The 72089-nt window shown below is 40.6% G+C and overlaps 1 protein-coding gene across 1 annotated transcript; it reads right to left on the bottom strand.

Annotated features, from left to right (window-relative positions):
- Positions 1-12879: 12879 nt before the first annotated feature.
- On the bottom strand, positions 12880-42153 carry LOC132383383 (peptidase inhibitor 15-like). The gene is made up of 5 exons (XM_059954307.1): positions 41834-42153; positions 24266-24384; positions 20681-20813; positions 20470-20585; positions 12880-15559 (listed from the first exon to the last, which is right to left on the bottom strand). Exons 1-5 carry the CDS (start codon positions 42101-42103, stop codon positions 15424-15426), a joined length of 774 nt encoding a protein of 257 aa, XP_059810290.1. The 5' UTR covers positions 42104-42153; the 3' UTR covers positions 12880-15423.
- Positions 42154-72089: the final 29936 nt, after the last annotated feature.

Here is a 72089-nt window from a genome sequence, read left to right as displayed (position 1 = left end):
GTTAATACTACAGTGTATAAGATAGAGCAAGGCAAAGAGGGGAGGAAATTAGAAGGCAAATTGCTGAGAGATGTAAAAACTTTAGAATGGTGAGTCATTCAATCATTCACAGAGAGCTTATCATTTTCTTCTTACCCCATCTTAGCCCTGGGTGTTGGGACTGGAGGCAAAGCTTGGGACCGGTTCTGCTCTGTGGTGTTTACTCTGCTCTCCTCGGTACTGAGGTACTGCTCTGGGCTTAGTGTCTGGGAGCTTCGTCATGATTTTCCCCATTGTGTAATGAATTGAGACTGAGGCTATGGGCCTATTCCAGCTGCTCTGGCCTTCAGGTCTATGGACTCAATTTTGTTCAGAATGCTGTTGCTTACTTTTATTGTTTGCATGTTTTGTATTTTCTCTCTCTCTCTCTCTCTCTCTCTCTGCATTGGTTGCTAGTCTCTCTTTTAAATTGGGTTCTTTTGGGTTTCTTGTTTTGTGGCTACCTACAAGCAGACAACTCTCAAGGTTGTAAATTTATACCTACTTTGATAGAAAATGTACTTTGAATCATTGAACTTTGAACCTTAGTGGAGCATGGGTCGCCAACAGCAGCTCTCCAGGGCCAGTCCTTAATATTGTCCCCATGTCTAGCCTACCTTCGAAGACTTCTCCCAGCGATGAGGTCTTTGGATCTTCTGTTGCTGTTTCTGTAGTGCTGGGATTTCAGGAGATGGGGATGCTAGCCACATGCCCAAATTTCCTCCTTCCAGCTCCAGGCATGGGACAGTCCATGGTGGTGCTGAAAACTTTGCTATGTCAAGTAAAATTATTATGGTGTTTGTTTTAGTATTTAGATTGAAATCATCACTAATAAGCTGCCCGAAAGCAGATTAGATTGTAATGTGCAGGCCATTGGAATTTTGCAGAATTCTGCTATGTATACTTTGGAACAAACAACAATAATGTTCATTATTTGACTTTTGTGTAACATAGCTTTCCATGAAAAGACCAGCTTGGAAACTCACCCAAACTTGTGTTGATACATAGTATGGCGATTTAAAATTCTAGACATGTGAATGGAATCGATAGATGAGAAATTACAAATCCATTTCTGCTTGTAAGTTAACTCTGACATTAATTTATTTCAAAAGTTATGCTAACAAAATTCTAGGCTTTCATCATATCACAATATAGAGTAGTTTCTTGAAACAGGATTTAAACTGATTATCCTCCTGTGATATCATTTAATTCCTCTCTTGCTTTTGAATGGATTACTGTCTAATCTCTTTCTCTAAGTATATATTTTACAATTCAGAGTCAAATAATAAGGTTAACAAATGTTCTGCTATCAAAGAGCTATTGCTTTCTTGAGGTGGCATTTTTGGAAGAGTTCAGAATGTCCACCAGATGGCCACAGAGGCAAAAGAATCCAGACTTGAACCTCAGTCTTGAATCTCAGCAATCCTCCCAGGAACCTGTATCAATTGCAAATTAGCATTAAGATGGTAACAGTCTGCATTCCACAAACAGAATTAGTTGTAAGAGCGGAGAACATACACTCAGTGGCTACTTTATTGGGTAGCCTGTACATCTGCTCGTTAACGCAAATATTTAATCAGCCAATCATGTGGCAGCAGCTCAATGCATAATAGTATGCAGACACGGTCAAGAGGTACAGTTGTTGTTCAGAGCAAATATCAGAATTTGGAAGAAATGTGATCTAAGTGACTTTGACTATGGAATGATTGTTGGTGCCAGATGGGGTGGTTTGAGAATCTGAGAAACTGCTGATCTCCTGGGTCATTCACACTTAACAAGCTCTATCGTTTACAGAGAATGGTGCAAAAAACAAAAAAAAATCCAGTGAGTGACAGTTCTGTGTGCAGAAACACCTTGTTAGTGAGAGAGGTCAGAAGAGAATGGTTCTGAATGGTTAAAAATGACAGGAAGGCAACAATAACTCTGAATGCACAACATATTGAACTTTGAAGTGGCTGGGATCTAGCGGCAGAAGGCCACAAACATACATTGAGTGTAGAAATAGCAGGAGCTCTGACGGAGATCTTTAATATGTCATTAGAAACGGGGATTGTGCCGGAGGATTGGCGTATTGCTCATGTGGTTCCATTGTTTAAAAAGGGTTCTAGAAGTAAGCCTAGCGATTATAGACCTGTCAGTTTGACATCAGTGGTGGGTAAATTAATGGAAAGTATTCTTAGAGATAGTATTTATAATTATCTGGACAGACGGGATCTGATTAGAAGTAGCCAGCATGGATTTGTGCGTGGAAGGTCATGTTTGACAAACCTTATTGAATTTTTTGAAGAAGTTACGAGGAATGTTGATGAGGGTAAGGCAGTGGATGTAGTCTATATGGACTTCAGCAAAGCCTTTGACAAAGTTCCACATGGAAGGTTAGTTAAGAAGGTTCAGTCGTTAGGTATTAATGCTGGAGCAATAAAATGGATTCAACAGTGGCTAGATGGGAAATGCCAGAGAGTAGTGGTGGATAATTGTTTATCGGGATGGAGGCCGGTGACTAGCGGGGTGCCTCAGGGATCTGTTTTGGGCCCAATGTTGTTTGTAATATACATAAATGATCTGGATGATGGGGTGGTAAATTGGATTAGTAAGTATGCCGATGATACTAAGGTAGGAGGTGTTGTGGATAATGAGGTGGATTTTCAAAGCTTGCAGGGAAATTTATGCCGGTTAGAAGAATGGGCTGAATGTTGGCAGATGGAGTTTAATGCTGAGAAGTGTGAGGTTCTACATTTTGGCAGGAATAATCCAAATAGAACATACAGAGTAAATGGTAGGGCATTGAGGAATGCAGAGGAACAGAGAGATCTAGGAATAACTGTGCATAGTTCCCTGAAAGTGGAGTCTCATGTAGATAGGGTGGTGAAGAGGGCTTTTGGAACGCTGGCCTTTATAAATCAAAGCATTGAGTACAGAAGTTGGGATGTAATGCTAAAGTTGTACAAGGCATTGGTAAGGCCAAATTTGGAATATTGTGTGCAGTTCTGGTCACCGAATTATAGGAAAGATATCAATAAATTAGAGAGAGTGCAGAGACGATTTACTAGGATGTTACCTGGGTTTCAGCAATTAAGTTACAGAGAAAGGTTGAACAAGTTAGGTCTCTATTCATTGGAGCGTAGAAGGTTGAGGGGGATTTGATCGAGGTATTTAAAATTTTGAGAGGGATAGATAGAGTTGACGTGAACAGGCTGTTTCCATTGAGGGTAGGGGAGATTCAAACTAGAGGACATGATTTGAGAGTTAGGGGGCAGAAGTTTAAGGGAAACATGAGGGGGTATTTCTTTACTCAAAGAGTGATAGCTGTGTGGAATGAGCTTCCTGTAGAAGTAGTAGAGGCCAGTTCAGTTGTGTCATTTAAGGTAAAATTGGATAGGTATATGGACAGGAAAGGAGTGGAGGGTTATGGGCTGAGTGCGGGTAGGTGGGACTAGGTGAGATTAAGGGTTCGGCACGGACTAGGAGGGCCAAGATGGCCTGTTTCCGTGCTGTGATTGTTATATGGTTATATGGTTGCTGTGTTTATATATGCATATTACTTTCCATGTGATAATATTTTCATTCTACTGTTTAAGGTATAATGCTTGTTTTGTTTTTTAATTTACACATGATTTTGCCATATATGTATGTTAGATTTGCCATTTTCTATAATCTAAATAGACATTTTCCAAACCACTTTACAGTGAGTTATTTGTTTGTTATTAATGCAGAATCAATCATACCCTCATTATCAATGCTCTGTATGTCTAGAATCCAATCTGATTCTGGACTCAAAAGTTTACCATGGAATTACAGATGTTGGAGGAGTATATCATTGCCAGTTTCACTGCTAGATCTGGTCCTAGGTTACACCAGCACAATTACTTAAGTCTGATTTATATAATTGGACCCTGTTATTTAAATATTAAGGACTCCCCACCAGTAGCAGTATAAGAACATAAAATATAGGAGCAGATTTAGACCATTTGGCTCATCGAGTCCGCTCTGCCATTTCACCATGGCTGATCCGTTTTCCTCTCAGCCACATTCTCAGCCCAATCTCCAGCCTTCTCTCTGTAACCCTTCAAGCCCTGACTAATCAGAAATCTATTAATGCCTTAAATATACATACAAACTTGGCCTCCACAGCTGCATGTGCAATGAATTCTACAGATTCACAAATCTCTAGCTAAAGAAATTCCTCCTCATCTCTATTTCTAAATTGGTGTCCCTCTATTCTGAGACTGTGCTCTCTGGTCTTGGACCCCCCACCATAGGAAACATCTTCTCCACATCATCTCTGTCAAGGCCTTTCTCCAATCCATAGGTCTCAATGAGATCCCCCTTATTTTTCTGAAATCCAGTGAGTACAGATCCAGAGCCATCAAACACTCTTCATTTGATAAGCCTTTCAATCCTGGAATCACTTTTGTGAACCTTTTTTGAACCCTTTTCAACGTTAGCATATCCTTTCTTAGATAAGTGATGAAAAACTGGTCATAATACTCCAAGTGAGGCCTCACCAAAGCCTTATAAAGTAACATTGCATTTGTCTTCATCACCACCAACTCAACCTGTAAATTCACCTTTAGGGAATCCTGCATGAGGCTCCTTTGCACCTCAGTTTTTTTTGACTTCTTTTCTCAATTTAAAAAACAGTCTATGCTTTTATTTCATTTAACAAAGTGCATGACCATACACTGAACAACACTGTATTCTATTTTCACATTTTTGTTCTTTCTCATAATTTGTCAAAGTCCTTCTGCAGCCCGTCTTGCTTCCTCAACACTACCTGCCCCTCCATCTATCTTCATATCATCCGTAAACTTGACCAATCAACAGGATTGAAAGGCTTATCATATGAAGAGTGTTTGAAGCACTTCCAATTATCAGCTAGAGTTCCAGTAAACTGCACAGATGCGGGTGGGCTTCGGTTATCCGTAACAGAATTTTTCGGTCTTCTCACACCTCAGTATCTCGCTGAGCTTGGAGACTGCATGCTGTCTTGTTGGCAGCTTCTCTCCATCAGAACCTACCGTCTCTTTATCTTAGTGACTTGCAGTATTCGTTTACTCTCCGTATTCAGACCTCACGCCGACTTCTGACACCATGTGATGTTTAAAAACGCAAACACGAGGAAATCAGATACTGGAAATTCAAGCAACACACACAAAATGCTGGTGGAACGCAGCAGGCCAGGCAGCATCTATAGGGAGAAGCACTGTCGATGTTTCAGGCCGAGACCCTTCGTCAGGACTCACTGAAAGAAAAGATCCAGTGAGTCCTGACGAAGGGTCTCGGTCCGAAACATCAACTGTACTTCTTCCTATAGATGCTGTCTGGCCTGCTGCATTCCATTTTGTGTGTGTTACCATGTTATGTTTGTTCTTTAATAAAGACAAGTGTGTGGGTAAAATGCCCGATATTTTATTAACAGGAGACAGCCACGGCTTCAGCCCGACCACATCTTACTCAGGACCTTCAGCCCATGTCTGTGTCTATCTGCTCTGTTCACCAACTATCCAGTTCTGCGTGAATCACCCGCATTGCATACTGGGAACTGAAGTTCTTTATTATATACAGACATAATAACTCAGTACCTTCCCCAGAAAAGACCCCAGTTATCCAGAAACCTGAACCCCTGCCCCCTGCACCAGTTTCTCAGCCACACATTTATCTGCCAAATGCTCCTATTGCTACCCTCACTAGCATGTGGAACAGGGAGAAATCCAGAGATTACTACCTGGATAGCTATGACACAATTCTGGACACACCAGTTAAAATGGTGCCAGGCACCAAGTGTGCAGCAGTAAATGTGTAAGCATTTGCCGAAGAGCTAATACAGGACATGTACATAGCTTTTTGAACTATTTTCCCTATTTCCATTCACTGTTCTCACTCTTATACTGTTTTTTCCATCTAAACATCTTTGCCTCTCACTTTGCTCTTCTGCAAGTTGAATTCAGTTCTTTCTTTCCATTTTATGCTGATTATGTGGTTTGTTGCATGGTGGTGTCTGAAAAGAAGATGCTGTCCAAGTTGCATGCCATCTTGGACAATTTCTCCTATCCACTCCATAATGTACTGGTTAGGCACAGGAGTACATTCAGCCAGAGACTCATTCCACCGAGATGCAACATTGAGCGTCATAGGAAATCATTCCTGCCTGTGACCATCAAACTTTACAACTCCTCCCTCGGAGTGTCAAACACCCTGAGCCAATAGGCTGGTCCTGGACTAATTTCCACTTGGCATAATTTACTTATTATTATTTAATTATTTATGGTTTTATATTTCTATATTTCTACACTATTCTTGGTTGGTGTGACTGTAATGAAACCCAATTTCCCTCGGGATCAATAAAGTCTGTCTGTCTGTCTGTATGTCTGTCTGTCAAAATAAGTGCCTTCTGCTTTGATGCTGTGTATTCCTGAGGGAGTGGTGTATTGTTGGAAACGGTACTTTTTATGCAGCACATTAAACTTCCAATTTATTATAAAAGAGTGGGAGTATACCTTGGATTCCTAACAAGCACAGTTGTTCCTCATCACCAGTATCACCAAAATAGGTTGTCATTAGGTGGACATTATATCACCAAAATAGGTTGTCATTAGGTGGACATTATATCACAACCATTGCTGTGCATACGTACTTATATATTGGTTTTCAGTGTTTCTGACAATACAAACTAAATATCAAAAACTATTCTTTTAACTTAAAGCAATTTGAGACCTTTCATAGGTTAAGGGTGAAAGGTGAAAAGATTTTGGGGAACGAGGGGAATTCTCTTCACAGAGTGTGGAATGAGCTGCCAGCACAAGTGGTACATGTTATCTTTATGTGGATGTTTCAGAGGAATTTGCATAGGTACATGGCTGATAGAGGTATGGAGGGCTATGGTTCTGGTGCTGGTCGATGGGATTAGGCACAGACTAGATGGGCCAAAGGGACTGTTTTTGTCCTTTACTTTTCTAAGACAATGACTTAAGATTATGAGAAGTAGTTATAAAAATACTTTCTTTTTTTCTTTCTGAATCATGAGTGTAGAAAGAAGCCATTTGTAACCGCTGGAGTGATTGTCTCATGGCGATATAGTGAACTGCTAATGTCAGCTAGGGGGATTATTCTGATTGGAGCACCTAATGAAATAAGGCCACGTTGCTCATTTATTCATGTAACTCAGCAAAATAGTAAATTTGGTTGAAATCTTCATAGCAAAGTGTTTATGCCATTGCTGCTGGCAATGTAATATCAGTTGTAGAAATATCAGTATCAGTCTCTGAGCATTATAGCTTATCTGAATGGGTTGGGTTTGGAGTGTAGCTGGAAGTTCTACAGGTGTTCATGGATACCCACTGGTAAGTATAGGCCTTCTTTATTATTTTCTTTTATATCATCAATGTCAATTTTTGATCCAATGGCAGTTGCATGTGTTCCTGCTTTTAAAAAGTAATGTTTTGGAGACCAGAGATTTCTAAGATCAAAGTTGTGCAGGTTTGCAAAGGCCCTGAGTTTATGCTGTGCTCAGTCTATGGTATTTGCTACAGATCTTGTTGCAGGAGTGATCATGGCAGCCATCCCAGAGAAGCCTGGCTTCTTGCATTGTTGTAATCCATTGCTCCTCAGGATACTGAGAAGTATTGTCCTGGGCACAGGAATTCCGACAGAAAGATTCCCACGACCTAGACCCTTGAGGTTGATTTCTTCTCCAGCTTCTCTTCATCTTTCTCTTACCAGAGTGGAATTTCCAGAAAGAATTGCACCCACCGCTACCAACCAATCCGTAAGGAGAATGCTTCCCCTAATTTGTTCAGAGTTACTTGTAAATTAACTCAGCCAACAATAAAAGAAGCCAATCAAAGCAAAATAGCATGTAAATGAAAACCACAGCTCAGAACTTATACCTATTGCAATTTGTGGACAAGTTGAAAGGCTGATGGTTACAATATAAGTAGAGATGGAAGTGATCTCTTGGTTGTGATTGGACAGTTGGTCCCCATTGGTTACACTAATGAGAAAGTTACTTATTCCTGAAACTTTGAGCATCCATTTCCCTCTATAGATGCTACCTGACCCGATGAGTTCCTCCTGCATTTTCTGTGTTGCTCCACATTTCCAGCATCCGCAGCCTTTGCCATGATCCCTGCAAAAGGCTGTCCATGTAAGTTGAGCACCACTGGAATTGGGAAGTGGGCAGAATTGCAGTCGTAAATCAGCCTCCCCTTGTTTCAATTCCTAGCCAATTGTCATATCACTTTCCGGAATAAAGTGTAGATTGCAGATTAAGTAAAGGGAAAGAGAAAAATGTAACAGGGAAACAGCAAAACAGAAGTGAAAAGAAGAACAAAGAGGATAAGGGAATGATGATTAAAAACAAGCTACCAAGCACAATAGCTATCTGAGGGAATGGTTGCCAAAAACTTTACGCCCAGATCAATTTTCCTTTCTCTTCAAAACAATAGAGAAGAAAATATTTTGCAATGTGTAACAAGTGATTGATATAATACCACCAACTGATTATCTGCTAAAGATGTTTAAAATTTGCCCAAGATGTTCAACTTTCCTTACAAATACCTGAGGTGATCTATTACAATTTACTCACAGCTATGAATGACATTTCGAACAATGAAATCTAGAAAAAGTTTTTCATCAATTTTTATTTACCACTCATGGAACACAGTTGAAAAATTATTATTGTACTATTTAAACAGTCAACTTTCAATTGATAGTAGCTTGTGGATTTCAAAGTGGATGGCAAATCGATGGCGGCACATTTTACGTATCAATCTTACAAAGTTGTTTTAAGCACAGATTCAATACTGTTGGTAGGTTTGGTACAATACAATGCAATGTAAAATTAAACAGTTAACCAATTATGCTTTATACTGCATAGAAAGCTGTTCAGTTTTCCAAACAATTTATTTTTCAACAAGCTTAATTTTGTTAACTAACCCAACAGATAATAAGCCTCGTTTTCTTGCTTATTAAATAGCTTTCTAACTATGCTGTGGAATTACTGATAAAAGGCTAATTTTAACATTGCCAGTGATGTAAATAGGGAGATATCAGATTGGCTGCATGTTCAACTTCTACCACTATATTTTCTATTGCCTGAAGCAATGTTGACCTCAGTGGACCTTTAAAACCCTAACATTTAAAAAAATAGAATAGTTGCAGAAGAGTTTTTGGTTTCTCTGCCACAGGGTTTTGTAGATTTTGATTTTGTCAAGGCCAAACGTGTACATTTAAGGCAGTTTTAAGCTTGACCAGAAGGTGAAATACATGTTATCTTAAAATACCAATGCTGGTAATTTTATATTTTAAAACAACATTTTAAATACTAAATGCACAGCACTAATACTTTATTTTATTGATTTAATAAGAAAGTTGTGCTGCAATTCTTTGAATATATGGGACATCAAAAATTGTTGAAATTCCATTCATAAGAGCAGGGACAACTGAAAATCCTCTTTGTCATAAAGACACTAAAGAAAGTATTAAGTCTCTTATTGCTCTTCCAGTTCTAGGCCAGTTCTTTATTCTAAAGCATTGGCCTTCCCAATGCACACTTAGAGTGAACGTTACATTAGAGGGAACCATTTAGATGGACACGTAACGTAAAAATTTTTACTCTTCATGTATATGAAGGATGTATATGAAAGTCAATTCAGTTCAGGATGTATATTTCTGTAAGCACCTGCTAGCTTCAATCAGATATCCTGAGTGCTCTCAATTTAAAATTGCAGTTAGCACAGTAAGGAAGGATGGACGGTGTTCCATTCTGAGTGTTGCGACCATTAAGTTTTTCTTCGACTGATACCTACATCTAATTTTTCATCTGACAGTAAACTTGACTTTGATTATTAGGTAGGCAGCATAGGTTGTTTAAACCCACCTCATCATAGTTGTGTGATACAACCAATGACACCAGAAGCTGCAACAGTAAGCCCATAGGTGTAATGGATAAAATTGGCAAAATGACTTTAACAATCCAAACCAAAGTTTCAAAGCATTTTCATACTGGGTTTCATCATTTTGATGTCATATGGCCATAGAGAGGTACAGTAGTTTGATCCATCAAGTCCATGCTGAACATCATTCACTTAAACAAATCCTAAATTAATATCATTTTAAAAAATCTTGCCCCACATTGCCATCACCTCCTCCCGCCAGATTCCACACCTTACCTACAGACTCGGTGTAGTTTACAGTGGCCAAAAAACCTACCAACCCACATGTTGTTGGGATTTGGAGGTAAAGCAGAGCACCTGAATGAAGCCCACACACTCATAGGGAGAACATGCAATCTCCACAGAGACAGAACCAGAGGCTAGGATTGAACCCACATCGCTGTGAGAAAACAGCTCTACTAGTTGCTCCACTTTGCTGCTCCTTTTTGCGGCTCAAGCAAATATTATAAACAATTATAATCTAATTTCAGCGGATTGACGTCATCTGTAGACCTGTACATCAAAACTTTAAGCAGACAATTTCTCTTGCTTGAAACTACAGAGGAGATTGCTGTGACTTTGTTCATTCTTGCTCTGGACAGCTGAATTTCTTACAACTAAGGAGCAGCGAATGGATTTTCCACTGAGGGTTTCTGTTATGGTTTGCCAGTGCTTGACAGAACAGTACAGATTTTACAGAAAAATTTTCATCCTGTAAACTTCAAGGCTTCTAAGAGACTTTTCACTGAACAAATGAGTATTTGTTCCTTATGCCATTCTGTACTGTGACAATTAAACACTCCAGAAAAGGATGAAGTGTTTGAAGATTTATATGATGAAATAAACCTTAGAACGATGTTTTTTTTTCTGTAAAAAGGACTTCTTAATTTTCTGTTATTTCTTTTTCTTAGGTAACTTTCTTGCCTACCTATAATTTCAGTCACAGGAAACTTATATTTCAGTCACTGTGCAGTTAAAATATATTGAAGGATCAATCATGAACAGTGAACAGCATTTCAGGTGCAGTACATGATCCAGCTTGAAATAGCTTCCATGTCTGAGACCCATACTTCTCTGAGCACATAGCAGTTATGTCAACTGGTGTGCACCACACTTTTCATATCTCAGCTTCAACAGTGGAATGTGAGTGCACAGATCCATCATTGGAGATAGGAGAGTCCACAACAACCGCCCAGATGTAATAGGACAGGATAAATTACACAGGGAAGAAGGCCCCAACAAACTATGGATTCACTTTCAAGGACTCATCATCTCATGTTCGTGACATGTATTGCTTCTGTAATTATTATGTTGTATTTTTATTTTTCTCAGCTGGTAAATCCTGAGGTATTGCTCATTTCTCAATCACTAGGAACTTGCAGACTATTCTAGAGTTGTTTAGTATTGTGGCTTTCTGGAGATTTACATAAATATTGCTGTGTAGCCCTAATTATTTACTGTTATTGTGTAGTGACTTCGGAATGATACCAGTTGTAAATATTGGGACAAGGGGTATACCCTGTTCATGTTCCATAGTCTTCCAATTTCCTCTTTTAATTCAGCATATTTCTGGTGTTTTTTAACTTATTGATTTCTGTATGCTGTGTGTGTGTTTGGAATGGCTATATCACGGCATGGTAACGTAGTGATTTACAGTACGGCTGACCTGGATTCATTTCTCACTGCTGCCTGTAAAGAGTTTATATATTCTCCCTGTAACCACATGGGTTTCCTCCCACAGTCCAAAGACGTACTGGTTGGTTGGTCATTGTGAATTGCTCTATGATTAGGCTAGGGTTAAATCGGGGTATTGCTTGGCGGTGTAGCTCGATAAACTGGAAGGACCTATTCTTTGCTGTATCTCATAAATATATAAAATAAATCTATTAAGTAAATTGGTCTTGCATGTTTATTCTGTAATATTATATCCAGACAGTTATTACATTACCTATTGTCCCATCCATAATAATGGATCAGACATAATATAATTTGTTGGACTCTGACTCTGAAACTGGATCAGGCTTGTATTTGTAGTAAGGTATGTTGTCTTTTATGAGTTAGTATTTTAGAGCAAGATTTTGGTGAATGATGGATCTCACTTGATTGTGCCTGTGTAAGCAATCAGATTGAATTAAACCGCTACAGGATCCTGTAATGTATTGGATTGTTTCTGGTTTCTCTCGGCATTTTCTGCATTTATCAGCTTGAATTTGTTTCTCTTTTGTTATGTATTTTTGATATTTTTTGTGTTAGCCACCTGAATTGTCATGAAGAACTCCTATTTCTGGAAAGAGGCCCCCAACTCTGAGCCAGGCATTCCATGCTTCCTTGTTTACTGGTTATGGACCCTGTTGGCCCAATCTTTCATTGATTCTATTATGGTTTTAGGATTCAATGAGTATGCCCAGAAGAAAATGAATCTCAGGGTCCTATACAGTGACCCTACACGTACTTCGATAACAAATTTACTTTAAACAGTCAGACCTTTCTGGGTAGCGGGAAAGGTTACTGAGTGCATGTGTGATTTGAGAAGGAGGTGAGGGCAAGCAACCTTCCCCTCGGATGTCCTTAGTTACAGCCACAAACTTCAAATCTGTGGACTGCTATTTCCATAACCACCTTGACTTCCTTTACAACAGATCACTCAAAGATCTTTCAAGCGTTAATATTCCAGAAAATTGATAATATATTACCTCTAAAATGTTTTTCAGTGACATGAAAATTACAAATGCAAATTACTCATTAAGATTATTCATCCCATCTTGCATCACCTACTTCAGGAAGGTTACTTTAAGTAGAATTAACCAAAATAACAACAAGGAACATGGAGAAAAGCTCTCAAACCCAATTGCGTAATTTTGAGAATTTTTTTCCATTTGAACATCCATTAAAATTAATTTGCATATCACTAAGTAGGAACCTCTGCCATGAAACGATAAAATTGAGCAGCTGTTTAGAATTATGGATAACAATTTGCAGTGATAACATAAGCTACTTAACTTACTGTGCTAGTTTCTTGAAAGCCAGTTTATCAAATACACCAAATGGAAAATCCAAGTCATAGATGTTATTAAAGATGATTTTAAAAGAGTTTTCCTTGTTGTCATATTTGAGAAGGTATGGTTTGACTAACATAACCAAAAAGGTGCTGGTCACAAAAATTACCATTTTAATCAGTGTCCAGTCCACCACCCCTGTTTAACACAATTTTAGACCATAAGACATAGGAGCAGAATTATACTGCCTATCAAGACTGCTCTGCCATTTGATCATAGCAGATTTATTATTGCTCTCAACCTCCTTCATTTGCCTTCTCCGTTATCTTTGAAGCCCTTGCTAATTAAGAACCTATCAACTTCTGCTTTAAATATACCCATTGACTTGGCCCCCACAGCTGTCTATGACAATGAATTCCACTGATTCACCATCTTCTGGCTAAAGAAATTCCTCCTCATGTTTGTTCTAAAGGGAAATAAATTCATTTTAAATAAATGGCAATGACTTAGAAAGGCTTTTCAGGACCATTTGCTAGTTGAATTAGAATATAGTAGTCGGTTTCTTAATAAATAAAAAGATAGATGTTTTTTTTTAAAGTTTTACGATGACCTTGATAAAGGCTGGACATTGATCACCTTGGAATACAGCAAATAATGGATTGGCAAAATATCACAATGAAAATATTTTGATTAGTAAGGGAACTGAGTATTTAATTTATAACTTTCAGCAGTCTGAGTCTCCAGTTCTGAATCTGCATAAAAAATTACTAAAGCTTGTATTGCACTGAATGTAGTTTAAACTAAAAATTCCACAATTTCAGAGCTACTATTACCGATATTGAAAAAGATACAGAACAACTAAGGATGAAATTCAGGCCTCTTTGTTTAAGGCACAAATTGGAACCATGTTTAACTTATAAAAATACCTAAATGATTGACTAATCAGAGTTTACCTAGTAAAAAGGTCACAATTTGTGATTTATTGTGCATAATTACTAATGCCCTAATAACTGAACAATTTAAGACTGTTACACTTTCTGAAAACTTCTTCATTTCTCCTCTAGTTTATATTAATTATAAATGTGGATTCTTAAAAGTAAATCCAAGCAGCAAAGAGCAATAAGCAGAAAAATAGAATATTGATCTGTTATTGTAATATTACAAACTCAAAATATGGTAGAAGCTGGAGATTTGAAATAAAAAGAGGAAGTACTACAAATGAATTTCAAATATTGACTATGCATATTTCTCCATAGATGCTTCATGACTTCTGAGTGTTCCCTGCACTTTAGTTTTTGTATATTTCCAGTATGTCTGGAAAATGTCCCATGACCTTTGATGTAACCATACACCCTATTCCACCAAATTTGATATTGAAGTACTGATGACCATCTCCTCTTGGAGCCAAGCAGTTATCTGTGGCATCGGCATAAGTGCTGTAATTATGTGACACTGACTTCTGTTGTGCCTGTGGATGTATTGCCATGTTAAAGACATGAGGAAAATAATATATTGTTTAGTTTAGAGGGAAAATGCCATCAAAGCAAAGGGCCAAAAATTATTTAAGAAACAAAATGTTGAGGACCTCATGAAGATATAGATTGGGGTCCTCAGAGGAAGAAGAATAAACATGTAGTCATTGACTGTGTGGGATGAATTGAGTGCAATGTCCTGTAAATATTGCAGATATGTTACTTATTTTTGGCACAAGAGCCTGCTCATGTGCTACCTGATGCAACAGATGTGTTTGTGTCTGAGCTGCCTGGGGCTACGGTTTATAAATTCCAACTGTTATGGAAAAATATGTGCGATCAAAATGTGATCATTATGATCAATAGCACCCTTATGACTGTCCTATTTGTTTCTCTATATTTTAATATCTTAACTAAGTATCTTGAAGTTATGCCTGACATGATTGGCAGGGATTTTAAATAAATGATTAGCACCACATAAGCTTTAAGAACTAAACTGCCCTCGTTATCCAGAGCAGAGCTTATTAAATTATTTGCAATTGCTTTAATTAATGCTTTCTACAAGCAAATCCCTTAGCTTATCTGACTGTCCCTCCAGTTTTAACAGTATTCTAGGCATAAACCTAAATACACCCATTATGGATAAATAACAAACTACTTTTCCAAGTCGGTAATGTTTCATCATATCTATGCACAAAACCAGCTGGATACTGCTTTCTATTCTCACCTGCAAATAAAAACATAGCAATATTCTGAAGTTTTATGCTGCTTCTCCTCATAAATACAGTGCCCTGTGTTGATATACTAAAGTTTTGCATTTCCATGAGCTAACTCGGTGAAAGTTAAAAGCAGTAAAATGATAATATTAAATATGTCTGTAAAATGGTAAATTTTTCAGTGATAATAATGGGTATATAATATGTTTTGCAAAGTCTTTTCAGCTGACTAGTAGTTTGAGGAACTAATGTTCCTATTGTGGCATTGGCAATGTATTCTGTAAACAAATCACTTGAACCAGTATAAGTAGTTTGAAGTTACTCGTGGAAAGCACTGATTGTTGTTGCAGGTTCCTCCATAACTGGGTGGGCAGGCTGAGCATGGTATTCCAACTTTATACGGTGCTTCTCCAATCCAGTTTCCCCTAAACAAATAGTAAAACAAGCTATGAAGTTCCAATGCTTTTTTGATAGAGGTTTAACAGAAAACTTTATACACGAAATGTAATTAATACATGCTACTGTAAGACTAAAGAGCTGATTGGGGACTTCAGGAAGGGTAAGAGGAAGGAACACCTATCAATCCTCATAGAAGTAGAGAGAGAGGGAGTAATTTTCAAGTCCCTGGGTGTCAATATCTCGGAGGATCTAACCTGGTCCAATATATGCAGCTATAATGAAGACAAGGCTGTGGTTATATTTCATCAGGAGTTTGAGGAAATTTGGCTTGTCACCTAAAATAGTCAAAAACTACAGATATACCATGCAGAGCACTCTGACTGGCTGGTATGGGCTACTGCACAGGACTGTAGTAATCTGCAGTGGGTTGTAAAATTAGTCAGCTCCATCATGGGCATTGGCCTCTGTAATATCCAAGACATCTTCAAGGAGCGGTGCCTCAGAAAAGCATCAAGGAACCTCACCACCAGGACATGCACTCTTCTCATTGATACTTTTTTTTAGTTTCTGTTTTTGACTACTTATCTCAAATTAACTGTTTAATATACCAATATACAGTACCTATATATTTTCATGTTTTATTGTTTTACAACATTGAATCAAAATAGATTTAATTTGGCTCTTTTGACACTGATCAACAGAAAATGATTCTTTCGTGTCAAAGTGAAAACTAATCTCTATAAACTGATCTAAATTAATTACAAATATAAAACATAAAATAATTGAATACATAAGTATTCATCCTCTTTAATATGACACACCAAATCATCTCTGGTGCAGCCAATTGGCTTTAGTATTCACATAATTAGTTAAATGGAGATCACCTGTGTACAGTCAAGGTGTTTCGATTGTAGTAAAAATACTCCTGTATTTGGAAGGTTCAACTGCTGGTGGCTCAGTATCCTGGCAACAAACTACACCATGAAGACAAAAGAATACTCCAAGCGATTCCACGAAAAGGTTATTAAAAAGCACAAGTCAGAAGATGGATACAAGAAGATTTCCAAGTCACTGAATATCCCTCAGAGTACAGTTAAGTCAATCATCAATATGGCACAGCACTAAATCTGCCTAGAGCAGGCTGTCCTCAAAAACTGAGTGACTGTGCAAAAAGGGAACTAGTGACAGAGACCAGCAAGAGATCTATGACAACACTGGAGGAGTTACAAGCCTCAATGGCTGAAATGGGAGAAACTGTTGCTCGGGTGCTTCACGGGTTGCAGCTTTATGGGAGAGTGACAAAGAGAAAGCCGTTGTTGAAAAACTCTCACATGAAATCTCAGCTAGTGTTTGCCAGAAGGCATGTGGAAGGCTCTGAAGTAGGCTGGATGAAGGTTCTATGGCTTGATGAAACCAAAATTGAGCTATTTGGCCACTAGACCAAACACCACACATTATCAAAAACACACCATCCCTATGGAGAAGCATGGTGGTGGTTGCATCGTGCTGTGGTGATACTTAATTGCAACAGGTCCTGGAAGGCTTGTAAGGCAGAGGATAAAGTGAATGCAGCGAAGTACAGGGAAATCCTGGAGGAAAACTTGATGCGGTCTGCATGAGAACTGTGATTTGGGAGAAGATTTGTTTTCCAGCAAGACAATGAGCCCAACCATTAAACCAAAGCTGCACAGGAATGGCTTTAAAACAACAAAGTTAATGTCCTGCAGTGGACAACTCAGAGTCCAGAACTCAATCCAATTGAGAATTTGTGGCTGGACTTGAAAAGGGCTGTTCACTTATGATCCCCAAGCAATCTGACAGAGCTTGAGCAGTTTTGTAAAGAAGAATGGGGAAAAATTGCAGTGTCCAGTTGTGCAAAGCTGATAGAGACCTATCTACACAGACTCAAGACTGTAATTGCTGCCAAAGATGCATCTACTAAATACAGACTTGAAGGGGATGAACACTTATGCTTCAATTATTTTGTGTTTTATATTTGCAATTAATTGATCTCACTTTGTAGAGATTTGTTTTCACCTTGACACAAAAGAGTCTTTTTCTGTTGATCAGTGTCAAAAAAAGCCAGATTAAATCCACTGTGATTCAATGTTGTAAAACAATAAAACATGAAAACTTCCGGGGGGGGGGGGGTGGAGGTGAATACTTTTTATAGACACTGTATACTTTAATCCAGTTCTTTTTCTATGTTTATCTTGTATTTCATTGTACTGTTGCTGCAAAGTTAACAAATTTCATGACATGTGGCAGTAATATTAAACCTTTCAAGATGGGACCTTAGAAGTGTGCCTCAGAAAGCTTTGAGTTGATGGACCTTATGGAAATCTGGTACTTTATTGCCTGAATACACTTTAGTCTAGAGAATTCAAAGGAAGATAATAGAGCAGGTCTGAAAGCATACCTTGTAACACTTGCTCTTAGGTGTTTAAAATGTGTTTAGCAGTGTGATTAATTACACTAGCTATCAAATCATTGACAATTGTTGGACATATTTTGATATAATTTATATTAAATTGAGCAAAAGTGTTTCATTTATAAATTGCTCAGGAATCTCTGCTCTTTAAGACATTTTCTTTCCAAATGAGAGGAGAAATAGTTCCATTGCTAAAAATTTCACAGCTATTGTACCAGAGCTAATTCATGATGGCTCAATGTGTGAGTAAGGAAAAAACATCTAACATTTAATTTGAGAGTAGGTTTTTAATTAAAGTATTTGCTAACTTGCTCTAAATCATTCTTGTTCAATAGGGACCTTGGGTGCTGACTTGGACACCACTGTCAGTGGGATAGCAACTTGCAATTAACACAAGCCCTTTGATCCAGTGTGGACCACACATGGAATTTACACAGACCGCTTATTAACGTGGTTTCAACAGCTGGCTGCTGCTTACTGCTGTCTTTATTCTCCTACTGCATCACCACCATTTCATGAGTAGCTATGCAACTCTTCAAGCCCACACAAACTAAAGCCAGCCTGAACCTCTTAAAGGAGAGATGGTGAGAAGTCATCCCAGGGCTCATATCAGTGTGTTTGATAGCCAATGCTGAACAACAGTGAGAAGAGGCACACAGATTTTCAGAACCCCAGAGGGCTTGGTAAAGGACACGGAAAGAGCAGTGGAAGGAAACAGCTATTAAAGTCAACACCAAGTGACAAGGTTCAGTGAAATTGCTGCAAGGCATTCAGTGACCTCACACATGGTCAGATCAATGCAAATTCTCAAAGCTGCCTTCTGCCAACTATGTCCCTAAGCTCACTCATTGTTCACTGTACAGCATTCCTGTCACTTAGGCACTATCAACACCGAGCACTCTTGCCCTCCATTCCTATTCCCAATATACAGTCACATTTTTACCATTATTCCACATTACTTGCACACACGCTCCTTGACTGCAGTCTTGCACAATGTAACATTATCGTTGGGAGGCCCAGAACAAGGTGAACAAAGTTTGTTGGCCCTCTAAGTCGCATTCCTTGCTATGACATCTGTCAAAGCTATCATCTTTTTGAGAGCTTCTGAAAGTTCCTCATGTTAGCTGGTAGTCATAGTCGTAGCACACTTCAGTACAGAAACAGTTCCTTCAGCCCATCTAGTCCGTACCAATCTGCTGAACCCCATCAGACTGCACCCAGATCCCTCTCATCCATGTTCCTTTTCAAATTTCTCTTAACTGTTGAAATTGAACATGTGTCCACCACTTCCACTGGCAGTTAATTGCACACTCGTACTCTAACCCTCTGAGTGAAGTTCCCTCTTTAACACCTCACCTTTAATCCATGACCTCTAGTTCCAGTCTCATCACCTCAGTGCAAAAACCCTGCTTGCATTTACCCTGTCTACGCCCCTCATAATTTTATATACCTCTATCAAATCTTCTACATTCTGAGGAATAAAGTCCTCACCCATTCAATTTTTCCCTATAACTTGGTTCCTCAAAACCCGGCAACATTCTTGTAAATTTTCTCTGGACCTTTTTAATTTTACTGATATCGTCCCCATAAGTAGGTGACCAGAACCGCACACAGTACTCCAAATTAGGCCTCACCAATGTCTTATACAACTTAAATTGACATCCCAATGCCTGTACCCAGTACTTTGACTTATGAAGGCCAATGTGCTAAGAGCTTTCTTTACAACCTCAGTTCAAGAAATTAAGGATGTGTATCCCTCCATCCATTTGTTCTACTGCACTCCTCTGTGCTCTGCCACTCACTATGTAAGTTCTACCCCACCCCTGGAGTGTAACACCTCATGCTTTTCTGCATTGAGTTCCATCTGCTGCACTTAGTCCATTTTCCCAGTAGTGAACTAGATGTGTTTTATTGTTAAAAAGTCTTATAGTTAACATTACAAATAATAGATTTCTATTCCAGACATTATTTTATTTAAACTTTCCCAGCTCTTGCAGTGAAATTTAAGTTCATGTCTCCGGATGAATAGGATGAAAAGCCCAAACTATTCTCCATTTTGCAATTTGATGACTTCACCATTGTGATCTGGCAGAAGATAGTTTTCACTCAATATAGAACCTAGCCATTCTATTAATTTCTCCAGCAGGTTACTTTCAATATTGAAAAGCTGGAAAGGTTAGCCCAGAATGAATTTGGCGGCTAATATCAAAGGAGGTCAGCCTGCCGGTGGCATGGTGTCACCCATGCCAGGCTTCGAACCCAGCCGGCTCCTTGCATGCTTTCCACCTGTGCTGGGTTGAGCATCGAGCCAGCAGCTCAACCTCGTAAAAAAAAACCCGACATGTGCAAAAGAAAGGGCAAGGTCACCACCCGATGCACCACGAGGCACGGAGAGGAGCAACGAAAACAAAAGAATCAAATGAAGTATGTCAGTGTACAGAACATACAACTAATTAGATAGGTAAAAATGAAATGCAATTAGTTGGGGTAAATCTGAGCACTTACTTTGGAGCATAGTTGCATACAAGGTAAAAAGCCCGTCTCCAAGTGGACCCCCAGACATACATGTTGTTGCAGGTATTGATTGCACACCCTATTCGGTTGGAAGTTGCCCAAACCATCTGAAACACAGCAAGCATTGTTTTCAGTTATTATGCGATATAGACTCTTGAGACATTTTAATAAAAAGTCTGATGAAATATCAAAAAGGTTTTACCTGGGTGTAGTGAGTGCATACTGGTCCATAACATTTCAGGGGACACCTGGGGTTACAGTCTTGAGGATATGAAAATCTGTAATCCTTCACTTCATCGTACCAAGGTTTTACCAGCTGTAGAATATTTCGATAGCTACTCAGAATAATAAATATTTTAAGCTATTAGATGGTTGCTCTAAGGCCAAAGCACTAAACACTTGCATTTATTTAGCATTTAACTCATCCGCCTATCTATTTCATAGACAATCACATAAAATGAAGAGAAACACACACAGAATGCTGCAGGAACTCAGCAGGTCAAGCAGCATCTATGGAGCAGAATAAATATTCAATATTTCAGGCCAAGACCATTCATCAGGACTCAAGTCAAGTCAAGTCACTTTTATTGCCATTTTGACCATAACTGCTATGTACGGTACATAGTAAAAATGAGACAATGTTTTGCAGGACCATGGTGTTACATGACACCATCCGTATCAAGTGTAAAGGATCCGATGCAGCACAAGAAACAAAATAACCTGAAGAACACAATACGAAGAAAACAATAAATATAAATGCATAAAAAAGCTTATCTACATAGATTGATTGTAAGTACATGAAGGAACTAGGTACAGGAGTAGCTGTTCATAAGGTGATTCTGACAGGAAATGATAAAGAAGTGGTGGTGGGGTTGTGGAGGGGTGGGTTAGCAGGTCAGTCGGTGGAGGTGTTGATCAACCTGACTGCTTTGGGGAAGTAACTGTTTTTGAGTCTGGTGGTCCTGGCGTGGATGCTGCGTAACCTCTTCACTTGGGACAAGCAGTCCATGAGCAGGGTAGGTGGGGGTCTTTCATGATGTTGCTGGCCTTTTCCTGGCATCTTTCTGTCCCACAGCCTCGCCTCTTACCCATTTCACTGTGCACCGGTGCTCCCCAGGGCTGTGTGCTCTCCCACTGCTGTTCACACTGCTGAGACGTGGCTGTGTCGCAGGATTCAGCTCAAATGGTGTCATCAAGTTTGCGGATGACACAACAGTCATCGACCACTATTATAAGACGGAGTATAGAGAGGAAGTGGAGCGGCTGATGGATTGGTTTGAGGAGAACAATCTAAGTCTGAACATGGAAAAGATCAAGGAAATCGTTGTGGACTTCAGGACGGTGCAGGTGAACCATCCCCCTCTGCGAATACATGGCTCCTCCATAGAGAGAGTTAAGTGCACCAAGTTCCAGGGAGTTCACATCACAGATAACTTCACATGATCCCTTACTATCACCTCCCTGGACAAGAAAGCACAAGAGCGCCCCCACTTCTTAAGCAGATTGAGGCAAGAGAGGCTATTCCCCCCCCCCACCCCAGGAGCACCATTGAGAGCGTCCTGACAAGATGCATCTCCATCTGGTATGGGAGCAGCCAAACATCGGACCGGAAGTCCTCACAAAGAACTGTGAGAACAGCTGAGAGGATCACAGAGGTCTCCTTATCATCCATCGGGGACGTTTATCAGGAGCGCTGCATACTCAGGGCCCTTAGTGTTATTAAGGGTCCCACCCATCCATCCAGCCTCCTCTTTGGCTTCCTACCATCAGGCAGGAGACTTTGATGCATAAAAACAAGAACGGTCAGGATGGAAAACTGTGTCTTCTCTCAGGCCATTAAGCTTCTGAACTCCCTGCCACATTGCATTCAAAGTGTCACTGGTTAATCTGTTCTGTATCTTACAATATCTAATTGATGCACTTTAGTTTGTTACTTATGTGTGAATCATCTGTAGATCTTATCCTTGTCTACATAAGCTATTGTTGTTAATTTATGTGTGCTACTCTACACTCTAGTTCGGAGAAACATTGTTTCATTTGACAGTATACATGTATATAGTTAAATGACAATGAACTTGACTTGAGATGAAAGATGCTTTGGTAATATTCACTGAAAAAGGGAATATAGACCAGGAATCCAAATCATACCCTATCTTCTTCCTATGGATTCAGAGAATCTTTCGTATTGCTATGAATTACTTAAAAAAGAATGCTGATTTAACATTTTCAGCTGAAGAGCTTTAAATCTAATAATTCAGATCTCTATATATGGCATTAGAGTGGAAGGGTCTCAACCCAAAATGCTGCTTATTTATTGCTTCCACAGATGCTGCCTACCTTGCCGAGTTCCTCCAGTAAGTGTGTGTGAGTCAAATTCTGAGGTGGGATCAACTACCAGCGAGTGATCATCTTAGTCATTTTTCTTGGGATGACAAGATCCTGTTGGACATTGTTAATGAGGAACGCTGCAAGTCCGATTCACTGATATATTGACGGGGTAGCTGCATTGCCTCGGTGATAGCAAGGACTAGGCCTCAAGCCACGGTTTTGCCTGTTTGCAACCTCCCACAAGAGAGGTGTTGGAGTTGGTGCTGCCAACCCCCCACCCCCCACCCAGTGTTCATCTGCAGAAGACCAGTGGTATTGTATTTGACTGCAGACTCATGCAATGTTCATGGACTTGGGGTCTTGTACTATATATTTTTGTGTGACTGTACTTTATTGATATCTTATGTGCTACTGTATATCTGCCTTGTGCTGTGTGTGACTTTCGGTATTGTGCTTTGTATCTTGGCTTTAAGCTTTTCCGTTTAACTGCATTCATGCATGGTTGAATAACAACTAAACTTGAATTTGAAATTGTAACCTTGTGGATAGGGTATGATCAATCATACTAAGATGATAATTAGACAATTAGTGGACCCTGCACATTATAACTGTTAATTTAATCTAACATTGTAGTTTTTCAATACAAGAGACCTAACATATCAAGTGTGAATTATTAGTACATTTTCCTTAGAATATGTTTGCATGGTGCAGCTTAAATCCATTACAGAAACCTTACTGCATCATTTTATTCCCTATTTTTATTTCCTTTTTTTTAAAAAGGAATCACGTCACTATAAGTTTTGGGCTGTAAGTTTAGGAATTTTTCTCCAATCCTGATGAAGGATCTTGGCCCAAAGCATCAACTGTACTCTTTTCAGTAGATGCTGTCTGGCCTGCTTCTTCCTGGCATAGAATTCTGACTCTGTAATTCATGTTATAGAACCTCATCTTCTCATGTGGGATCCTAGACTGACTAGAACAGGGGTTCCCAAACTGGGGTCCATGGACCTCTTGCTTAATGGTATTGATCCATGGCATAAAAAAGATTAGGAACCTTTGGTCTGGAGGATCTGAAATCAGCAAAAATCTGCAGTAAGAACTCAGTGGGTCAAGGAGTTATTACAAATCCCTTTCCTCCCACAGATGCTGCTCAATCCATTAAGTTCTTTATTTATTTCTCCAGACTCCAGCATCTACAGTCTCTTGTGTCTCCAGATCTGAAATTAAATCATATTCTGCCCTCAAATGGCATGCATAGTTATCAATATCTACCACTGGAACTTAGTATCCTGATTGATTCTTCCCTTGCCTTTTATTGGGTGATTGAGATCAACTGTGATTTCACCAGTAACTGCTTGGCTGAGAGCAGCAAATTAGCACAAGTGGGAATGGGAATACAGATCCTCCTGGTTGATATGACACAGGATACAGAGATAAGCAAATCTAAAAAATCATTCACCGTCCGGAGCGAACTGAAAGATTTTGTCCAAGGAATCTCAGTAAATATTTTGGTCCATGATCCCATATACAAGTGGCAGCCCAAGATTCAGCAGATTTGGCAAGGTTTTCATCCCATATCTGTATTAATGTAAGAAGAAAAAAATCACTTTGCATTATAAACTAAGATGTATGCCAAATTTTCCAACAATTACATGATATACTGCACTCGTGGCTCAAGAAGATATCACATTTCATATTTGCTTAAATTTCAATTGACGATTCCTGCGCAGAAACTATGGCTAAAGGATATATTCCACCAATGAGCACCCTTCTTGTGAATATGTAAGGTATGATCTAAAGGGTGTCATAGCCGGAGAACATAGTGGGGGCAAGCTCCACTACCTATTAAATGCTCCCAATGTCTTATACCTCAAATAGCCTCCGATAACCAACAGCAGCTCCTAGCCTTCATTTGTGACTTAGTTACTAAGCCCGGTGGAACCATTTCTACTGACAGATGAAGAGACAAAGGCAAGTTACTGGTGCCTTAAAACCAGTCACTTCAGGAAGATGAGTCTTGATGGCTGAGGTTGGCAGCTCATCGAGGAGAAGGAAAACTCTGGTCTCAAACCTCCCTGCCTTGCAACTATACCCACTCATGTGGGAGGCTTTGGGAGTAAACCCCAAGGAAATATATGAAGCTGGGATCCCTAAGGCAGCCCTACATTGAGTTCAACACTGACTGGCAACTCCTGCAACGCCACTGGTGCCAAACTGTATCGGTCTCTGCTCTTCCTTAGTGTTCATCAGCTATGTGGACGGGGGGAGTCTGCTACATGGACAACAGCTCATTCTCCATATTGTACTGCTCTAGCTTGTGAGTCACATGAACAGTTAGGATGCTATATCAATGGTCAACCCCGACCAACGGAGGGCCTTATTTAATCAATGTGGTTTATATACACAAAACAAACTAGAATTGATGCATGTATGTTGAAGTTCTATGTAATGTTTTCCCCTATGTAGAATCCCATTTATAGTTCTTTATCCTTATTAAACTGTATTCCCTTTAATCGACACTCTGGGCTCTTCCTTTCTAATATATCTATCAGCTCTTACCATTTGTATAGGACACAGTGTGATAATATCATTTCAATCTATGTTACTCAAATTGCCTTCGGAAAAAAATGTCTCTGGCAATTTCAATAGCTGAAATCTCCAGAGGCAGGTAAGATTATGAAATTGCATGTATTACCCTTGAAGCGTATTCGCGGAATTATCAGTGTAACTATTGTTCTCAAAGCAGTGATTCTGGCAGCCGACTAAATAGTCAGCACCCATGTCTCATACCCCACATCGCAAAATGGATCCACACTATCCAAATGGCTTAATTAATGAAAACGTCGCCTTTGGCTCCTGAAATTTTTCAGTTGAAAAGTAATAGATGATGAATGCAGAAGTGAATGGAGAGGAAAGAATCAGGGACAGTGAAAATCAGTTCATAGAGCAAGGGTTAGAGTAGTGTTGGAAGTGGCTGAATTGCAGAAGCTAGTTGGAAAATGAAGACAAGAAGGAACGGCAGGGAAGAGGTCCAGGAGGAGGACTCAGACTGGTATCTGTTATAACTGCAATCTGTGCCTCACTACAGGTTTAAGCTTCCACTCCAGTATATAACATGCCAGAAATTTTGGCTTGTGCTACAGTAGAAACTTAACTCTATGAAATGGATGGATCCACAAGAGTGACAAAGGAGTTACCCAACACTTCCATGCTGGAAAGGATGGGCTCCAAGCTCTGTACAAAGCCCTGTGTATGGTAAATGCAGGTGTTCAAACTCCTTGACTTTACAAAATAGCTTTGGGTCAGGCACCAAAGATTTCATTATGCATACAGTTTGTCTAGCGTTACATAGACATCTACAGCACCTTACAGGCCCTTTGGCCCACAATGTTGTGCCGACCATGTAACCTACTCTAGAATCTGCTTAGAAGTTCCCTACCACAGAGTTCTCTATTTTTCTAAGCTCCAAGTACCGATCTAAGAGTGTCTTTAAAGACCCTATTGTATCCGCCTCTACCACCTTCACTGGCAGTGCATTCCACACACCCACCGCTCTCTGTGTGAAAAACTTACCTCTGACATCCCTCTTGTACCTGCTTCCAAGCACCTTAAAACAACACCCCCTCATTTCAGCCATTTCAGCACTGGGAAAAAGCCTCTGGCTATCCACACAATCAATGCCTCTCATCATCTTATACACCTCTATCAGGTCACCTCTCATCCTCCGTCACTCCGTGGAGAAAAGGCCAAGTTCACTCAGCCTATTCTCAAGGCATGCTCATAAGGCATCATCCTTGTAAATCTCCTCGGCACTCTCTCTATAATATCCACATCCTTCCTGTAGTGAGGTGATCAGAACTGAACACAGTACTCCAAGTGGGGTCTAACTAGGGTCTTGTATAGCTGTAACATTACTTCACGACTCTTGAAAGGCAACACATCATACACCTTCTAGAGAGTTGTAGAGTCATACAACATGGAAATAGGTCTTTCCATCCACCAAGTACAGACGTTTGTAGATACTGACCATCAAGCACGAATTTACACTATTCCTTACTAATCCTATTTCACTTCTTTCAAATTTCCATCAACTCCAGCAGGTTCTACCAACTTAAAGTGGCCAACTCGCCTAATAAGCAATGTGCTTTTGAAGTGTGGTGTACATGGAGAAAATCACTATGATGACAGAGAGAACATGCAAAGACCATGCAAGCAGGCCCAGTGGTCATGATTGAACTTGGGTTACTGGTGCCATAAGGCAATTGTACCACTGCTGTGGAGACTTGTAGGCTGTCGCACTGAAACTCCCATGTTAACCCTTTGCATCAGAACATGATTCTACCTTGCTGTCTTGGAACCCTGACATATAGACTTCAACAGAAACAAAATTGCCAGAAAAACTCAGCATAGTGAGTGTGTGTGTGTGTGTGTGTGTGTGTGTGTGTGTGTGTGTGTGTGTGTGTGTGTGTGTGTGTGTGTGTGTGTGTGTGTGTGTGTGTGTGTGTGTGTTAACATTTCATGTGCATGATACTTTGTTCAGAACAAGGGTCACAGACCAGGATTATTGACCATTTCTTTTTCAATTGAGGCTACCTGACCTGTTGAGTTTTCCAACATTTTCTGTATTTTAACCCCAGACTTTCAGCATCAAATCCAATGACAATGTTTCTTCATTTTGCTTCCTTCATGTTCATTCAGGACTTGTTGGCCAGGTTACTGTTCTTAGCAGAAACATTGAAGGATGGTGTTGAAGCGAAATGAGCAGAGTTGGGAGGACAGAGAGACTGTGAGGGATAGGAGAGGCTTGCAACAGGTTGAGATAAGGCAGGTGGCAGAACAAAGCATATATGTTTACTCTATCCCATTTAAGGAAATATTGGGAGAGAGAGGAAAATAGAGACCTTTGAGAAAGATATTAAGGCAAAAAGGATATCATTGTATTCAATGGACTCAGCCATGATGTTGGACTCCACTGAGGACATGCCAAATATGACAAGCACTCTCTCCATCTGCACATTCCTGTCCCTACCATTTGCTATTGCTGGCTCCAATTATACTGCACATTCTTCTCCACGAGAATGCAAAGTGTAATTGTAAGGATTGTACAATGTGTTTGGGTAAAGGAAACAGTCTGATTGCTGCTAACCTAAAACAGAAATAATGATAATGATCAGTCAGCACGAATCTGGAGCACAGCCCTCACAGGGTCAATTCAGTGCGAATTAGCCACGCAAAACCTGCAAATGCTTTCTAGCACCACCAAATGAGATGTGCTTGATTTTAGGTAATACAGAAAGAGCATATGTACTGAACCAGATCTGAATCGCTTGAATTGGGACAAAGAAAGTGAGCATCCAAAACTACAGTCCAGACTGATTTGAACATCACTCAACAGCAATGGAAAAGCCTGCATGCTACACGGCTTCAGCTTCTAGCTTGCAGTGCTAGGAGTGAGTAGCTAAAAAAAGATGTGGAAAAAATCCAAAAAAGGGTGTGTAATATCTGTCTGCCAATGCAAATTTGGCCATGTGGTATTCCATGAGTCATAAGAAACCCTGGAAAGTTCATAACCACACCACTACTTCTGGTCTGACAGGCACTTGTTAGACCATGAATTAGAAACACATTGTATTCCTGAAGATCTGTTCCTCGTCAATAGGTCAACAAAGAGCCATGCATTTTCCACATGGACCCTACGAAAATGAGTCATAACTTACCTCATATTATTCTTTTGGATGCCCTTTCAAAACAGGCAATACTTGTAGTTACAGCATTAACAATTGTTTTTCTGCTACAAAGCAATAGATAAATACTTGGCATTTAACCACTGAAATTCCCACAAGGGTTAGTAAATTTAGACAAGTATATTTGACTTGATAGGATTGAAAGCCACTGCTGTTCTAAAATTACATGGTGAATTTTGCACATAGTTGTCATCTGAAATATAAAATAAAAATGGAAAATGCTTTGAACACCCAGAGGATCAGGTGATATATTTAGAAAGAGTGAGATGGTATTGGGTTTGCTGACTGTGAAGTTCTAAACTCAAATGAAGACCTTAAGCCCTATCAGATATATACTGTATAGTCATGAGTATTCTCACTAAAAGGAGATTATACTATAACTACCTAATTTTATTATTTTATTACTAGTTTATTTCCTTGTTTATTCTGCATGGTTTAGCTGCCAATATCTACTATATTGGCAGCGGGTCCCCACTCTTCTAGCTAACAAAGTAGTTTAAACACATTTAATTTATTTTCAGTGATACACATTTAAATCCAAACAACATTCTTATAACATATTTAAAACTCAGAGAATTTCTATCTTATAAAATATTTCCAAATTAAAAACCATTCCTAAGACAGAAAGGATTTCTAAAATATATTGTTCGTACCATTCCTATAAATAACGACATATGAATGATGTAAATGAACAAAACGTCCATTGCAGAAACATAAGCTAGACCTTAGTCACCACTTTTACTTGTCATTCATCGTGATGTTCTTCAACCATTCCTAATAACCCTGAACTGAACTAAACATCTGGACTGCACCTCTTTTCTACCACTTGTTTGACTTCACACTATATGATAGTTCCTCAGGTGCCCTTTTTTTACACAATTAGCTTAAAAACATCTTGGAGATATAGATCTCAGCTTAATGTTCACAGTTCATAATTAATGCTGTACAGATAACTTCCTTGAGTACAGAAACATTCCAGCTATAAACAGATCAGTTATTTTATCTGCTTAATGATATTATCTATCTGGTCTGCAAGCTTCCTTGAACTAAGCAACTTAGAGTCAGCTTGTCTGTTTGAAACAAGCCAAATTAAACAACTCATTGTCTTCTACTGTGCAGTCAAGCAGCAATAAGAAAGGTGTAGTAAGGCCCATCTTAATTCTCACAGATAGAGTGTCTTCCATATGCAGAGCTTGTTTGTAAAACTTTTCTATAGACAGTAGTTTGTAGCTTCAAGATTTTTACTGCTTTCCATTTATAGGGACTTCCCCTATAAATAGACAAACTTCCCCTCCTCCTTATTCTGACCTTTTCCCCCTTCTTTTCCAGTCCTGAAGAACAAAGCAACAGACCATTGCATGTCACAGTCACCTCTGTAGACAGAACAATAGTATTCTTCAAAGTGAATACAATTTGTATTCACAATTGTACTTATGAATAAACAATAAAGAATTTGTACTTGTTTTTGCCAATACAGAAAGACCACATCAAGGCAGTGAATGTAATACAATAGATGTATATTCACTTAAAATGCAATAGTAAGTGAATTACTATTTCACCTTAAATATACTAAGTCTCTGTATGGTGGTAAATGATGAGGTCAAAGAGAGGGTGTTCCACCTTATTTACTGCCATGGGATTGGGGTGGTTGCTGGAGAAGAAAGCAGGTCTCCCTTCTCCAACAACCAAAGCTTAGAGCCTTCAGCAGGAATTTAGAATCTATAAATAGCTTAATATCTAGAATATATTTCAGGTTCATGGGAACATATGCTATTTTATTGTTAAGAAAGTAGAAATAATACAAAGGTGTCCTGATGAAGGGTCTCAGCCCAAATTCTAACTGCTCATTCTTTTCCATAGATGGAGTAAATAGTCTATTTTTCCTGAGGTGGGGATATACAAAAATAACAAGTCATGGTTTTATGATGAGAGGAAGGAGCGTCAAAGGGGATTTGATGGGAAAAGTTTTTTTTAAAAACACAGAGGGTGATTGATATCTGGAATGTGCAGCTAGAGGAGGTGCTGAAATCACATACAATCACTGCATTTAGGAAACATTTAGACAGACACTTAAATAGGCAGATCCTAGCATGGGTAAATGGAATTAGTGTAGAAAGAGTAAAAAGATCAGCATGGAGGGCCTGTTCTGTGCTGTATAACTCTGTAAGTCCAGGAGCCATGCCACTTAAAAAAAACAATGGTTGCTATGCTCCTGGCATTTACTCTACTTTTCTATGTAATCACCGTCCCTCTGCTAACTCCAACCTGTCTCTCTCAGCCTTGAGCACAGTCAGTGATTCTTCCACAACTCCCTGCACTGAGAATTCCAAAAGCTCACAACTCTCTGACTGATGAAGAATCTCCTCGCTTCCACCTGCAATAATTCATCCCTCATTTTATTCACTGAGTTTCCCTTCTTCCAGGTCTCGTCTTTCTTCTCCCTCAATTGCCTTTCTTTCCAAACTCCCTCTTCCTTTTCCTCAGTTGATTTTCATTTTGATTTCACCATCTGGGACCATTTCTTACTCATTTTGTACACTCCTTTGTATGAAAACATAGAGCATAGAACATTGAACATTACAGGACAGTACAGGCTCTGTGCCCCACAATGTTGTGCTGGTCTTTTGAACTACTCAATAATTAATCTAACCCTTCCCCATTACATAACTGTCCATTTTTCTATCTTGCATATTGCTACTCAAGAGTTCCTTATATGTCTCTAAAGTATCTGCCTCCATCACCACTAAAGTGGTCCTTACTCTCACCATGCTCTATGTAAAGAATGTACCTCTTTTTCAACCCCCTACTATAATTTCCTCCACAAACAAGAGAAGATTTGCAGATGCTGGAATCCAGGCAATACATACAAAAAGCTGAAGGAACTCAGCAGGCCAGGCAGAGTCGAAGAAAAGGAGTACAGTCTTGAGGTCCAGAGGAAGGCTCTTGGCCTGAAACATCAAATGTACTCCTTTCCATAGATGCTGCCCAGCCTGCTGAGTTCCTCCAGCTTTTTGTGTGTGTTCTATAATTTCATCCAATCACCTTATAATTATGTCCCCTTGTATTAGCCATTTCTACCCTGGAAAAAGGTCTCTGGCTATCCCCTCAATCTATGTCTCCTATCATCTTGTACACCTCTATCAAGTCACCTCTCATCCATTTTCTCTCCAAAGAAAAGAGCCTTTGCTCACTCAACCTATCCTCATAAAACATGCTCTCTAATCCAAGCAGCATCCTGGTGAATCTCCTCTGGACCCCCTCTACTTATACTTACTATACTGAGGCAACCAGGAAGGACACAATCAGGCTGTGCAGGTCAAATCAGGCTGTATTCAGATCAGCAGATGAATGTGGTTGAAATGCACTGAAATTCAAAACTATGTTGAGGTATAGAGGTCAAAGAACCTTGGAATGGAAGAAATATGCAGACTAAATGGAAATGGAGCCAGCTTGCAACTTTTTGTGTGGACCATGATATTTTCAAAGCCCAGTCTTAAGTGGAGGTAACAAAAGAAATGAAAGAATGAAATGTTGAAATGATAAACAATACAGCGGCATGGTTCGTGAGTTGACCACGTGAATTGGTAGATCTTGACGGAAACAGAACATAACTTAAGACATAGAACATTAGAGCACAGTACAGGCCCTGTGGCCCATAATGTTTGCCAACCTTTTAACCAGTTCTAAGATCGACCTAACCCTTCCCTCCTACATAGCTCTCCATCTTTCTATCATCCATGTGCCTACCCTAAGAAACCTAAGAGTTTCTTAAATGCCCATAATGTATCTGCCTCTGCCACCTCCCCAGCAAATCTATCTACCAAAGTAGAAAACTTCCATTTATCCACATTATTGTGCATCCACCATGTGGATGTTCCACTCATGGTCCACTCATTCAACTCACTGGGCTGCCTTGAAGATTCTTTGCCTCCTCACAAGTTGTAATCCCACTCAATTTCATAACTCGTTATTATCAACTTGGACTTTTACCCATTTATCTTAACTATATTTCCATTAGCTTTACTGATTTTGTCACATATTGTTTCAGAATTATTCTTCAACACTCTTGTAGCTTTTTCTCTCACCTCTCATGATATTGTCAGTATCTATTTTCACCATCATCTACTTCTATTCCAAAAGCTTCTCCTGGCATCAAAAATCAGATTAGTGTAATTGCTCTGATCTTCCTCTCTGTAATTCTATTAAAGGGAAGGAGTGTCATTCAGTATGCCTCCTCCTTTTCACAATTGATCTAATGCCATCAGAGTTGTCTCTTTTATTTAGACATGGAATTGTTGAGGTGCACAGCACAGAAAAAGGCTCTCAGCCCATCACATCAAAGCCTACCATTCTGCCCACCCCACCTGCCTATATAGATTTGTCTCCTTCTATGCTTTGCCTCTGTCTAAATGAGTCTTAAACATAGACACCGCAACTGATTCCTCACACTCCCCTGGCACAGTGCTCCAGGTATCAACCACTCTGAATTAAAAACATTCCCCCCAGATTGCATTTAAAATTTGATCCAGTCACTTTATCCAGTGTTCTCTTCTTTTTGATATCCCCAACTATGGAACAGAGATTCTTACAATCTTGCCCTCTCATAATTCTAAAAACATCAATCTGGGCATGCCACAGGCTCCTTTGTCCCAGGAAATTTAACCCTAGCCTATCCAATCTCTATCATAACTGAATTCCTCAGTCCAGGTAGTATTCTAGTGAATCTCCTCTCCACTCACTTCAGTGCAACTATATCCTTCCCAGAGTGTGACACTTGGAACTGCACACAATACTCCAACTATGGCTGAACCAGTGTCTGGCAGTGTTACAACATAACATCCCAATTCTTATTTTATATGCCTGGCCTATGAAGAAAAGCATATTACATTCCATCCTCACCACTCTAAGTATCTGTTTTGCTACTTTCAAGAATATTCATTTGAACCCAAAGATACCTGCGTTTATAAAAATTTACTTTCATTTACGGTCTACATCAGTAAGTGAAGAATAATGTGGATAAATGTGAACACCACCAATTTTGTGCCATCCATAGACGTACTAACCGTACTTCCTACATTCACACCCAAGTTGTTAATATATCACAAACAACAAAGTTCATTGTGTCGTGAACTACTTTTTACAGATTTCCCATCAGAAACACAATGTCTCACCAATACATCCTGCCTTCTATCATTAGACCAATTTAGGATCCAACTAATCAAGGTTGCCTCAGATTCCATATGGCTTAACCTTCTGGACCAACCTAACACATGCAACTCTATCAAATGCCTATCTAAAAATGTCGGACTTCCACTGCCCTGCCTTCAAGAATGTTTTCAGTTGCTTCCTCAGAAAATACCAATCAAGTTAGTGAAGACAGGATCTCCCACACACAGGACTTTAGCTCATACCCTGCTTTTCTAATTCTACATAAATCCTTTCTCTTTCTGTGCTGTAAAGTTCTATGGTTCTATGGTTCTAGAACTTTCTCTAGTTGTTCCACTCCCACAGATGTAAAGCTCACCTGCTTCCTTGGTGTCTTTCATCTTACTGACATGATTCTGTTCAGGCCTCTTGGTCACAATTGTGGGAAACGCTGGTGGCACCCTGTTGTAGAATGTAGAATTGCTACCACTCCTATTCTTGGTGATTACTTGCCCCTTACTATTTATGTAGTTAGACCTTTGCTTTACACTATCAAAATATGGCCCAGAACCACCTATGGTTGGTTCAAGTAGCAACTATTCAGCAATTCTGAAAATCCAGGGAATTCTGGAACACAAAATTCCATCCTTCCATCAGTTCTGTGGATGAACCCCACCTTCTCTATTTGTGTGTTTTGAAATTCGCCCCCATCTTTAGGACACACATAGCATAGATAGTTGTAAGGCAGAAACTGTTGCTCCTCTTTGAAACTGTGCATTGTGGCCAAATGCCCTTTAACACAGGTACTTAGAGATTCTTTTGCAGTCTCCAAAAGCCACAGTGCTGCTCAGTTGAAAATTGGCTTAGTCTGTAGAAGCATAATTCTGAACGCATTTCTGTTTGAATTACCATCCATTGGGGAATTAGACTTCTTACTTTTTCAATTGCTTTGGCTAGGTCTGCAATGTAGATTTTTTCCATACAAATAATAAGGTCAGTGTTAGGATAACTGCAAATTCTCCAGCATCATTTAGATAATACCGACAATCTATTGGCACTCTTCATGACCACAAGTGACAGTTTGCCTCTCCCAGTGCCAACAAAACTGGAGGGCCAGAGAGACTCAGGCAAAAGAACTAAGAAAGCAGAACAAGCAAAAGCATACACTCTCCCATAGCTTCAAGGCAGAATTAGAAGGAATGTTCTGGATTTCTTGGATACAAATTATTAAGAAGAAATCATTGTTTCATGTGATTATCCACAATCCAGTTTGGCAGAGTCTTGAATTGAGAGTATTGTGAGCATTTTTGGGCCCCTTATCTAAGAAAGGATATGCTGTCTTTGGAGAGGGTCCAGAGGAGGCTCACAAGAATGATCCCAGAAATGAAAGGGTTAATGTATGAGGAACGTTTGATGATTCTGGCCTGTACCCACTGGAGTTTAGAAGAATGAGGGGGATCTCATTGGAACCTATTCTAGATTTCTGCCTCCTTCCATCAGTTCTGTGCATGGGCCCCACCTTCTCTATTTGTGTGTCTTCTTTATCTCTGTAAAGAATATTCTAAGTTAAAAGATAATTTAGTTTTCCAATGATGAGTTGGTAGTTAGCATCACCCTTGATGTACAGGTCTGTCTGTATTGATAATACTGAACATGCCATTTAAACCAGTGAAATTGCCCCCTTTGCATTTGATGTTCTGCCCTTTCTGTTTCTCTTCTTGTTTTTATGTGACCTTTTCAACTGTGCCACCTCTAAAGTCTGTTTTCCCTCTTCTGTGTAAACATTTCAACCTCAGCTAGAAACAGTTATAAATGATGCTGGTGAAAAGCCGACATCCTTTTCACCATCAGTTTGTTGGTGGTCTGTCATTTCCTAAAGCTGCAGGCCAGCTGCTGTTGAACCGTCATTTCAACCAATCCAATCAAAATCAAACCTATATTTCTCAGTTACCTCTATTCACTTACCTAATGTTCAGTGGACATGCCATTTTAGAAATTGATATCTGAAGATCATTAGCTGTGATTAGTATTGCTAATACCATGGGATTTCTCCATGTCTGTTGTTCTAACCTGCTTCGTTTAATGGAGTTAATGACAATTTAACTAGGAGAGATATGTTATTAAACATCCATCCCAAACATCATTCATAACAGAATCTGTACCATTTTTGCACCAGCATTATATAAAACTCTTTCTGGTAGATGTTCAAATATTTATTCAAGAGAGGAAAAACAGACTTAAGCAGTTACATAGTTGAAAAGGTCCCAAATTTACCAACAGTCATTTCTAATTTTATATTACAACCTAGTTACTATACATAAGGGAAACATTTCTTTAGGAGCAATTAATTGTAGTTATACAGTACTCTGCAAATCTATTAGGTGCACCTATATATAGCTCAGGAGCCAAAGACTTCTGCACATTAATGCACATGGTGAAAATAGGAAGGAGGTGCAGAAACAGGAATAGGAATGCTTAGCTTCATATTAGCTCAGTAGTATTAAGTGTTATTTGGAAAGTCATAATATACAGTACTACACAAAAGTCTTAAGCACCCCAGCTTTTGTATATGTGTGTGTGAGTGCCGATGACTTTTGTATAGTATTTCCACCTTAATAAAGCACTTCAATTACTTCCTTGGAGCATTATCATCCAACAAATGTTAAGAGATTTTATAACAAATATACATATATCCAACCATAAAGCTAGTTTTTAAATGAGCATCATAAAGGAGTAAATGTTGCGGTTCAGTGGGGGGATTCAAGAGCTTGGGGCTTTGGCAGGCTGAAGGCCTAAGGGAAAACAATTCAAACTCAAAAGAAAATCGGGGAATACAGAGAATTTGGAAAATTTCACAACTGGAGCAGATTGCAAATACAGATTGGAAAGGAACCTGGAGACATTTGTCAAAAAAGATATTCCAGGTCCTCCCCAGGTTAAGGCAGGGTTTCATTTCTGAGAGCTGATCCTAACTAGAACAGTTTGCAAGTCAGAAATGTGCCCACTAATTGAATTCCTACATAGCACACAATGCCTGTAGCACCGCAGTAACTGGCAAAAACATCCCAAATGTTTGCTAATATTCAAGGCATTGTTTAATCTGGAACAACTGTACAGGTGATAGGTGAATAGAACACATTTGAATTGGGATCCTTTTAGATGACTCTAGATTTGCAGAATTTAGAACTGCACTGGAATCGTAAGGAACTGGAAAAGGAAGAGGCCATTTAGCCTTTCAAACCTGCTCCTCCATTCACTAGAATCATGGCTGGCCTTCTATCTCAGCAGCATATCGGCACTATCCCCATATCCCGTGACACCCTTAATATCCGAAAATAAAATCATCTCTGTCTGAATTGATTGTGGTTGAGTATAGGATCAGAGGGCACATCCTCAGAATAGAAGGACATCCCTTTAGAACAGAAATGAGAAGAAATATCTTTAGCTAAAAGGCTGATGAGTCTGTGGAATTCATTACCACTGATGGCTGTGGAGGCCAAGTCATTAGGTATTTTTACAGCAGAGATTCATAGGTTCTTGATTAAGGGTGTCAAAGCTTATGGGGAGAAGACAAAAGAATGGGGTGGAGAGGGAAAATCAATCAGCCATGATAAAGATGATAGAGCAGACTCGATGGGTCAAATGGCCTAATTCTTATGGTCCTTACAGGCTTTCATTCTGAAAATTCACCACCCTTCCAGTTAAAAAACATCTAATCATGCCAATCCTGGATGGTCTACCCCTTGCTTTAAGACATTGGCCCTGCTTCAAGAATGCTCAGCCAGAAGAAACATCCTCCCTGCATCAAGCCTGTCGAGCCCTGTGAGAATTTTGTGCATTTCAATGAGAGCAAAGCTATGGATATACATTTCAGCAACTTATGAACTGTAAGCTAAGAAGATTCAGGTGACATTACAGCGATGGAAATGAATGGCTTACATTCTTTTGCACAACAAGGGCATGCAACAGTAGAATCAGAAAAGATTAATTAAATACCAAGAGTTGGTGGCCAGTTAAAGGTATCTGGGCCAACTAAGCAAATTTCTTAGAAAGCTTCATCCAATCTAAATAAGATTAGGCAAACCTCTCCATGACATGCAAGTTCAGGACAGGAATTTGCCATGCAGCTCATTCTAAACATCATTGGTTACCCTTTTATTCAACTATTATGCATATCTTGCTTGTCCCATATGGGCACGCCTCAGTAAAACCTAAATTTACATTGCAGGCACAATGCTGAAATGTTGATGTTCAGATGTCAGGCAAGGTTATTATTGGGCATGACAACTTGGAAACTAGAGGGCAGGCCAAGAAAATCCAATACTCTAAGAAGCTTAACAAACCAAAATGAGGAGAATTTGTTTCCTCCTTAAATACAGGAAATTCTAGTGACTGAAAGACTGCATTACTTTTTGAATCTGCATGGAAAACAAAATCAGCAACATAAATGCCCATAGTTATAGAAATCATATTAGCCCAATGAATTATAACGGAGAAGTGCTTCTACCATATCTTGGCTTTCATCAAAATTTCTCTAAGAACCATGTTTTAGACAAATGAGCAATAGATCTGATTAATTGAGCTGATGCCTCTATCTTCCTGTTTCCCAATCATTTTCTAAAAGACCATGAGCTAAGAATTCATAATAACAGCAGCACGTTTCACTTGGGGGTGGAAGGAATTGGGAGCTTTGTACAAAATGGAAGGCTGCTATATTGTGTGATTGGAGAAACTAACTGGGAGTGAATCAAAGCAACTTGCGTTGATCATCCTAGAAAGCAAGAGCAAGAGGAATTTTTGGGTGAACAAAAAGTGTCCCACTATGTTAATTGCACAAAACTTTATGGTGGGAGGGGGGCGAGGTGAGAATGCTTAAACAGAAGCAAAGAGAGACACCATTAACTTAGATATAATTGTACTAAATATGCTACCAATAAGCATAGACTTTCATTATGCTTATAGTAGTTTGAGGATGTCTACATTTAGCCTTTTATACCACTTATTGTGCCAGAAATCTGCTGTACATAAATTTCAATAGTAATTTTTTTAAATTTCAGCAAAGTATCTACCTATGTTGATGAAAACTATGTCCATTCATTTAGTGGTCTGCTGCCCAGCAATACTCTTTCATAGCTCGACTTAAAACAACTGTCATGAGCCCTGCAGCTTGCCACAGAGCATTGAGCTTCTAGGTTTCTTGAACACCTGTATTTACAAACTGTTATCTTAACTAGAGCCATTAAGCCCTTGTGTTTTTGGTTTGGTCTGGTTAAATTAATTGTGACTGGCGCAGCCTATGAATATTTAAAGAGGACTCTCATTCAGTGCCTCAGAGTTGAGTTTCTTGAAATTCTGTAATTAATTGTACATCCTGCGGAGGGCAGTAATACGCCTAGGTGCGTCTATACTGCCATAAATAGAAGAAGAAGAAGAAGAAGAAGAAGAAGAAGAAGAAGTGCCTTAGAGAAGTCATTGTGTTGGAGAAAATGAATTGTCTAGTGTTGTTGTTGCTTGGATACTCCTCTGAAACTCTGTTGGTATTCCTACGTTTAACCTCTTGTTTCTGTCTCCTCCTAGGGCTCCTACTGTTCCCCTGCTCCTGGGTCGAGCTGTGAGCCTGCCATCTACAGCTCCCGGGTTGAGCTGGTGCCAGTGACCTCCGGGACAGAGAAAACCTGCCATTCCTCCACACCCAGGTCCTGTCCTCTGAGAGCACACCACCACAACAGCTCAATGCACTTTCCCAGTTGTATGAGCCAGACAGAAGTGAAAGTCTGACAGCTTTGAAGAGTTCCAAATTTTGCTTCCTAATGCCCTGTTTCAGTGATAATGTTTGGAAATAGTTGCATATTTCCTACCACCCCACCCTGACCAGAACACCTTACACCCTACAGCTTCACACCATCAAGGCGACTTCATTTGCACTCTGAAGAAGATACTGCTTTTCCTAGGGCAATATGTTGTGAATGAGAGGGGCACAGAGCCAAGAGTAAAAATACAGCACAACAGGGGAAGTAGGTGTTGAGCTGCAATCTTCCATGTTGCCAGACACCCACAGTCTGAATCTTCCAATTCCCATCCCTGCCAAAAGGGCTTGCTGTCCTCCAGTGAAAGGTGTACACTCATTCAGGGGGAAGCTGCATAGCTACAGTGCAAAGTCCACCTTGCTTCCAGCACAGGGCTCTTCAGATGGGAGATCCCCTCAGGAAAAGACATGCAAAGTGGAAAGGAGATCAGTTTGTCAGCCTGAAATTAAAAACAGAAAATGCTAGAAACACTCAGAAAGTCAGGCAGCATCTGTGGAGTGAGTCAGTACAAACTGAAACATTAATCCTGTTTCTCCTTCCACAGAAGCTGCCTGACCTGCTGAGAGTTGAAAGCATTTTCTGTTTTTAAGATTTCCATAATCCACAGTTATTTGATTTTCAAGCTCACCAGCTTCTTTCGTACCCCACAAAATCTTTACAGTGACCGCACTATTCCTACATTCAGCTTTCCTCTTTGTGCTTATAGAAAACATGGGGAACATAGAGCATTACAATACAGTACAGGCCACAATGTTGTGCTGATGTTAAACCTGTTCTAAGATCAAATAAACCTTTTTCACCTGGATAGCCCATGATATTTATCATCTACGTGCCTATCTAAGAGTTTCTTAAATGTCCCAAATATATCTAGCTCTACCAAGATACCTGGCAGTACGTTCCATACACAACACTCTCTATAAAAAAAACACTTAAGAATGAGGAGTGTCCTGTGCAGGAAAAAAGGGAATTTTTTTAGGCAAATCATGATAGATTGCTGACCCAGTATATTCCAGCAGAAGGAGCACATACTCAAGCCACCTGTCTATGAACCTCCTCCTCCTCTGCAGTGACATCATCAGTAATCAAGCTTCCGATGAAGAAATAAAAGTTAACTGATAATGTTGATCTTTTATCTTCAATGAAATGTTTGACTTAACATAAGGTAAAACACAGCTGGGGGAAGAATAGTGTGAGTTTCAAGCACTTGGAATGGATATTATGGCAACTCATTGAGAGAATATACACATCATTGCAGATCTGAATATTTTTGACATAATTTATTATGAGAGTTTTGCCTAAATAATGAATATACTGTTCACCTACGCTGGACATGAGGCATCTTTACCCAAGAGTAACTGGTTGAGATTAAATCAAAATACACCAGTCTCTTAGTACTTTTGCTGTATTTGATTAGCTGTAAGGCCAGAGTATCTTCAGAAGCTGTTGGAGGTTCTACTTGTTGTTCAGAAGAATAAAATGAATCTGATAAACCATCTAACACAATATAAACATTGCTGACAAGATGATCTTCTTTAACATGGCTTGTTGTATCATATGCGCTTGAATGGAAATGAAAATATTTTCATTAGATCTCTCAATTTATTATGATAAAATGCACATAAATTTTCAGAAAACACTAAGGAAGTATTATTAATCTCAACATTGCAGATGCTGGTTGGTAAAAAATTGGTTACTGTAAAAATGAAAACTGAAATAATCTTTGCTTGTTTTATGCTCTACTTTTTCCCCTTATTTCTTTGATTAGTAAGTCTTATATTCTGCAGGTTGATCAGCAAGTATGAAAACTATTAACTAACTATTGTTAGTTGATCTTACAAGCTGTTGCCCGAGATATTGATACCATTAAAAACTGAAATAGCTTTTCAAAGAATCTCGCAATAGTGCCAAATGTGCGGGTTCAAAAAGATTGATTTTTTGTATAAATCTACTGGCTTTTACAAACAATATTTTATCACCATTAATTCTTCCATGATAGAGCTCACTGAAGGGGGACTGGATTTCTTAGCTGTCATATTCTCTTTCCTTTCGGTGCTGGACAGTTTTTTTCTGATTTCTCTCAGTTTCCGTTTTTGGCATTCGATGCAATTTTTTAAAAAAACCGCTCAATTAATTCTTTTTGAAGAACTGCGGTTGCTTTGGTTCTGAATTTCAAATCGTTCTCTATCCGGTAGGGGGTGTAAAACTATTAAGGCTTTTGGAAATCTGCTATTGCTTTCCCTTTGCTCAAACTACACCACGCCTATGGCATAGTGATTGGCGAACGTGCAGACGAGCGGAGGGAACTGATTCAAAGCAGCCCGGTGAACTCACCATATACTCCATGTTTGCGGCAGGTGGGACGACGCGGCTTCGAACTTTATTGTGGTAATCGAGAATAGCCGAGATGTCATTCTGGGAGATGTATCGCCTCCGTCTGGTTTTAGGGACATTCTCGGGTCCAGGATATTTTCTCCAGGATAATTCTTTCCCACTGAAGTTTGATGAGAGGAGCGTGTCGCTGACATTAACTGAAATAAATGCACTTGTTCCCTGGAGAGCGCACAGTAACCTGATTAAACTTAATGTGGAGCAGAGTCTCATGGTTGCCGAAGGGTAAGCGGAGCACTGCAAATCAGAAGTTACACTGAATAAAGAACAATATGTGCAGGTAGATCAGTATGCATATACAGTTTCCATTTTCAATCGATAGCGTGGCTGAGGAACTCGTACCAATGCATACATTAACTATATATCATCCTAATATCGATATTCGTTTGCAAATAGAAACATTCAGTTAACTGAAATATAAATGGGTTTTCACTTACTGCAAATCGGCTGCCTGCTGGATACGGTAATTTGTTTTCTTAAAAATATACTTAACGTAATGATAAGTGTAGCTCACCTGCTGCTTACAGTCACCGGCAAAAAATATAGTCCGAGCCCTCCTAAATTTCGAAGGAGTATTGAAAAGTGTCCTCCGATGTGAGAGAGGTAAAGCGGTAACGTGACGCTGGAGAAATCGTAGACGTGAGAGGGGTTTCTTCTGGTCTAAGACTGCTGTTATTGTGCTTTTATATTGGGTAAAACGACCCAGGAAGGCAAACACTTTCTCCTTGATGATGGTGTCTCTTTAACTCTTCACAGTCCCTGAGTCAGTATATTATCAGTTGGAGACCCACCTCCTTCGCTGGCCCTCTTTTCACTGTTTGCCAGACTTTCATCATAAGCTATTCCAAACCACATGTGCGTGTGATCGGGAGAGCTGGCAGGGGAGAACATTGTGCGTGGTGTCAGTACGAAGAATAAACCGTGTTTTCCATCTCTGTTTTGAAAGACTGCAGCAATGTTACAAACAATGATTCGGAAATGGTCCAAATTATAGTTCTGAGAGAGTACAGTCATCTTATAGTGAAAAGGCGCACAAGACTGGTATCTTAAACACGTTTTATTAAAGTCTTGGAAATTAAGCCGATAAGGTGCAATTTTATCTGAAGAAGATAATGAATTCGGATTTTTAAAGCTTTTGTTTATCCAGTCGATTGTAAAACGAGACCGTCTCTTACACCACCTGCTTTAGAAGTTTACAAGTGTTACGGGAGACAGACTGCTGAATCGTTGTCTTTATTCGAATCTTTCTGAATGACGTGCCAAGCAATGTCGAATTAATAGCGCACTACACAGCAGTAAATCTTTAACAATAAATTTGCCCCCAAGTGAAACAGAAAGATAATACCGCACCGACGTCCAAACCAGTTTTATATTGCAGGTGTTATGGGCAGGAAAGCTACACTTTGTATTGCAGAAGGACTTCAGGGACTGCATATAAATGACTGGCTGTATTTTAGAGGAATACTTGGAGCCTCGGTGGGGTACTTTAAGCATTTTTCCAGCTGAAACATCACACCTCTCTCTCTCTCTCGCGCGCGCGCGCACACACACACACACACACACACACAAAGCTAATTAATATTATCGGGAACCATACTTTGCAGTTATTCATACTTTTCAGAAGCGCGCCGGAATCTTTAACTGTCACTTCGATGCGTACAGTTCGCGACGTTTCTTTTCAAAGAGCCACGGTTTGAACCGGGTCACATTTCACGCTGCAGATCAAATGGATACGGGGAGCGAAGTGACGCACGAACTCTAGCGAAGAGGCTGCAGTTCTTTTCCGTGAAATCTACGTGTTGACAATCATTGCTTCAGGCAAAGGACAGGAATTCTCCATTCCGGAGAGCGTATTTGTCCCTGGCGGGAATCAATTATTCCCATTGCTCTGATCCCCACAGCCCTGCATAGGAAATCTGGAGATTATCCAAAAATCAGGATTGAGATGTGCAATCTTACCTCAGCCACTTTCTTTATTCTGAAAATTAAACAGTCAATGGACTTCCAAAACCAAGATTTGGCCAACTGGTTTATTTTGCCACCCACATAATAACGACCAAAATCGAAATTATTTTTACAACCAGTGTTTTTTATTCATGTTATTCAGGATCAGCGTGCCTAGGTCAGCATTATTTGTCCCTCTCTCGCTATTGGCTATGTCAATCGCTCAAAAATGTAGCCTTGAAAATATAACCTTAGATAAACCATTGACATTGTCAGAAGCATGAGGGTTTTGGGCATCTGAATCACATGCATAAAGAACTTTAACAAATTAGAATGTCACAGCTCAATGAAAACGTCTAAAGAATAGCTATTGGCCAGGAGATCAAGAAGCCATCATAATGTGTTCTTGGGATGGGAATTCCATCCTTACTTCTCCAGGGGCACCTGAAGGTAAAGGTCCAACAGAAAAACTGTGGTCTAAAGAACCAGTGATGGATGGCGAGACTACAAGAATCTCAGCAACTCAGAGAAGCCAAAATATACATGGGTTCTTCGATTCTCTAAAGGCCACCAATGACCAATTAAGACTGTGCCCTACTGAAGTATACAAATGCAGCGATTTCATTAGAAAAAGCAGCAATTAATGCACAATGGATGGAACACAGCAAAGAACTCCTTAACAACAGTCACCCTGATATGAACAAGTTATACATTCCAACCGTACTCACACTCTTGAACAACAAAAGGTGGAAAAGGACATACCAAACCTTGGGAGCATATTGTATCCACCTTGAAATTCAACACACGGCAGCCAAAAAGCTTCCATCATGATTCCGCAATCTCATTGGTGGCCTCTGGGAAGAGAGGGTTATATGAGAGGACCTCCAATACTGCTGTAATACTGACCACATTCAGGAGGTAAGGCAAGTCCAACAGTGGTAACTACAGAGAGGACTACCTGCTGTTTGCCACAGGGTAAGCCATTACCAAAGCCCTCCTTATGCTCCTGGAATTACAGAGTCATTTACATAAATCTACAGGGACACAGGGCATGATGATCACCACACGACAAGTGAAAAACATGCAGTGCTGGTCACTGTGTTTGGTCCATTTCAACATCACTAAAGCCTTTGACAATTGAAAGGTCAGGGCGAACAATCTCCTCAACTTTGATTTCACACAGAAAGTTTAAGCTTACTTCATGACTGCTTACAGGTCATCATTGAAAACAAGAGGTCCACAACACATCTAATCACAATGAAAACCTGTATTAAACTGCTATCAATTCTTAAAAACTTTTCTTAACCTTTCTCTCTGCAATATTTCAGCTAGCTTCGAATGAACGTCCTGCAGAAGAGGAGCAAATGGGAAACAGAATGGTAGCAGGACTCCAAGGCCAAGATCACCGAAACTTCAGTCAACGTCCATTACCATGCCTTCGGAATCCAAGCTTCAGTCCATTGTTGACTTGTTCAATGGAATGTACAAGACCAAAGATCTTCCAAACAACCTGCTTCCATTGTCAACACTATCTTTCATCAATAAAAGTTCACAACAAGACCTTGGAAAACATGCTATATCTGAGAAATCACCTCTCAGTGAAGGCAGACTTTGATCATAAAGTTCACAATTGTCTTCAAAGCCTTTTCTCCATCAAGAAAACATTTTTTTGAAGAAAAAGATCATGGACATGGAACAAAATTAGCAAGCAACAATGATTCTTGTTTTCCTGAGACCTTGACTATATTCATGGCATTGAAGAGGTCACTGCCTGTGCTGTCTCCGCACTGCTATCCAAATTTACTGGAAGTGAACCAACATCAATGTCCTTTCCAAAGCCAACATTCCCCAGCACTAAAGCTTTTATTGCACTCACAGCTCCATTGAACTCATCATATCTTCCACATACTTGACACCAGGCTCCTGAGCAGTGAGTTCCAAACTCTGTCACATATAGAAATTACCAGGCAGGAAAAGGGAAAAATATTCAATGATGTGCTGAACGCCTCCTTGAAGACACGAGATGTCTCCACAGACATCTGGGAACTTGTGCATCATACTGAGAACCTCAAAGCCATGAATCGGAAGCACACACAAGACTGAAGGAGCACACCAGCTCACAAACTGCTTACCTGCTTGCCTCACCCGGCAGGTCCTGCATCATCTGTGGAGGAGACAATTGTTCCTGAACCACTACCACCCTCCCCCCCAAAAATATCAAATGCATCCTGAAGAATCGTCTCCAAAGATGAAAAAGAATTACTGACCTGTAAAACCTTTATTTCCCTATAAAAGTGCCTTGTGTTCTTTTATATCCATTTGAGAACGGAATCAGGATTCCTGTTTGATTCTAGAGCCAGACATTGGCACTCCCCACAGTGCAGCGCAACCTCTGAACCTTTTTCTCCTTCATCCTGTTTGATAATCTTAACCCAGGCAACCTGTTCATATTCTATACCTTCACAGTATGGTCTGGGTCAATTTTGACCCAGCCCAAGAATCCCCTCATAACAAGTGTCTATACCAAATTTTGAACCACTGATCTATATAGAATGTATACATAGCCTATCTGACATTAATAAATGGTTAATTAATCCTTAATTAATATTTCAGAGATCTAAAATTCATTTCAATAGATACGGGTCAAATTTGACCTGGAAGAGTCGATGTACAAAAATTTGTAGCATCTGTACAACAGTATAGCATTTTTAAATATTTTCATTTTTCCACATTCTGGGTCACTTTAAGAAAAGTCACCAAATTTCAGCTAAAAATAGCATTTAGGGTGTTTTTACTGCTGTCAAATGTCAAAATGAGTCAAATTCGACCCAGACAGTATGTAAGGGTTAAATAATGATTTGCATCCACTCCAGCTTTGTCAGTTCTATACTGAATTATTGACAGATATTAAATTCAAGTCCTGAAGTGGAGCTTCAGTCTTCAAATTACTGACTCCATGGCCAGAGTGCCAACACTGAGCTCCTGCAAAGCATTCCCATGTACCTGAATTCTAATAACTATTGACTAGGAAATATTTTCCACATTATTCTCATGCCTTCCATTGTTATGGTTCCCAAAAATGTATTTGCACAATTCTTGTCAATGCATTCCTGGCCAACTGACAGTAGTTCAGCGATGGTCCAAGCGCAGAGGGAGAAACTCAGACACAAAATGAACAGTTCACTAAGTTTTAATATGAACTGCTCAGAATAAAGGAAAATAATAAACACAACGTCAACAGGGCAGCTAACTAAAAGCTCTCAGACTAACTAAAACCTAATGCCTTCACTGAGGCTTGAAAGCAGTCACCTGGAGCTGAATTAACACAGCTCCTTTTAAAGCTTCCGGCTAATTCACTATTTATGTTTCCCACAACATGGATTAAGGGAGTGTTGTCATCTGCGCTTCGAACTAGACTTGACAAGTCTGAAGCTGTGGTGAACTACATATACCTGTCTGGACACACCCCCTGCTGACTGCTCTTGTGGCTCCTCCCACAGACCCCGGTATAAAGGCGATCAAGGCCTGAGCCCGGCCTCTCAGTCTCCAGGATGTAGTATGGTGGTCACTCACTGCTTGTTCCTTCTTCCAGTCAATAAAATTGATGCACCATCAATAACTCACTCTGAGACGTAAGGTGAGATATCGGCTTTTATTGACTGGAAGAAGGAACAAGCAGTGAGTGACCACCATACTACATCCTGGAGACTGAGAGGCCGGGCTCAGGCCTTGATCGCCTTTATACCGGGGTCTGTGGGAGGAGCCACGGTCAGTGGGAGGGGCCACAGGAGCAGTCAGCAGGGGGCGTGTCCAGACAGGTATATGTAGTTCACCACAGAAGCAAAAGGAGGAGAGTTAAATACGATTACAAAGAAAACCTAATTGGCTGGAAGGCGGACATTTTCAGGAGTGCGATTGGTGTCTTCTTTCAGCTGCCCGCATGCAGGAGTGCCCTGCCTCCGTGGCAGGGTCCATGGCTGTGACGCCAACGTTCAAAATTCTTCTGATGCAAGCTACCTTTAAATTCCAAATTTCCTTTCAAGCCTCCTGTTTTAAAGCTTACCATTATCCCAGTTGGAGAATTAGATTCCATCATTGTCCCAGCACCTTTTTTGCTGCTCAGTTGCATCCCACCACTAACAAACAATGCAGAAGTGGATAAAACCTAGCAAAGTGGTCAGCCTACAAGAGTTACATTCCTGAACCAAGATTACTGAAACTTACATTGATATAGTTGATGTTCAGTGGAAAGTATCTGTATAAGGGCCTTAATGGAAGTGCAAAAAATGCTTGGAATACAGCTTGCTGTATGTGCAAATGCACCTGACACTTTAATAATGCACATTGACTGTGTAAATTTGGGCAATCTGGGTTGGCAGAGCAAAGACCCTCTAATAAACTGCCTCAATTGCATAATTTTGAGTCCAACAGTGAAGATTCACAATGACAATCTGCAAAGTGTGGACCAGTCTGCATATCTTGGGAACTACCTCCAGGCATCAATGGTGAAGCTTACCACCCATTCAATTTGAGGTGAAGGGTATTTGAAGATCAAGATCTCAGACCTGGTAGAAGACTCATGGTCCATAGTGTAGTGGTGATCCCTGGCCTCCTAATGTGGCTCATTAGTCACCTCAAAACGCATAAAACCAGAGCAGAAAGAAGTTATTCGCAGTCCTGAGAGACTGCCTGAAAAAAGAAATGTAAACACTGTCAAGAAAGGAACTGGTCTTCAAATGCAATAACATTTGGATTTTCTTCTTAATCATTATGGGCACAAAGTGAAGAGCATTGAAGGCCAAGCTGTCAGTGTATGGTTTGATGGAAACATCCCCACGGAATAGTACAAATCCAGAGTTGTCTCCATGAGTGTCATAGAAACACTCCTGCAAAAAAACCAAAACACTAAGATTTCAAAATGCCGAATTCTGTTCCAAAAACTCTGAGGAAGAGCAATTCGCCACTTGTAATTTTTTTTTGGTTAAGAAGGTGAGCAGGAGAAATCCTGCTGCATTGTATTCAAGCATTGCAATAGCATGCTTCTGGAAATCCTAAACTTTCTGAGGTGAAGTACAGCATTTTATCAAAGTCGTTGAGTTTATGTGGTTGAATACGTGAAGTTAGATTTTGTTTTAAGAATGTAGGGGCATTAATCTTATTTCAAGCGAATGTTAGAATTAATAAGGTTGTACAGCACAGAAAAAGGCCCTTTGATCCACTTTAACCTGCCAACTGCCTTGCCCATCTATATTAAATCCATTTGTTACCATTTTTTTTATCCTTCTGTGCTTTTCCTATTTGAATCTACCTAAATAGCCCTCAAACTGGTAATTGCATCTCACTTCACTACCTCCTTTGGTAGAGAGTTCCAGATATCAACCACTCCCCGCGTAAAAATCTTTTCCTTCAAATCCCCTTTAAAACTCTTTCCTCTCAGCTTAAATTTATGCCCTCTTGTTTTGTAATGACCACCACGTTTGACAAGCCTCTCGATCTCCTCTCTGCATGCCGCCTCGTCACTGGGCCAGTCGCTGTTGCATCATCAGCGAACCTGATGATGCAGTTTGAGCTGAATCGGGCAGTGCAGCCAAGAGACAGTGAGGTGTACAGCAGCAGACTGAGCACACAACCCTGGGGGCACCGGTGCTCTCCTTAACGGAGCTTGAGATGTTGCTGCCAACCCAGACTCACTGGGACCTTTCCATCAAGAATTCTAAGATCCAGTTACAAAGAGGGGTGTTGAGTCCCAGTGAAGATGGCTTACCCACCAGCCCCTGAGGGAAAATCATGTTAAATGCCAAGCTGAAGTCAATGAAAGGCATGGTTTTCTAGGTGGGGCAGGATGGAGTGGGATGGTTTGGGCAGTAGGCAGACTGGAAGGGGTCCAATTTAGCTGGAAGACAGGATTTAATAGAATCCATTACCAGCCGCTCAAAGCACTTCATGATTATTAAAGTCAGTGCCACCGTGCAGTAATCTTTTAGGCCAGTTACCATTGCTGTCTTGGGCACCAGAGTGACGGAGACTGTCTTGAAGCCCACAGGGACAGTTGACTGCCTCAGTGATGATCATTAAGATCTCTGTAGCTGGGCCACACAGTCCCTCAGCACCTCACCAGGTATGTTATCCATTCCTGCAGCATTGTGCGATGTTAGGCTTTCATAGGTTGAGTCATTTCTTCACCACCCAATCTGCCTGCGTTGTCACTTTCAGGGAACTGTGATCTTGAACTCCAATGTTGTTCATCAATATTCCTAGCGCCCTAACATTTATTGTGTATGTTCTATCCCTATTTGACTAACAAAAATACAGCACATCACACTTCTTAGGATTATTCTATCATTAAGCATATTACATGGGAACTGCAAAGCACCAGCCACAAGAAGCATTGGCTAATCAATGAAGAATGATGGCCTGAAACTTAGTTGTATAGAGATATTGGTATTTATCAGTGTAAGTTCCAATGAGGTTAGTGAGCCCTGCTCAATGGCAGAAACCTCTTTCAATATTTTTCTTAATATTATATAAATTGCATGGATATAAATACAAAGTTCATAAGGATACAAGTAATACAAATTACATTTCATTTAATTACAGTAATAGGATCACAGTATCCCATATTCCAAATCAATCAGGTAGAAAAAAAATTGAATTATGAAATGAAATAAAGTAGAATGATTGAATTTTATCAAAAAAATTTACCCCCACTACCAAAATGAGCTGGTTGGTGAAAAAGAGAAAAAAAGCCTTTCCATATAATATTATAACAATGCTGGCTCAGAACCATACTTTAATAACAGTTCAAAGATTATGAAAATAACTCAGAAAGGATCCCCATAACATTAGAAAATCATGTTTAGAATCAGAAGTCGAACTGCAAATCTTCTCTAGATCAAGGCACAGCATAATTTCAGATAGCCATTGAAGATGAGTGGGCGGGGCAGCCTCCTTCCACTTGAGCAGGGTCACCCTTCTGGCCATGAGAGTCATAAACCTTCTTTAATGGACCTGTCTTTTACAGAATGGGATAAATTGGGTAGTTATTTACAGATTAGAGATTTTTTAAGATCCCAACTACATACATTTCCTGCAAGCCCAAATAAGCATATAATAGAGACAATTTTTAATCTGAAACCCTTTGACAATGGTTCAATATCTTACATTTACGATCTGCTGTTGGGACTGAAAAAGGCCTCTTTAGATAAAATTAAAGGAGACTGGGAAAAGGATTTACAGATTCTCATATCTGAAGAGAACTGGAAGACTATTTAAAAATTTATTAACTCTTCGTCATTATGTGCTCATCATTTTTTATCACAATTCAAAGTGGTACATAGAATTCATATGTCTAAAGCCAAGCTCTCTCATTTCTATGCAGATATTTCCCCCTACTGTGATAAATGTACTAATGGAGTGGCCACACTAATTCATATGTTTTGGACATGTCCAAGCCTTGAAAATTTTTGGAAAGATGTATTTCAAACTTTTTCTGTACTCTTTAAGGTTAGTTTTAAGCCCAATCCCTTGACTGCCGTGTTAGTATTGTTGAGGATAATATTACAAAACTGAGGCCATCTAATCACGGAAACCCCTCAAATGTACTGATGGAATAAAGTGGTGAATTTTTAAATGTTGGCTTTTTTAACCTATTTTAACATGTTTTAAATATTTCAACTTTCCAGGTCTGGGAGGGTTAGGCTTGGGGAAGTAACGTAAGAAAGTACTGAGTATGGATTGCAAGTCCCCTCTGCAATTATTTTTGATGTATGGCATGGAATACATCAGAAAAGGTTAGGATCCATGACTTAATTAAATATCAGTAAAGCAGCCAAGTTATTTAATTAAAGACCCCTCACAGCCCAGACATTTGTTCTTCTCCCACCATACCTCCCCCATACCCCCGCCAACATCAGGCAGAAGATACAAAAGCCTGAGAGAATGTACTACAAGATCAAGGACAACTTCTACTCCATAGTCATTTGACTATGAAACGGACCCCTCATACATTAAGATGGACACATTTCACTTTCTCCGCAGCTTAATAAATTAATCTGGATTCTTTTGTATAACACACAAACTTCTGGAGGAATTCAGCAAGTTAGGCAGCATCTATGGAAGGGAATAAATAGTCAACGTTAGGGGCCGAGACCTGAAAGGAAGGGAAAAGAATTTAGAATAAGAAGGTGAGGGGAGGGGAAAGAGTACAGGCTGGTGGGTGATAGGTGAAACCAGCTGAGGAGGAGGGGAATTATGAAAGAAGCTGTATAGGGAATGAGTGGAAGAGGTAAAGGGCTGAAGAAGAAGGACGATGGACAATGGAGGAAAGAGAAGGAAAAGGAGAACCAAGGGGAATTGATGGGTACATGAGGAGAAGAAAAGGAATGAGAGGGTAACGAGAATGGGCAATTGAAAAAGGTAGAAGGAGGGATGGAGGAGAAATTACCAGATAAGAGAAATCAATTTTCATGCCATCTACCCAAATGGGTTTATTCCTCTCCATCAATGCTGTCTGACTTATTGAGTTCCTCCAGCATTTTGTGTGTGTTGTGAAAAAATGCAGAATAAATTATTTAGTTACAGTGAAAGTGAAGTGAGTCTATCTTATTGTATTAGGATGTAAGTCTTGCTGAAGATTTCCAGCAGCTGAAGAATCTCTCGAGCTTACACTTTTCCACATTCTGCTATTGTTTTACCTTGTACCGCCTCAATGAATTGATCAGAATGAACAATGCAAGGCAGGTTTTTCACCATACCTTGGTGCATGTGACAATCATAAATCAAATGATCATTTTTACTCATTGAAATTTTTAAACAACCTCAAAGCATTAAATGTCCCATTCTGTTCTTGTGACTTGAGAATAAATCTTTGCAGACATGACCACAGTAAATTCCAACGCAGCTGCAGAATAATTCATTGTGCATCACATTGCATGAATTTTGAAAATGGCACATCTCTGACCTCTGACCTCCACAGTACTTCCATGAATATATTGCCTGTTTTATGGCCATGTGGAATTGAAAAGCCTTAAAAGCCTTGAAAAGACTTACAGTATGTTTCTACTTTTTTATATTAAACTTCAGAACAACCTGTTTGGAAGAATCAAATTAGGATTGCAGTAAATCTCATGCGAAAGAGAAGGCAAGGAAGGCTTACTGTTATAGTGACCTTTCATGCCATCATTTTGCTTCTGTTATCTACATTGCCATCAGCGCACCATTGTGAGATGAAACACAGCTCCCTGGAAACTCTGTGTTTCCCAAGTGAAATAAGTTTGAACAGAGTCAAGTTCAACAATGTTTATAATGGCCAAGAGTCCAAAACATGATATTTCTCAAGCATGTGGCAGGAAATTGGCAATATACTCCAGAGGTTAATAGGATGACTAATGTGAGAATTGAAGATTTGTTTGGGGTAATTCTCTTTTGAAGATGGTGGTAAAGTGCAAATGAGCTGAGGGAGGGTGGATGGTAATCAAGAATAGAATCTCTGATTAACTTCTCTTTCCCAAGCACAAGCGTATTGAAATGAATCATGATATGCTGCAATTGCCACCCAATGTCATCCAACTCAGACTAAAAATCGAACTGCCTCGCCAGTTTGGCTGTCTTAGACACGGTGCTGTCCTGTCCATTTATTCATACAACCAGATGTATAATTCTACAGAGTTACCCATTTAAATGTCATTTGAACTAGCGGCCAAAGAGCTGATTTTGAACTTCAGGAAGGGTAGAACCAGGGAACACAAACCAATCCTCACAGAGGGATCAGAAGCAGAGAGAGTGAGCAGCTTCAAGGTCCAGAGTAACAAGATCTCTGAGGATCTAACCTGGTCCCAGCATATTGATGCAGCTATAAGGAAGGCAGTGGCTATGTTTCATTAGGAGTTTGAGGAGATTTAGTTTGTCACCTAAACACTCAGAAACCTATATAGGGTGCATCACTGTCTAATATGGGGGGGGGGGGTGGGGGGTGTCAGGCAACTGCACAGGATCAAAATAAATTGCTAAATTTGTAAAATTAGTCTGCTCCATCATGGGTACTAGCCTTTGTAGTATCCAAGACATCTTCAAGAAGCCATGCCCATCATTAAGGACCCCCACCACCCAGGAAATGCCCTCTTCTCATTGTTAACGTCAGGTAGGAGATACAGAAGCCTGAAGGCACACACTCAGTGATTCAGGAACAACTTCTTCCCCTCTGCCATCTGATTTCTAAATGGACATTGAATTCATGAACACTACGTCACTACTTTTTATTTAGTTATTTTTTCATTACTTATTTTAACTATTTAATATACATGTATACAATTACTTTAATTCATTTTTCTATATTTATCATGTATTGCATTGCTGCCACATAGTTAACAAATTTCATAATATATGCCAGTGATATTAAATCTGAATCTGATTCTGACTTACAAAGAACGAATGAGTCAATTTGGTGTTCTTATTGCTTTCTGTGATTTTCATTTTTGTTTAGCGAGTTGGGTTATAACAGGTCTTAATTTTTATTTAAGTGCATTGATCTGCCGTGGAGAGTGGAAAAGCTAGTGCTTGACGTAGTCGTTATGTCAAATAGTTGGCATCAGGCTGATTGAAAATCAATGTTCTTCCAGACTAATCTCAATTAGCAGCCATTCTATTAGATTGGCATGGTGCAGGAAACCAGTCCTGGAACTTATTGTAATATGGGGATCTAAGAGGCAAACTTTTCACACCGAGTGTGGTGGGTATATGGAATGATATGCTGCAGGATGTGCCAGAGGCAGGTATAAAGACAAAAACATTCGGACTGATAGGTGGATAAGAAAGGTTTAGAGAGCCCTCAGCTGCATCGGCTGAGCATGTACAGGAGTCAAAGCCAAGGAGATGCTGTGATAGGAATTCACAGAAGCAGTAGACAACGCAGATCGCCCAAGAATAAAAGGCTCGTCAACAGTCAGAGATGTGCATTGGCCGGGAAATGTGCCTTCATGTTAAACTCTGGGCTCAGGACGCTACATGGCATGTTAGTGGCCATGAGTCTCCCAGGATTCCACTGGAGATTACTATCAAGGTAATCAGGGCACACATCTAGATCCTGCTTTGCTTCCAGAAGCTTCCTGTAGTTCTCTCCAGACAGCCGATCATGCTTCATCAACACCTGTTGTCTCCTGCACAAATTCAATAGTGGGGATACCCACCCCTTTCATAAGCTCCTCTAGCAACAAGGGAATGAGAAAGACACAGAGGAGGCAACAGGAACTGTTGAGGGGCGCCCTCAATCCTAGCCATCAGGTGCAACCCACTCCAAATGTGTCATCAGGACAATCTGATTTTCCTGTGAATCTCAGGACCCCACTCCGTGAGCCCTGTACTCAAGCAGAGGGCTATTAACCAGAGAAATGATGGGCCACAGTAATAACACTTGCTGGTACTTCAACACGGGGAGTGAATCCCGTCTGATAACAAGTTGACCAGAAGTAGTGTGAGGGGAAGACAGGGAATTCCTTCACCATCTGTAATGCATGAACCGAGTGAGCAGTACTGACAACGGCAATCAAGTTTCATTCAGTCTAAGAAAGTGGATTTATTAAAGCCCTTGCAGAGAAACATTGTGACTAAAATTTGCACACAAGACAAATCAACAAAAGAAGACCCAGCCAGCCCCAGACGGATGGTACAAAAACCTGAAAGCTCTTACCACTAGGCTACAGGGCAGCTTCTGTTAGCAGACTCTCAAATGGAGCTCTTGTTCATTTCGATAGATTCTTGACTTTACAATCTGACCTTTTATAATCGTGCACTATACTGTTTACCTGCACTGCATCTTCTGTGTAGCTGTTACACTTTATTCTGCGTTATCATTGTTTTACCTTGATCTACCTCAATGCACTGTCCAATGAGTTGATCTGTATGAACTGTAAGCAAGAGTAACAGCACAAAATTCTGGAGGAACTCAACAGGTCAGACGGCATCTATGCAGACGAAAGAACAGTCAATGTTTCAGGCCGAGATCCTTCATCAGGACTGAAAGACAAGCTTTTCCTGGGTACATTTGACAATAATAAACCAATACCAATATCAATAGAACAACTGCCAACATTGACATCTGTTGGCAGTGAAGCCGAGAAGATTGAAATTTTGAAACTTTGAAACAGCTGCTTCTGAACAGATTAACAACTGGGAATGTATCTTCTCTTTACTCTGGGAACATGTCTTCGTTTTTCTTCATCCCTCCCCTGCCCAGTTTCACCTATCACCTTGTGTTTCTCTCTCCCCTCCCTCACCTTTTAAATCTACTCCTCATCTATATTTTCTCCAGTCCTGCTGGAAGGTCTCGGCCCAAACCGTCAACTGTGCATTTTTCCATAGATGCTGCCTGGCCTGCTGAGTTCCTCCAGCATTTAGTGTGTGTTGCTCGGACTTCCAGCATCTGCAAATTTTCTCTTGTTTGTGATTGGATTACCACACTGCAAAGTCTCTTCCAGGGATGCCAACCCTGAAGAAATTTAAATCTTCCCTTCATTGGGAGTTCTCTGCTCCCCCTCTGTGATTTGCTACTCTCCGACTCTTCAACCACGTGCTTTCCCAGACACGCTACTATAGCCATGTATCCTTCCTGGTAACATGTCTTCTCTTTACCTCACCCCAACGCTCCCAGATTCACCTAGCAACTTGTGTTTCTCTCCTCCAGCACTTTGTGTGTGTTGTTTGACATCTCTGTAGTTATGTTTTTTAAGGAGGTATCACGATGAAGCTTTATCTGAGGGACTACCAAGGTACTAGACCTTCTGTTAATCAGTGACCTCACAAGTTGAAATACAGTAACTATGTAGAGCACCTTAGAACATAGAACATAGAATAGTACAGCACAGTACAGGCCCTTCAGCCCACAATGTTGTGCCGACCCTCAAACCCTACCTCCTATATAACCCCCTACCTTAAATTCCTCCACATACCTGTCTAGTAGTCTCTTAAACTTCACTAGTGTATCTGCCTCCACCACTGACTCAGGCAGTGCATTCCATGCATCAACCACTCTCTGAGTGAAAAACCTTCCTCTAATATCCCCCTTGAATTTCCCTCCCCTTACCTTAAAGCCATGTCCTCTTGTACTGAGCAGTGGTGCCCTGGGGAAGAGGCGCTGGCTGTCCACTCTATCTATTCCTCTTAATATCTTGTACAGCTCTATCATGTCTCCTCTCATCCTCCTTCTCTCCAAAGAGTAAAGCCCTAGCTCCCTTAATCTCTGATCATAATCCATACTCTCTAAACCAGGCAGCATCCTGGTAAATCTCCTCTGTACTCTTTCCAATGCTTCCAGATCCTTCCTATAATGAGGCAACCAGAAATGGACACAGTACTCCAAGTGTGGCCTAACTAGAGTTTTATAGAGCTGCATCATTACATCACGACTCTTAAACTCTATCCCTCGACTTATGAAAGCTAACACCCCACAAGCTTTCTTAACTACCCTATCTAACTGAACATAGAACATAGCATAGTATAGGCTCTCAGCCAATCTTTTAACCTACTCTAAGAACAATCTAACTCTTCTCTCCCTCATAGCCCTTCATTTTTCACTTCACTCATCACCCATGGTTCTTTCACCCTACCATTCTTTATCTTCCTCACCAGGACAAATTTATCCCCAACATCCTGCAAGATATCCCTAAACATCGACCACATGTCCATAGTACATTTCCCTGTAAAAACATCATCCCAATTCACACCTGCAAGTTCTAGCCTTATAGCCTCATAATTTGCCCTTCCCCAATTAAAAATTTTCCTGTCCTCTCTGATTCTATTCTTTTCCATGATAATGCTAAAGGCCAGGGAGCAGTGATCACTGTCCCCCAGATGCTCCCCCACTGACAGATCTGTGACCTGACCCGGTTTGTTACCTAATACTAGATCTAGTATGGCATTCCCCCTAGTCGGCCTGTCAACATACTGTGACAGGAATCCATCCTGGACATACTTAACAAACTCTGCCCTGTCTAAACCCTTGGAACTAATCAAGTGCCAATCAATATTAGGGAAGTTAAAGTCACCCATGATAACAACCCTGTTATTTTTGCACCTTTCCAAAATCTGCCTCCCAATCTGCTCCTCGGTATCTCTGCTGCTACCAGGGGGCCTACAGAATACCTCCAGTAGAGTAACTGCTCCCTTCCTGTTCCTGACCTCCACCCATACTGACTCAAAAGAGGATCCTGCTTCATTACCCACCCTTTCTGCAGCTGTAATAGTATCCCTGACTAGTAATGCCACCCTTCCTCCCCTTTTCCCCCCTCTCTATCCTTTTTAAAGCAATGAAATCCAGGAATATTGAGAATCTATTCCTGCCCTGGTGCCAGCCAAGTCTCCGTAATGGCCATTACATCATAATTCCAAGTACGTATCCAAGCTCTCAGTTCATCACCTTTGTTCCTGATGCTTCTTGCATTGAAGTACATACACTTTAGTCTTTCTACCTTACTCCCTTTATACCCTTTATTCTGCTGCTCTTTCTTCAAAGCCTCTCTATATGTTAGATCTGGCTTTACACCATGCACTTCTTACACTGCTCTATCGCTCCGGGTCCCATTCCCTTGCAAATTAGTTTAAACCCTCCTGAACCATGCTAGCAAACCTATCTGCAAGGATATTGCTCCCCCTCGAGTTCAGGTGCAACCCATCCAATCTGTACAGGTCCCACCTTCCCCAGAAGAGATCCCAATGGTCCAAAAATCTAAAACCCTGCCCTCTGCACCAACTCCTCAGCCACGCATTCAACTGCCATCTCCTCCAATTCTTACCATCACTATCACGTAGTACTGGCAGCAATCCTGAGAACGCCACCCTTGAGGTCCTGTTCTTCAGCCTTCTGCCCGAAACTCACAATTCAAGACCTCATTCCTCTTCATGCCTATGTCGTTGGTCCCAACATGTATCACAACTTCAGGTTGCTTTCCCTCTCATACCAGGATGTCATGCACCCTGTCAGAGATATCCCGGATCCTGGCACCCAGGAGGCAACAAACCATACAGGTTTCCTTCTCACGTCCACAAAATCTCCTGTCTGTTCCCCTGACTGTAGAGTCTCCAAATGATGACAGCTCTCCTCTTCTCTGTCCCATCCTTCTGCACCACAGGGTCAGACTCAGTGCCAGAGGCCCTGCCACCGTGGCTCACACCTGGTCGGTCGTACTCGTTAACAGTATCCAGGACGGTAAACTTATTACTCAGGGGTGCTCTGCACTACCTGTCTACTCACCTTCACTTTCCCCCCTCAGACTGTCACCCAACGACCTGCTTCCGGCAGCCTAGGTGTGACTACCTCCCTGTAGCTCTCATCTTTGCAATAACAGAAGGCTGGATTGTGTGGTAGATGAACCTACAGCCATCTGTAGTGCAAAGAATGATGACAAAGAGGTTGTCAAGTCATCAGGAATGCTAATCAATCATTGGAGTGTAAATGAAAGGTAGGGATAGTCATGTGATGCTTTATGCTGTATTACCAAGCAAATGTTTGAAGACAAGAAACATGAAGATGGTGCCAGTTACAGAGTTTGTTAATGTCCGAGATGAGCATGTGTCCTGTAACTCGATTCATGCTCAGTGTAAAGCACAACGTCCTACTCATCCACATCCTTGGATCCTCTGAAAGATGTTGGGTTTCTAACCTCACCTTCTTGCCACCCTCATCTCTTGACAGGCATAAAACTATTGACATTATATAACTTTCCAGAAAAGCTTCATTGATAGGTCAGGGCCACGGGAAGAGTATGCTGTGCTGGCCTTCAATCTGGAATAAGGGATCTGGTTGTGTTAGAAAAGTGGAAGGAGAAAATTAGATAAAGTCGGAGAACCAGGCAATGAGAGTAGATGGTAACAGTGTGATCCCTGACTACGATCACTTTTCACAGATGTTCCAGATGGCCTACATTACCCCAGCGACACTTCTGTCTTCTTGCTGGGGAAATTGGCTTAAGCACTGGCACTATTTGAAACAATGAATTGTGTTCACAGTGTGTCTGGTTGAAAGCACGTTCAGCAAATGAAGAAAGGATGAAGGTTACACCATTGAAAATTATTGCAGCATGCATTATTCCATCTTTCAAACCTTGCCAAACACTCCATCTGCAAACCTCATTGAACTACTGATGCTAGAATGATTTAAAGGATATGTTTCCAGGAATTTCAAAGCAATAATGGCAAAGGAAAGCTTTTATGCTCATGTTATTAACTGATCACTCCCTCTGTTGGTGGCTTATGTGATGCTTACAAGACCCTTTACTTTCTAACCGTCACCCTCCCACTACCCCCATTACCACCGAGCACCCCAACCTCCTCAGGCCACCCCTCCCCCTTCCTAAGGCTGCACCGGCCAGTAGAAGACCGAAGCATTTTGGTGTGAGAGGCTGTTGACTTGCTGAGCTGACATGGGGCAGAGAAAATGGCATTTCCCAAGAAGCAGCACAGGGAACCCAAATGCTGACATCACCATCACTGAGAGAGGATACCTTCTCTCTTCATTGTACTAGAGGATCTCTCGGGTGCTGTATCCCCAGCAACTCAAACTATACAGTTTCTGCTCTTGCTTCCAGACATGACCAACAGACCTAGTCTACTCCTGGGTGGAAGCACAAGGCTCCAGATCGCCAGCTCACTGAGTTCACTCCAGATTACAGCGGTCTTCTGGGCATCTGAGGCAAGAAGCTGCTCCGTCACAAATTTCATAAGCACAAGTAATTCTACCGATGCTGGAAATCCAGAGCAACACACACAAAATTCTGGAGGAACTCAGCAGGCCGGGCAGCATGAATGGAGGGAAATAAACAGTTGACATTTCAGGCCGAGACCAGGCTGCCTGACCTGCTGAGCTCCTCCAGCATTTTGGGTGTGTTGCTGTGTCACACATTTCCCCATGAGGGCGCCGATGCTGCCTGTCTGAGAGCATCACACAAATGATGTGGTCCTGACTCCACCTGAAGTGAGAAGCTGATAATGGTTCTCTCTCGTGCTCCTTCACATCTCTTTAACTGTCACAAGCGACTGTACAACACAGCAAGTATTTTGACATTCTTTGTCATCAGCCTTCCTCTTATCATCCCAGTATAATATTCTGGAGCAGTGCAGCTATGGGGCCTCTTCCCCCACCAACAGGCTCACTGTTTGCCCTGTGCTTTAGTTTAACTGCAGCACATTGACAGCCTCTCCAGATGAGATGATGGCACTCATCTCTTTTGTTCATCCTTGTCAGTGCTTGGTACTTATGGTGTCAACAAAAATGACAAATACCTCCTCCTTTTCCTTATTCACCAGCTGTCCCTCCAGGGCGGCCATCTTGCACAAACAGGATATGGGGCGCAAACTCCAAACAGAAGAGCATAATTTGAGTACATGCCCCTAGGCAGGGAGACCAGCTCACCCGCAAATAAATACGGACAGAGTATTCATTGCGGGAGGAAAGGGTGGGAGGCAGAGATTCAAAGATTCAATGTTCATTTATTATCAAAGAATGTATAAATTATACACCTTGAGATCTGTTTGCTTACAGGCAGCCACAAAGCAAGAAAGCCGAAGAAACCAATTAAAATAAAAGGAAGACTGTAACTGTTGCGCTGAGAAACAGCGAAGGAAAACACACACACACACATTCTGAACCAGACTGAGTAATACCATTGCTTTTCCAGGAGAGGAATTTTTCTTTCAGCCTTAGAAGCATCTGTGACAATTTGAAGGGGTGTGTGTGTGTGTGTGTGTGTGTGTGTGTGTGTGTGTGTGTGTGTGTGTGTGTGTGTGTGTGTGTGTGTGTGTGTGTGTGTGCGCGCATGTGTGTGTGCGTGTGTGTGTGTGTGTGTGTGAGTGTGTGTGTGTGTGTGTGTGTGTGTGTGTGTGAGTGTGTGTGTGAGTGTGTGTGTGTGTGTGTGTGTGTGTGTGTGTGTGTGTGCGCGCATGTGTGTGTGCGTGTGTGTGTGTGTGTGTGTGAGTGTGTGTGTGAGTGTGTGTGTGTGCGTGTGTGAGTGTGTGTGAGTGTGTGTGTGTGAGTGTGTGTGTGTGTGTGTGAGTGTGTGTGTGTGAGTGTGTGTGTGTGCGTGCGTGTGTGTGTGTGTGTGCGTGTGTGTGTGTGTGTATGTGAGTGTGTATGTGTGTGTGTGTGTGTGTGTGTGTGTGTGTGCGTGCGTGTGTGTGTGTGTGTTTTGGAGCAACTTAAGCAAGCAAGGTACATGCACCTTGATCAGTTCCAGCTCCCAGCTGCGGGGTAAGTCACTCTGCTGGAACCTCCATTTCCCACCAGCTCTGAGGCATAGTGGTGCACCTGGCACAGAGAACAGACCCCCTATGCTGCAGACCATCGATAAAGGTGGCATGACGGTTATCATGGATGACGGCATCACCGTCTGGTATGGAGGGGCCAATCTACATCATTGGAAAAAACTGCAGAGAATTGTGAACTCAGCCAGCTCCATCACGAGCACTAGCCTCCCCAGGACACCTTCAAAGATGCTGCCTCAATTAAGTACAATTACCACCCTGGACGTCCTCTTCCCATGCTATCATCCAAGAGGAGGTACAGGAGCCTGAAGACACACACTCAATGTTTCAGGAACAGCTTCTTCCCCTCCACCATCAGATTTCTGGATTGTCAATGCACCCATGAATATACCTCACTACTTTTGCTCTCTTTTTGCAATTTTCTTATACAATGTATATATTTCTTACTGCAATTTATAGTTTATTTTATTTATTGTACTGTGTTGTTGCTGCAAAACAACGAATATCGTAACATATGTCAGTGGTAATTAGATCTGATTCTGTCGTTTCAGAAGTCACGGCAGTGGACACATCCCCAACAGTTCCTTAGCAGAATGGAAAGGGGGCCTTAAGGGCTGAAGGCTTGGTGTTAGAAGTACAGAAATGGTTCATCAGGTTTACTGAATTCAGGAACTCACTGTTGGAGGCTGTACAGATTGTGTTTGTAGACCAGTGCGGATGCTTCAAAAGCACATAGAAGTTAATATAAGGGTAACAATTGCTTATCATACCCAGTCTACACTGACATGAATGGACTCAGGCTAACAGGGCTGATACTGCTGGTTAGAACCGATCCAAGTTCACAGCATGTACTTGCCATAAGTTGGAGGCTTTCCAGGGAGATGGCACTGATTGCTCCATGTTGTAACTTTTTAGAAGTGTTGTTTTATGTCTTTTCCTTATTTTTCTGCCAAAGCCAAACACTGAAGGTTATATAATTGGTACCATCTGTCATTTCTTTTGCTTTACCTTCATCATGCAAAGTCTTTTGTTTTCAAAATCACAATACAATTATTTTCCTGAAAACAAATTTGATTTTTTTGGCGCTCCTTTCATCTGACTTTTTTTCACCCAGAATTTTAAAAAAAATTAAAACCTACATGGAATGCAGAAAGAAATTGAAATACAAAAATTAAGCCTTCCTATTTTAAAATCATATTTTATCATTTTAATTTTTCACTTCAGAGAAAGGGATTCCACACTTGTAAGCTAAGTTTTTTTCATGAACGTAGACGTTGTCCAGTAATAACTATGTTGGCGTTTTGTCAAAAATGCAATTACTCCAGACTGAGCAAATGTTAGTACTTCTGTTCTTTGTTAAAGCAAGATCGTCTGTACAATTTTTTAAGTTTGTGTCAAATCACTGTTTCAAGTGTATCTGGAAAGACTGCAACAGGATAGTCTGAGGGTCATTGACAATAAACAATACCAGCTCTAACCCTCACACTTACAAATGGAAGACATTCTGTAAATGCACACGGATTTTGGAACTGTGTGGAGGATGAGTAAGTAGAAGCACCATCAAATTACAGGCATAAAATTACTTCTAACTTAACTGAGCTATACCTGTAGCAGTAGGGTATTTAATTTTGTATGCATCTGGAAGCACTCTCTAATACCCTCACCAATATCCAGTACACCACATTAGAAATATTCTTGCATACAGATACCACACTGCTGTACTGGCACCTAAAACTATTACTATTAGTCCAACTTCGCACCTGTATTCTGATCAACATGAATTGGCATCATGTTTCGTTTATTACAAAAGGATGTCCACACAAAGAATTTCTTTGTCTTTAAAGCTCTTTGCAACATCCTAAAGGAGCAATAAACTCTCTAAATGTACACATTCTTCTTCCCATTTGGGGATAATCGGAAAAGACCTCTAGTCCCCTCCTTGAATGTAACAACTCAAAGAACTTGCAGCTGATTAAAATCTAGGCTTTGGCTGGGAGATCCTGATAGGAGAGACAATGAGGGCAGATTCAGCACTACTTAAAGTGGATGTTGATCCATGAAGGGACCTTTGTGGTTTGCAGTTTTTCCATACCTCACTCTCTACCTCCCCATCCTAATGTAAGAAACAGCAAATAGAATATTATTAAATCGGAGCTTACAGTTCCCCTAATTCTCTGTCACTATCACCATTCCCTTTCCCATTTTAAGGCTCTTCTCCATCATGTGACCCAATTTGGCATCTCTCAAATCCCATTTTTCAAAAGCATTTTCTTCATGACTCCTAATCCCAAATTAACCCCTTCCTGAATCTTCCCTCACTATCCTGATCTTCAAATGACCACCCCATTTACAATTTTCTAACCACACCAATTCCTGCCTCTTTAACCCTCAACCCAATACCAGTCTCAACCACAATCTCTCAAAAACCATCATTCTATTCTCTACATCCTTTAACATGCCCCATCTCTCTGAATCCCTCCTTAATTTTTTGAATTGCAGTCCATTCATAATTCCCATTCTCCTAAACATATCTTAGTTTGGTGCTTCTTCTGCTCAAGCGTAACACTGAAAACCACAGCTGTATCCCAGTCCTCTCTCAAAGGCCTCCTCATGCTCACCAGCCCTTTCATTGCTCCTACACACTGAGCTTCCCTTAGACAATTCGGCTCAACCCTATGCCTGTCTCCAATATCCTTGTCTTCTCTAAAGACATTATCTAAATACACCACAACTCTTATTTTATACAACTTTAATTGTTAATACTGAAACATGATTATTTCCTAACTCTCTTTGTCTTTTCTAAAAATCCCATTGGTAAACAAATGGACTTCAACTGTGTAGGCTTCAGCATTATGGCTGCTTCATTATCCTGCACGAGACATTACGTTAAGATCAATTTATTCATTTAAGTTATTTGTGTTATTTCTAATATTTTATATATAGTGCACAGAACTTCACTCCTTTTAAAAGAATGAGCAACCCTTTATGGTTTAAGTGAGGCTGTTCCACTAGTACAATGTACCTAGGCCTCAAAGATCATACCAGGAATCTGAAGATTTCCTTTCTATGCCAATCTTTCAATGACATGATAAACTAAAGCTACATTGCATTAAACCCAGTGTATAGCATATGGAGGAACCCTGGGGATGTTCTGCGCTTTACTATAGGAAACATTCAATTGAATTTTTGAACACAAAGAGATCATACCTGCAGTTGTTTACTCTACCATTCTAGGCCTTCTTCGCTTCACTTGATGATGCCCAATTCTTGGTAACTGAGACACCAGGATGGAGAACCATGCCTACAGAAGTGGCTATCCAGTAGCACTGAAATGTTAAATTTTATAGTTATTACTGAGTTAATTTTGAGTTAATTGTTAATACTGAAAGTTTGCTCTCTCCATCTGGAATCTGGCCTCAGTTCCACAGCTGGTTCTATTTCTACAGCTGGACAACCTGGAATTAGGTTAGCAAATCTGCAACATTTAGAGAAGAACATTCAGACCTGAAGGCAATAACTCTTGAATATTTCATGCAAAAGTATTCATCTTGTGTGACACGTGGCTGCCTATACTTTCACAGCTGAGTGGCCAGATTCTGCTCTAAATGATTGGTTTGGATCTCAATTAATGATGATCTGGAGTACAGGAAGGAGATAGAGAGTCTATTATGATAATTCTGAAGAAACAATTCCATTTGAGGTTGGAGGTGACATTGGATGCACAGTCCACTATGGCAGTGTATGCAAGACATCACTTCCTACAAAGCGACACCGAATAGCATGAATGGCAGCGATGATTCGCTACCAGTTGAGCTTGACACCTTCAGTACATGCTTTGAAAGGGAGACTTTGAGGATCCCTGCTGCACCTGTTGACCCTGTGATCTCTGTCTCAGAGGTCGATTCTGGCCTGACTTTAAGGAGTGTAAACCCTCACAAGGCAGCAAGCCCTGATGGAGTACCTAAGTCAGGCTCTGAAAACCTGTGTCAACCAACTGGTGGGAGTATTCAAGGACATTTTCAAACTCTCACTGCTACAGTAGGAAGTTTCTTCCTGCTTCAAAAAGGTAACAATTATACCAGTGCCTAAGGAGGTAGTGTGAGCTGCCTTAATAACTATCATCCAGTAGCACTCACAAATACGGTGATGAAGTGCTTTGAAAAGTTGGTCATGGCTAAAATGGTGCCACAGCAACAACCTGGTACTCAACGTCAATAAGACAAAAGAGATGATTGTAGACTTCAGAAAGGGTAAGACAAAGGGACACATACCGATCCTCATAGAGGGATCAAAAATAGAGAGAGTGAGCAGCTTCAAGCTCCTGGGTGTCAAGATCTCCAAAGATCTAACCTGGTCCTAACATAACGGTGTCGTTATAAAGAAGGCAAGACAGCAGCTATACTTTATTAGGAGTTTGAAGAGATTTGGCATGTCAACAAATACACTCAAAAACTTCTATAGTTGTACCATGGAGAGCATTCTGACAGGCTGCATCACTGTCTGGTATGAAGGGGCTACTGATTATAAATCTAGTTAGCTCCATCTTGGATACTAACTACAAAGTACCCAGGACATCTTTAGAGAATGGAGTCTCAGAGGGCAGTGTCCATTATTACCATCAGGTAGGAGGTACAGAAGCTTGAAGGCACACTTTCAGTGATTCAGGAACAGCTTCTTCCCCTCTGCCATCTGATTCCTAAATGAACATTGAAGCTTTGGACACTACCTCACTTTTCTTTAAAATATACAGTATTTCTGTTTTTGCACGTAATTGATTTACTTGTTTATTTATTATTATGTTTTAATTTATTTATTATTTTTTTTTCTCTCTGCTAGATTATGCATTACTTTGAACTGCTGCTGCTAAGTTAACAAATTTCACATCAGATGCTGGTGATAATAAACCTGGTTCTGGTTCTGACTCAGCAAGGACCTGGACTAACTGCAATTTGCCAATTGCCACAACAAATCTACAGCAGACGCAATCTCAATGGCTCTTCACACAGCATTAGCTCACCTGGACTAGACAAACACCTATGTCATGATGCTGTTTGTTGAAAATACGAGGGGTGTTTGATAAGTTCATGGCCTAAGGTAGAAGGAGTCGATCTTAGAAAACCTAGCACATTTATTTTTCCTACATTTACACACTTAGTCCAGCGGTCTTGGAGCATACAGATCCCTTCTTTGTAGAAGTCGGCATCTTGGACCTCCAGAGTGGTTCACAGCAGGGGTGATTGATAAGTTCGTGGCCTAAGGTAGGCGATGAGTTACTAACTTCGAGCTTTCTGCATAATTACTCAAAGCATTGAAGTGCACGTGCATGTAATGAGAGCTGTATAACTCATCTCCTTCTACCTTAGGCCATGAACTTATCAATCACCCCTCCTAGCTCATCAGATAACGCCATCATTCCTACAATCCGGATCAATAAGTTACAGCCTCTGTACCTCCCTCTGCAACTGGATCCTCAGCTTCCTAACTGGAAGACCACATTGTATGGATTGGTGATAATATCTCCTCTTTGCTGATGACCAACATTGGTCCACCTCAGGGGTGTGTGCTTAGCCCACTGCTCTACTACTTCTATACCTATGACTTTGTGGCTAGGTGTAGCTCAAATGACACTTATAAATTTGTTGATGATATCACCATAGTTGGTAGAATCTAAGATGGAGATGGGAGGGCGTACAGGAGAGAGATATACCAGCCAGATGAGTGGTGTCACAACAACAACCTTGCACTCAATTTTATTAAGATGAAACAAATGATTGTAGACTTCAGGAATGATAGGACAAGGGAACATGAACCAATCTTCACAGAGGGATCAGGAGTGGAGAGAGTGAGCAATTTCAAGTTCCTGGGTGTCAAGATCTCTGAGATCTAACCTGGTCCCAACATATCAATGTAGCTATAAAGAAGGCAAGACAGCAGCTGTATTCCATTGGGAGTTTGAAGAAATTTGGTATGTCAACAAATGTACTAAAATTCTTCTATAGATGTATCCTGAAGAGCATTCTGACAGGCTGCATCACTGAGGAGTTGTGGGGGGGGGGGGGGGGTTGCTGCAGAGGGCCGAAAGAAGCTATAGAAAGTCGTAAAATTAATCAGCTCCATCTTGGGTACTAGCTTCCATATTATTCAATACATCTTCAAGGAGCGATGCCTCAGAAAGGCGAAATCCATTATTAAGGACCCCCATCACCCAGAACATGTCCTCTTCTCATTGTCACCATCAGGTAGGAGGTACAAAAGCCTGAAGGCACACACTCAGTGATTCAGAAACAGCTTCTTCCCCTCTGCCATCTGATTCCTAAATGGACATCAAACCCATGACTACCTCACTTTTTTTGATATATATTATTTCTGTTATTGCACCATTTTTAATCTATTCAATATACATTTGTATTTAGTGTAATTGTTTTACTTATTTTTTTGTTTTCTATGTTATCATGTACTGCATTATACTGCTGGGGTTAAGTCAACAAATTTCATGACACATGCCAATGATAATAAACCTGGTTCTGATTCTGATGACAACAACCATTTCTTCAATATCAGCAAAACAGAAGAGTTGGATATTGACTTCAGGAATGAGGAGGGACAGAGAACATGCCACTGTTTGAATCAATGGTGCTCAAGTGGAGATGTCTGAGAGCTTCAGCTTCCTTGAATAATACATCACATAGATGGTGAAAGTCTGTCCTGGTCTAACCTCATAGATGCCAAGGCAAAGAAAGTGCACCAGGACCTCAGCTTACACAAAGGGTTAAAGAAATTCACCATGTTTCCTTTGACCCTCACCAAGTTTTATAGACGCACCAGAGACTGCATCTTATCCAGACGCATCACAGCTTGGTGTTGCAACCATTCTACCCAAAACCACAAGAAATCGTGGAGTTGTGGAGACAGCTCTGTACATTATGACTGCCTATGGGCTCTGCCTAGTCTTCTCGTTGCCTCAGTAAAGCAGCTAAAGACACCATCCACCCCAGTCAATCCTTCTTCTCACTCTTTCCATCAAGCAGAACATACAAAAGCCTAAAGGTACATACCTCCAGGCTCAAGGACAGCTTCTATCCCTTTGTTATAAGACTATTGAATAGAACTGATATTTAAGTATTTGGATATATAGGTGGACTGATTAAGGATAGTCAGCGTGGTTTTGTACGTGGTAGGTCATGTCTAACCAATCTTATAGAGTTCTGCAAGGAAGTTGCCAGGTAAGTGGATGAAGGCAAAGCAGTAGATGTTGCCCACATGGACTTTAGTAAGGTATTTGACAAGGTCCCACATGGGAAGTTGGTCAAGAAGGTTCAATCACTGGGTATTCAGGATGTGATAGTAAATTGGATTACGTACTGGCTTTGTGGGAGAATCCAGAGAGTGGTAGTAGTGGGGTGCATCTCTTACTGGAGGCCTGTGACTAGTGGTGTGTTGCAGGGATCAGTGCTGGGCCCTTGGTTGTTTGTCATCTATATCAATGATCTGGATGAAAATGTGGTAAACTGGATCAGCAGATTTACGGATCACACAAGATCGGGGGTGTAGTGGACAGTGAACAAAGCTATCATGGCTTACTGAGGGATTTGTAACAGCTGGAAAAATGGGTTGAAAATGACAGAAGGAATTTAATGTAGACAACTGTAAGGTTTTGCACTTCTGTAGGATCAGCCAAGGTGGGTCATACTCAGTGACCAGTAGGGCACTGAGGCATGTGGTAGAGCAAAGGGGTCTGAGAATGCAGGTGAATAATTCGTTGAAAGTGACATCCCAGGTAAATCAGGTCATAAGGAAAGCTTTTATTAGCATTCATAAATCAATGTATTGGGTACAGAAGATGGGATGTTATGTTGAAGTTGCATAAGATGCTGGTGAGGCTAATCTGGAGTATTGTGTGCAGTTTTGGTCATCTACCTACAGGAAAGATGTAAACTAGGTTGAAAGAGTACAGAGAAAATTTTCAAGGATGTTGCCGGTTCTGGAGGACTTAAGCCATAAGGAAAGATTGACTAGGTTAGGGTTGTATTCATTTGAATGTAGACAATTGAGAGGAAATTTGATAGAGGTATACAAACTTATGAGGACTATAGATAGGGTAAATGCAAGCAGGCTTTTTTCCATTGAGGATGGGTGGGTCTACAACCAGAGATCCTGGCTTAAGGGTGAATGGTGAGAAGTTTAAGGGGAAACTTCTCCATTCAGAGGGTTGTGAGATTATGGAGTGAGCTGCCAGTACAAGTAGTCCAGGCAAATCCAATTTCAATATTTAAAAGAAGTTTGGATAGATTCATGGATAGTAGCGATATGGGAGGCTTTGGTCCCTGTGCAGGTCATTAGGAGTAGGCAATTTAAATGGTTTTTGGCATTGACTAGATAGGCGGAAGGGCCTGTTTCTGTGCTGGACTTCCCTACGACCTCCTGAACAATAAGATAGACTATTGACTACACAAGGCTCCTAGTCAAGGTCTTGCACCTTATTGTCTACCGGCTCTGCATTTTCTCTGTAACTGTATCACCATACTCTACATTCTGCTGTTGCTTGTACTACCTCAGTGTACTGACCTTGTGAAATGATCTCCATGGTTAACATGTAAAACAGAATTACTAGCAATATTCAGGGAATGTCACTATTTGACAGGTTAATGGTGAGATCACACCTGGAAGACTGTGCACTGTTTTGGTCCCTTTATGGAAGAAAGGATATGGTGGCATTGGAAGAAGTTCAAAAGAAGCTAATTCCAGGGGTGTGATAGTTGTCCCTTCATGAGTAGCTAGAAAAACTAGGTCCATGTTCTTTAGAGTTTAGAAGATTGAATGATGGTCTTATTGAAATATTTAAGAAAAATTTATATATGTACATGGATTATGGAGAGTGATGGTCTGAGTACAGGTCAATGAGACTAGGCAGAATAATAGTTCAGCACAGATCAGATGGGCAAACAGGCCTGTTTCTGAGCTGCGGTATTCTATGAATCTATAACATGTATAATCCTGAGGCTTGTAACAGTGTAGATGTTGAGATGTTTCCACACATGAGAGAATCTTGAACAGGATTCTCTCACAAGATATTTACAATATAAGCAATGGTTCAGTGGTTCCATATAATATCAGAGAATGTATACAAGATACAACCTGAAATTCTTACTCTCCACAGACATCCATGAGACAGAAGAAAAAACCCCAAAGAATGAATAACAGGAAAACATGAGAACCCCAACAGCAAAGCACCAACTCCACCCTCTTCTTCCCCCACCTGCCTCAGCAAAAACATCAGCCCCCAACCACCCAGTATGCAAGCTACTCCCCCCCCCCAAATAAACAATGATCTAGGATACATCAAAAATCACTGTTCACCCAATAGTTCAACATGCCACAGGTGCGCTCACTCTCTCTCTCTCTCTCTCTCTCTCTCTCACACACAATAAAATAAGCAAATAACAGTAAGAACTTAAGCTCACAGAGGTGATTCCACAGCCACAAAGCCAATCACAGCCAATTCAGGAGCCTGTTAGTTGCAGGCCACAGCCTCAGTTCAGCGCAGAGATGAGTAAACCTTGCAAGCAGCAGGATAAACACTGGCGGGACCCTCTCCTCTGGTCTCAACACCTTGGAAATCGGCCAAACAATGGATCATTTCTTGCTCTCAGACCTGGTCCCTCAAGCCTGAGCCCCACCACCTTAATTCAGCCCGTACCCAACCATTCCAATCTGGCCCAGCACTTAAACTGGTCAAACTTCAGCTTGTTTCTCGCGCTTGGGCCCAGGTCCCACCACTTCGATTCGGCCCGTACACGCCACACCGCAACCATCCCGCACCTTCGAGACTTCAGTTCACACTAAAAAAAGCTCATCCCCAAAGGGATGAGGCTATTGATCACAGTGATTGTGCTCCAGAAGCAGTGTGATGAATAAAGCAATCAGTAGTTTTAGTTGTTGCCAGTGAGTCATTGCTGTGCTTCACCAGTGCCATCTTAAACCAGTTGGTGTTTCTGGTTCAAGGTTTGTG

Source organism: Hypanus sabinus, chromosome 1 (genome assembly GCF_030144855.1).
Source record: "Hypanus sabinus isolate sHypSab1 chromosome 1, sHypSab1.hap1, whole genome shotgun sequence".
Lineage (NCBI taxonomy): Eukaryota > Metazoa > Chordata > Chondrichthyes > Myliobatiformes > Dasyatidae > Hypanus > Hypanus sabinus.
This window is presented reverse-complemented; position numbering and strand designations above follow the sequence as displayed.

Excerpts from the sequence above, each read along its gene's own strand:
- LOC132383383 (XM_059954307.1), bottom strand. The coding sequence starts at position 42,103 with ATGAGACTCTGCTCCACATTAAGTTTAATCAGGTTACTGTGCGCTCTC. Across the intron at positions 24,385-41,833 it reads CCGCAAACATGGAGTATATG|ATATGGGATGAAAACCTTGC; the intron begins GTGAGTTCACCG and ends ACATTAATACAG. Across the intron at positions 20,586-20,680 it reads TATGCACTCACTACACCCAG|ATGGTTTGGGCAACTTCCAA; the intron begins GTAAAACCTTTT and ends GCTGTGTTTCAG.